Below are 72,089 nucleotides of genomic sequence, written 5' to 3' on the forward strand. Positions count from 1 at the left end.
CCCGCATTTGTTTACCAACTCCCAAATAGTGGGTGAAATCCTGCTGACAGATTCCCTTTAAGTGCAGTTCTATGTAGAAACTGAATTTACAGAGTGAACTTTCCTGACCCCACATTTAGCCATGCTTTTTGTAACCAATTCCTCACAAACACATGCATATCTGCTGTGACAAAGTACTCAAGGGGAGATATGTAGCACTGAGATTGTTAGGTCCAGTAATAAACATAGGAAAATGCTCCAGCACATGAAGTGCTGAGAGGGGTTAATCAGCCATGTTTAGTACTAGGGTGATTAAACAGCTGCAGAGTGGGAGGCGCTCAGAGAACAAATATCCAGCCTTCCAGAGCATGTGGTATAGGGTGGGCCTGGAGGTGAAAGCTCTGGAGCTGTATTGCCATGTGAAGGAAAGCTAAACCTTGTGTTTGTTCCTGAAGCGGGCAGTTTCCTGTAGCAACAAAGACTGTGACATGTTAGGTTTTGTTTTTCCTGTTAGGCCATATTTGTTTTGCCAACATTTCTGTGGTTTATACAGTACTCTTAATAACCAGCGGAAGATTTAAAGAGACAGTGTTCCTGTGTCTACCTCTATGTGCAGACGAGTGAGAAGATCTACCACAGTGGGTGGGGAATGCGGGCAAGATCCCCAGAAAGCAAGTATGATGGCTGTGGACAAACTGCATGTCTTGGGTGAAGTCAGCTGTAAGGATGGAACAGCGGTCAGACAAAATGGAGGAACTGATCAAGCATCTGGTCCAAAGGCAGCAGCAGATCGATTTACTCACAGAGGCGGTTCGTGGCACGGCAGCAGCTCCAACTGTCAGCTGATAATTTCTCTGTCCGAAAGGCGGTGAGGAGAGCTTTGCAGAAAGTGACCCTGGGTGACGACATGGAGGCCTTAACAGTTTTTGAAAAGGTCACCGATAGAGAAACTCCCGCCAGAGCAGTAGGCAGGGAAATCCTGGCACCATACTTAACGGGAGAACCACAAAAGGAATACTATAATTTGGCCTTACAGAACGCCAAAGAATATGAAAAATTGAAAACAAATGTTGGCGTGCTTGGGGGGGGGGGAGGGGGTTACAATGTCTGTTAGGGCACAATGGGTCCACAGCTGGGCATATCACTGTTACTAACCCACTTGCTCCCAAATGTTTGATCTGTTGCACCTCGTAGAAAAGTGGTTACAGACGGAGTCCTCTACCCCAGCGCAGATGGTTGAGCGAGTTGTAATGAACCAGTTCGTGCACTTCCTTCTGAGCCCGATGCAGACTTGGGTTGCCCAGGGAGACCCTCAGAACCCTGATGACTTGGTCAGACTGGTCGAAAGGTATCAGGGGGTCGACGGGTTGTTAGGGAGGCAACCCACTCCATACTGGGGGGAACGAAGGTTAAAAAGGGGATGAGGCGTCCGAAGTTCAAGGGGGCCGCAGAGATCATGCCGAGGGCCTCATCAAGGAATGTAATTTGCTGAAGATGTCGGAGACAGCCCAGGTCACATAAGCTGCCCATTGTCCCCTGACCACCGAGCAAATGGACTGTAGAATGGGACGCCGGTGTTCATTCTATGCATATCCAGCTTGCAGTGTGGGACTGCCCAACTGGCGAGGGGCCCCAATCTTGTCCTGTAAAAGTGAATGGTCTGCAAATGACTGGACTATTAGACTCAGGGAGCTTGGTAATCCTTGTGAGGGCCCCGGAGATTGTTAGCTCCAGTAAAATAAACATAGGAAAATGCTCCAGCACATGAAGTGCTGAGAGGGGTTTATCAGCCCTGTTTAGTGCTAGAGTGATTAAACAGCTGTAGAGTGAGAGGAGTCCAGAAGATAAATACCCAGCCTTTTAGAGCATTTGGTGTGGGGTGGGCCTGGAGGTGATTGCTCTGGAGCTGTATGGTCATGTGAAAGAAAGCTAAATCTTGTGTTTGTTCCTGAAGCGGGAGGTTTCCCGTAGCAACAAGGGCCATGCCATACGTTAATGGAATCTAAAAGATGTGGGATAGCTTACTGGGCTTAACCTTTGAGTACTCCACTATCCAGTCAATGGGACTCTAGATCCGGAGAAGGCGGCTCAGCAGAGCACCTTATTGAATGAAATAAAAGGTGCACGCATGCTTGACCTGTGACCTTCATTGCCTGCAGGACTGCTGGAAATAGCCAAGCGCTGTACTTCGGTAGTCCCATAGACAAGGGCAGCAGCACAGATTAAGCATGCATACCTCCACTCCATTTAAGAAAGGGCTCTGTAGAGTCCAGTCCTCAGGATTGTGGGGATCCTAGCAGTAGGACTCCCAGTAAAAAGCAAGTTAACCCCTATAGATATTCGTGATACCTCTATAAAAATGTAAATTCTCATGCTTTGACATTAACAATAAGCTGCCAAGAATCTTTTTTTTTTAATTTTTTTAGCAGGGATGGGCAAAAAGACTCTTGTTGAGCTCTCACAATGTGGTGGGTCGCATAACATCCACCAAAACTTGGCATTAGAGATTAGCAATTAGATTTGCCCTGCACTGGTTTGGCATCCCATCCTCCATGACAGTCGGTCTTCATTTCTGCTTCAGGAGCGCCTACGGCGTTAACTGAGCCCCACAATGTCATATGGGATTCAAAGCGCTAGAGGGACCCAGGATGCTGGGTAGAGAAATGATGACTGTCTGCAATGGAAAACCCAGGCAGCATGAAAGGAGCTGCTTACTTACATTTGGCATATCAATCAACAAGACAAAAGTCACGTTGTACCTTCATAAGATAGTTTAGAAAAGTTTGTGGTCTTCGTAACTTTATTGCACAAGACAAGACATAGGCAAAAAGGCTGAAAAATACACGCCACATGTTTCGGTTTGTTAGTTCTAGAAAACGCAGGAGTCTAGTACCTTGCACTTCACACTAAGGCTTCTTGAAGGCATCACTTCTAGTATATACAGGCTAGGCGCTTTCTGATCGAACAAATAAAAAAATCAAAGAAACATTGAGCAACTAAAGCAGACTGGCTGGAATGGGTTAAAAAAAGAGAAATAAAATAAACATCTTATTAAATTTAAAAAAACAAACAAACTGACTTTTCATAGAACACACAGTATTTATGTAGAACATAGTGAACCTCTGTACAAATAAACCTCTTATGTATAATGTCTGGAAGGCACAAAAGCAAAAATTATATAATCATTGTGGGATATCAATCAACATCATGGTCAGCCATGACTTATATTATCGGTCATGGGCAAAAGTAAGAAACGCACCCAGTCATTGCTGAATGAATCCAACAACATCCCATGGCTCACACTGGTGTATTTACAGCAAATGGTGATTAAAAAAATTAGAGTATTGATGATGATGAGCACAAGACGCAATGTCGTAAACAGTCTCCCAGAGTGCTCGTCTCCTCATTGTGCGGTCCCACAATATGCTGCTAGTCCCAGTCTCTAAAAGGTAGCATCTTCTTATTCTTGGAGTCATACGTTGTGGCTTTATCGGTACCAATTTCATTGCAATACTTGATTAGTCCACTTTTACCACACTGTATATCTTCCTAACAAACCAGTAGCAAGAAAAGAAACCAATGGTACCTGGAGAAGAGAAAAATAACATTTCTGTTAATCCTATTCACTGCACCACACAATATTGTATGAAACATGAAAAGGTGACTAAGTAAATGTATAGTGCAAAGGGTTTACCTAGTTACAGACTTACAACAAACCCTGGGTATAGTCAGACCCCACAGTAGTTATTTAAAGACCTTGTCCACTACTTATACATTGATGACCTATCCATAGGATAGATCATCAATGTCTGATCGGCTGCGGTCTGGCTGCCGGCAACCCCACCGATCAGCCGTTATCGGTGTCGGCGGCCACCAGTACTTACTTGCCGAGCTTGGCCGCCTAGCTGTAGTGGCCGCCGTGGGGTACTACACATCCGCCTCCCATTGAATTGAATAGGAGGCGGATGTGCAGTACCCTGTGGTGGCCACAACAACTAGACAGCCAAGCTCAGCAAGCAAGTACTTCCGGTCGGCGGCAGCCGCCACCAATGACAGCTGATCGGCGGGGGTGCCGGACCAGGGCCGATCAGGCATCAATGTATAATTAGTGGACAACCTCTTTAAGTTGTCCATACATACAAAATAGTAGTCAGTCACATACATACAGCTAAGGTTGTTTGAAAGGCGTGAAACTAGATTTATCACACAGGAGAGAGGTTAGAAAAATACTTGTGTGATCAAGACAAAGAACCGTCCCTTGATTCATTCTTTCGATGGACCTTTCAAAGAATCATATGACATTCATTAAAAGGCATGTGCTCATGTTCTGTCTTCAGGAGCACACAGCTCTTCTGCCTCCCGGCTTGCCGCTGGTCTGAACTATGTACGCTTTAATGCTGCAAGCAGAGGTAGCTTTTCCTCTGCAGCATCAGGTGAGTGCAGGAGCACTGAAGCTAGCCATGTCTAGTTATCTGGACAGCTCCTGAGCAGCGCTTGCAAGCTCTATAAGTAAACCGCTTACAAGTCAGCACTTCTTGCCTAGGCAACGAGCACTAAACTACAAAATTAAAGGGAACTTGTCGCATGAAAAAAGCTGTTAACCTGTAGGTTAATAGCTTTCTGAACCTGCCCGGCGTCGGCACTTAGACCCCCGCTGCCGGGAGGAAATTAACTTTATTCCTCCTGGCAGCGTTCCAGTTTCAGTCATAGGGGTGGTGCTGGATCAGTCAGCATTCTGCATAGAGAGCGACAGCTGTAACAGCGCCCCCTGCACTGAATGACAGCCGTCACTAATGATGAGTGAGCAGTCAGTCAGCATAAGTAAATAAAAGAATGCTGGATGATTTTTTCAACAAATGGTAGTGTGGATTACAAATGATCTACAATTGACTGAGAAAAAAGTTTAAAAGGACTATTATGCAATTTGCATAGTTCCGGCCACATTCTGACTAAACGTGCTCGGTCTCGCTTAATTTACTTACTTGTCTTGAGTGAGGCTGAGCATGTCTAGTCGGCATGTGACCGCCGGCTCTTGCCATCAGCATCAGTGAATCCTGACAGCGTGCGATACACACACTAAGGATTCAGAAGCCTATAATCACAGACTGGATAACCCCTTAAACTTGATGCAGAGCTTCTTTAAAAAGGAAAAATAAAATATATGTAATCAAAAGAATTATAATGTTAGAGTGCATACAAATAGTTTTCTTTACAATCTTTTACGAAAATTGAAAAAAAAAAAAAAAAAAAGTTTCCATTTCAAGATGAGAGCGCCATTCTCTCAGAATCATTTAAAACCAGGGAAAACTCCCGTAAGTGCAGCATTTCCTTAATTTGTGAATGCAGTCATCTACCCGCATTTGTGATCATAAAAAATGAAAGTCTGTAAACGTTTCCCACTCGATTTGAAACTCTGGCAGAATGAGCAGCAAATTAGCAGAGCTTAAGGTTGGAGCTGTCTAAACATACATTAGGCAAGTGAAAACATACACTTGCAGACAACTGCCTCGCTCCCTTTTCGGAGCAGATTGGAATTAATTAATTTACATTTCTCCCCCATGATGTGGGCTTTTTTGTGCTCCAGAAGACAAGCGGCAATTTATTTATTTTTTTTATAGTTGTCTACAAAATACAAAATTGGCTTTGCGTACAAATATTTACCGTGCTTCTAAATACGAATCAGTAGTCAAAGCAACTAAAGCAATTTAAGCAGCTTGTCTGCTTTTAGATAAACACCCTGCTGTATAAACAGAACGGATGACGGTAGGTATGAGAAAGGGAAATCTTCCCATTGTTGGCAGTGATGGAGCGGCAGAAGAAGAAAAGCCCACAGTAAAACCACAAGCATCGAATGTCTGGCTGAGATGCTGCTGAAGCTATCGTTTTAGTTTTGCCTTCATAGCGAGGAGTAAATATTCGGTGCTGTAGAGAATTCACTCATTAAATCATCACAATTAGAAGAAAAGTGTGCAGAAAATAACTTCTTATAGTTTAAAAATGGGTGGGGGGGGGGGGGTCCACTAAAAAATCAGATTTAATTACAACAGAATTTCCACACTGGACATTAAACTCAATTCTAAAATTCACACGTCTTGCTCTGTAGAAACACACTTCAGTTTTTTCTTTTTAAATACAGATATGGCAAATTTATTATCTCTCTCTAATATAATGGGAGATGTGTCCCTCTGTCTGAAGCCTCTATAAGCGGTGCATGCGCGGCGCGCCTGTGCAGTCTAGCTCCAGACAGAAGAACGCATGGAGCCGTTACAGGTGAGAGGAGTGTATGGCGCCGGAGATCACAGTATACGTAGGCACTGAACGCATACCGCGATCTCCGGCACCATGAGGACATACTTACCTGACCGGGAGGAGTGTTGCTGTGGCGCCTCTGTTCTGGCCGGGGGCGGTATCAGCAAATGCGCATAGCGTGCTATCTGGCACCATTTTACTGAAGACAGATCTGCAGTGTGTGTTCAACAAAATGGCGCCGGACAGCGCGGTATGGGCACGCGGGTACTCCGGCGCCACACTCCTCCCCCAGCCTCCGGATGGGGGCAGCACTTAACAGCATGGGGGAGCATATAAGAATAAAAATGCCCGGGGCATACAATGGGTTCAATAGCAGGAGATTAGAGATAGAGAACTATACCTAGATTGATGGTACACCTCCCACCCCAGCAGTGCCACAGACAGGGCAGAGGTACAGCTCCCACCCCAGCAGTGCCACAGACAGGGCAGAGGTACAGCTCCCACCCCAGCAGTGCCACAGACAGGGCAATGGTACAGCTCCCACCCCAGCAGTGCCACAGACAGGGCAATGGTACACCTCCCACCCCAGCAGTGCCACAGACAGGGCAGAGGTACACCTCCCACCCCAGCAGTGCCACAGACAGGGCAGAGGTACACCTCCCACCCCAGCAGTGCCACAGACAGGGCAGAGGTACACCTCCCACCCCAGCAGTGCCACAGACAGGGCAATGGTACACCTCCCACCCCAGCAGTGCCACAGACAGGGCAATGGTACACCTCCCACCCCAGCAGTGCCACAGACAGGGCAATGGTACACCTCCCACCCCAGCAGTGCCACAGACAGGGCAGAGGTACAGCTCCCACCCCAGCAGTGCCACAGACAGGGCAGAGGTACAGCTCCCACCCCAGCAGTGCCACAGACAGGGCAGAGGTACAGCTCCCACCCCAGCAGTGCCACAGACAGGGCAGAGGTACAGCTCCCACCCCAGCAGTGCCACAGACAGGGCAGAGGTACAGCTCCCACCCCAGCAGTGCCACAGACAGGGCAGAGGTACAGCTCCCACCCCAGCAGTGCCACAGACAGGGCAGAGGTACAGCTCCCACCCCAGCAGTGCCACAGACAGGGCAGAGGTACAGCTCCCACCCCAGCAGTGCCACAGACAGGGCAGAGGTACAGCTCCCACCCCAGCAGTGCCACAGACAGGGCAGAGGTACAGCTCCCACCCCAGCAGTGCCACAGACAGGGCAGAGGTACAGCTCCCACCCCAGCAGTGCCACAGACAGGGCAGAGGTACACCTCCCACCCCAGCAGTGCCACAGACAGGGCAGAGGTACACCTCCCACCCCAGCAGTGCCACAGACAGGGCAGAGGTACACCTCCCACCCCAGCAGTGCCACAGACAGGGCAATGGTACACCTCCCACCCCAGCAGTGCCACAGACAGGGCAGAGGTACACCTCCCACCCCAGCAGTGCCACAGACAGGGCAGAGGTACACCTCCCACCCCAGCAGTGCCACAGACAGGGCAGAGGTACACCTCCCACCCCAGCAGTGCCACAGACAGGGCAGAGGTACAGCTCCCACCCCAGCAGTGCCACAGACAGGGCAGAGGTACAGCTCCCACCCCAGCAGTGCCACAGACAGGGCAGAGGTACAGCTCCCACCCCAGCAGTGCCACAGACAGGGCAGAGGTACACCTCCCACCCCAGCAGTGCCACAGACAGGGCAGAGGTACAGCTCCCACCGCAGCAGTGCCACAGACAGGGCAGAGGTACAGCTCCCACCCCAGCAGTGCCACAGACAGGGCAGAGGTACAGCTCCCACCCCAGCAGTGCCACAGACAGGGCAGAGGTACAGCTCCCACCCCAGCAGTGCCACAGACAGGGCAGAGGTACAGCTCCCTCCCCAGCAGTGCCACAGACAGGGCAGAGGTACAGCTCCCTCCCCAGCAGTGCCACAGACAGGGCAGAGGTACAGCTCACACCCCAGCAGTGCCACAGACAGGGCAGAGGTACAGCTCCCACCCCAGCAGTGCCACAGACAGGGCAGAGGTACAGCTCCCACCCCAGCAGTGCCACAGACAGGGCAGAGGTACACCTCCCACCCCAGCAGTGCCACAGACAGGGCAGAGGTACACCTCCCACCCCAGCAGTGCCACAGACAGGGCAATGGTACACCTCCCACCCCAGCAGTGCCACAGACAGGGCAGAGGTACACCTCCCACCCCAGCGGTGCCACAGACAGGGCAGAGGTACAGCTCCCACCCCAGCGGTGCCACAGACAGGGCAGAGGTACAGCTCCCACCCCAGCGGTGCCACAGACAGGGCAGAGGTACAGCTCCCACCCCAGCGGTGCCACAGACAGGGCAGAGGTACAGCTCCCACCCCAGCGGTGCCACAGACAGGGCAGAGGTACAGCTCCCACCCCAGCGGTGCCAAAGACAGGGCAGAGGTACAGCTCCCACCCCAGCGGTGCCACAGACAGGGCAGAGGTACAGCTCCCACCCCAGCGGTGCCACAGACAGGGCAGAGGTACAGCTCCCACCCCAGCGGTGCCACAGACAGGGCAGAGGTACAGCTCCCACCCCAGCGGTGCCACAGACAGGGCAGAGGTACAGCTCCCACCCCAGCGGTGCCACAGACAGGGCAGAGGTACAGCTCCCACCCCAGCGGTGCCACAGACAGGGCAGAGGTACAGCTCCCACCCCAGCGGTGCCACAGACAGGGCAGAGGTACAGCTCCCACCCCAGCGGTGCCACAGACAGGGCAGAGGTACAGCTCCCACCCCAGCAGTGCCACAGACAGGGCAGAGGTACAGCTCCCACCCCAGCAGTGCCACAGACAGGGCAGAGGTACAGCTCCCACCCCAGCAGTGCCACAGACAGGGCAGAGGTACAGCTCCCACCCCAGCAGTGCCACAGACAGGGCAGAGGTACAGCTCCCACCCCAGCAGTGCCACAGACAGGGCAGAGGTACAGCTCCCTCCCCAGCAGTGCCACAGACAGGGCAGAGGTACAGCTCCCACCCCAGCAGTGCCACAGACAGGGCAGAGGTACAGCTCCCACCCCAGCAGTGCCACAGACAGGGCAGAGGTACAGCTCCCACCCCAGCAGTGCCACAGACAGGGCAGAGGTACAGCTCCCACCCCAGCAGTGCCACAGACAGGGCAGAGGTACAGCTCCCACCCCAGCAGTGCCACAGACAGGGCAGAGGTACAGCTCCCACCCCAGCAGTGCCACAGACAGGGCAGAGGTACAGCTCCCACCCCAGCAGTGCCACAGACAGGGCAGAGGTACAGCTCCCACCCCAGCAGTGCCACAGACAGGGCAGAGGTACAGCTCCCACCCCAGCAGTGCCACAGACAGGGCAGAGGTACAGCTCCCACCCCAGCAGTGCCACAGACAGGGCAGAGGTACAGCTCCCACCCCAGCAGTGCCACAGACAGGGCAGAGGTACAGCTCCCACCCCAGCAGTGCCACAGACAGGGCAGAGGTACAGCTCCCACCCCAGCAGTGCCACAGACAGGGCAGAGGTACAGCTCCCACCCCAGCAGTGCCACAGACAGGGCAGAGGTACAGCTCCCACCCCAGCAGTGCCACAGACAGGGCAGAGGTACAGCTCCCACCCCAGCAGTGCCACAGACAGGGCAGAGGTACAGCTCCCACCCCAGCAGTGCCACAGACAGGGCAGAGGTACACCTCCCACCCCAGCAGTGCCACAGACAGGGCAGAGGTACACCTCCCACCCCAGCAGTGCCACAGACAGGGCAGAGGTACACCTCCCACCCCAGCAGTGCCACAGACAGGGCAGAGGTACACCTCCCACCCCAGCAGTGCCACAGACAGGGCAGAGGTACACCTCCCACCCCAGCAGTGCCACAGACCGGGCAGAGGTACACCTCCCACCCCAGCAGTGCCACAGACAGGGCAGAGGTACAGCTCCCACCCCAGCAGTGCCACAGACAGGGCAGAGGTACAGCTCCCACCCCAGCAGTGCCACAGACAGGGCAGAGGTACAGCTCCCACCCCAGCAGTGCCACAGACAGGGCAGAGGTACAGCTCCCACCCCAGCAGTGCCACAGACAGGGCAGAGGTACAGCTCCCACCCCAGCAGTGCCACAGACAGGGCAGAGGTACAGCTCCCACCCCAGCAGTGCCACAGACAGGGCAGAGGTACAGCTCCCACCCCAGCAGTGCCACAGACAGGGCAGAGGTACAGCTCCCACCCCAGCAGTGCCACAGACAGGGCAGAGGTACAGCTCCCACCCCAGCAGTGCCACAGACAGGGCAGAGGTACAGCTCCCACCCCAGCAGTGCCACAGACAGGGCAGAGGTACAGCTCCCACCCCAGCAGTGCCACAGACAGGGCAGAGGTACAGCTCCCACCCCAGCAGTGCCACAGACAGGGCAGAGGTACAGCTCCCACCCCAGCAGTGCCACAGACAGGGCAGAGGTACAGCTCCCACCCCAGCAGTGCCACAGACAGGGCAGAGGTACAGCTCCCACCCCAGCAGTGCCACAGACAGGGCAGAGGTACAGCTCCCACCCCAGCAGTGCCACAGACAGGGCAGAGGTACAGCTCCCACCCCAGCAGTGCCACAGACAGGGCAGAGGTACAGCTCCCACCCCAGCAGTGCCACAGACAGGGCAGAGGTACAGCTCCCACCCCAGCAGTGCCACAGACAGGGCAGAGGTACAGCTCCCACCCCAGCAGTGCCACAGACAGGGCAGAGGTACAGCTCCCACCCCAGCAGTGCCACAGACAGGGCAGAGGTACACCTCCCACCCCAGCAGTGCCACAGACAGGGCAGAGGTACACCTCCCACCCCAGCAGTGCCACAGACAGGGCAGAGGTACACCTCCCACCCCAGCAGTGCCACAGACAGGGCAGAGGTACACCTCCCACCCCAGCAGTACCACAGACAGGGCAGAGGTACACCTCCCACCCCAGCAGTGCCACAGACCGGGCAGAGGTACACCTCCCACCCCAGCAGTGCCACAGACCGGGCAGAGGTACAGCTCACACCCCAGCAGTGCCACAGACCGGGCAGAGGTACAGCTCACACCCCAGCAGTGCCACAGACAGGGCAGAGGTACAGCTCACACCCCAGCAGTGCCACAGACAGGGCAGAGGTACAGCTCACACCCCAGCAGTGCCACAGACAGGGCAGAGGTACAGCTCACACCCCAGCAGTGCCACAGACAGGGCAGAGGTACAGCTCACACCCCAGCAGTGCCACAGACAGGGCAGAGGTACAGCTCACACCCCAGCAGTGCCACAGACAGGGCAGAGGTACACCTCACACCCCAGCAGTGCCACAGACAGGGCAGAGGTACACCTCACACCCCAGCAGTGCCACAGACAGGGCAGAGGTACACCTCACACCCCAGCAGTGCCACAAACAGGGCAGAGGTACACCTCACACCCCAGCAGTGCCACAGACAGGGCAGAGGTACAGCTCACACCCCAGCAGTGCCACAGACAGGGCAGAGGTACAGCTCACACCCCAGCAGTGCCACAGACAGGGCAGAGGTACAGCTCACACCCCAGCAGTGCCACAGACAGGGCAGAGGTACAGCTCACACCCCAGCAGTGCCACAGACAGGGCAGAGGTACAGCTCACACCCCAGCAGTGCCACAGACAGGGCAGAGGTACAGCTCACACCCCAGCAGTGCCACAGACAGGGCAGAGGTACAGCTCACACCCCAGCAGTGCCACAGACAGGGCAGAGGTACAGCTCACACCCCAGCAGTGCCACAGACAGGGCAGAGGTACACCTCACACCCCAGCAGTGCCACAGACAGGGCAGAGGTACACCTCACACCCCAGCAGTGCCACAGACAGGGCAGAGGTACACCTCACACCCCAGCAGTGCCACAAACAGGGCAGAGGTACACCTTACACCCCAGCAGTGCCACAGACAGGGCAGAGGTACACCTCACACCCCAGCAGTGCCACAGACAGGGCAGAGGTACACCTCACACCCCAGCAGTGCCACAGACAGGGCAGAGGTACACCTCACACCCCAGCAGTGCCACAGACAGGGCAGAGGTACACCTTACACCCCAGCAGTGCCACAGACAGGGCAGAGGTACAGCTCACACCCCAGCAGTGCCACAGACAGGGCAGAGGTACAGCTCACACCCCAGCAGTGCCACAGACAGGGCAGAGGTACACCTCACAACCCAGCAGTGCCACAGACAGGGCAGAGGTACACCTCACACCCCAGCAGTGCCACAAACAGGGCAGAGGTACACCTCACACCCCAGCAGTGCCACAGACAGGGCAGAGGTACACCTCACACCCCAGCAGTACCACAGACAGGGCAGAGGTACACCTCACACCCCAGCAATGCCACAGACAGGGCAGAGATACACCTCACACCCCAGCAGTGCCACAGACAGGGTTCAACTCTACTCAGCAGTTGCTGCAGGCACGTTGGCCAATCCCACTTCTTAAATTGTCATCTTTACTCTTTTTAAAAGCTTGGATAAAAACAAAAAAACAACATTGAGCCTGGGCTTCTAGTGTCAGAGAATTCTGAATCTTAAATCATTTTAAGTAAATGAGTATTTCACTGGTCTGCCTTCACCAGTCCTACAACACAGAATGAGGGGCGCTGCACACATGTGCAACCACCTCATCACTTCTCTAATTAGATGTCGGGGCCACATCACCAGACAGGAGGACCAATCTCAGCAGAAGTGCCGATCCCAGAGGTGGGGCGCCGATAGTCGTATCACAGCACTAAGCTGACATGGACGTGTTATTTTAATTCTGCCTCCTGCATCGATCGCTAGACTTGCGGGATGACACCGAAGCCATTGAATATGCTGCAGCCTTCTGTGCCCAACATGATAGCATGGCTACAGCTATACATAAAGCACTTCAGTTACCACCAGCATCTTGTTTTCATCCCTTCCTATAATCAGATACCTCTATAAGGCTAGCTTCCAAAGCAATAGCAGTGTCTGCTAACACAACCAGCCCTTCCAATACATAATTACAGTCATAAGGTACAGTGTGGTTCTCCAACAAGGGTGGTGAAGAGGTTAACGCCAATGCATGCACCTAATAGAGGTATTTTCTCTGTCCTTTGCTCATCCCCTCATATTTTATGTGCCTGAACACTGAAATAAGACAAACAGTTCTGGGAATTTTCTGTATAATTGCTACTTACCTGTAAACAGGAAAAAAATTAAAACCATGATCATCGTGTACCCAAAGTACAAAATGGTGCTGGCAGTTCCTGTGATTTGCAGCTTAGAGAAGAAATAATGAACCGCGTAGATAAAGAGGTAAACAGCGGTGAATCCACTCGTTAGGAAGGACCGCCACCACCAATGGTAATCCTGCACAGAAATGGAAAAAAACAAGGAGTTACATACAATTTAGTATTCTTTTCACAGGTCTGTAAAAAAAAATAAAAAATAAAAATAAGCCTATTCTCTCAAGACAAAAAAGGTACACATGTGCTAATTAATATTACAAGAGTCAAAAAGGTTACAAAAAAATACAATTATTTCGGTATATTCCTAATTTCCAGCATTTTTCTAGCACGCAAGAACGTGGATCGCTGTTCACCAGTGTTTCAGATCAGCTTTAGTGTTTGGTCCATTTGTCAGGTTTTTTTCATTAGTGATTTCACATAAGGAAAGAAAAAAAAATGACAAAGCTTCTGCTATTCATTGCTATTAATAACAGACGGCTCACGTGCCATCAGTGTGCTGTCGGTGATTTTCATGGACTCTGTATGGGCAATTTTGATCCATGATCTAGATCTCCGTGATGTTTTTAAAGACTACTCAATCTAGAATTAGAAAAAAAAACACTGATATGTGAACAGCACCAGAAATTATAATGGGTATGTCTTCTATCTGAAAAAAATGTACGCGACTCAAGGACGACTGAATGAAGCCTAACAAAATTAGACAAAAAACAAGCACAAAGGCAATGATGAAACAGGGCCTATGCGTTTTAAAGGGCAGCAGCTCATCGAATCCAATTGTGTCAGATAGTATTCAGGCCTCCTGACGAAGATACAGCGAAACGTGCGTTGGGGTGGCGGGGACAAGGCACTTAATGGCGGTCATTTCATGTAAGTGAAATCTTTGTTAACTATTCTTACTTATTGCCTATCGGCTTGGAATCAGAGCAAAAGTATATCCCAGGGCATTGGAGCTATATGATTAGATGATGTATGTGAATTCTTTGAACATATGAATGTTACCGCCATGTATATGGGTGTTTAATGTCCCTGCCTGAGGACAGCAGCCTCTGTTCCACCTTGTGTAATTATTCTATCTTTTTAATTGTATCTAAATAAATAGTATTTTAATGGGCCATATATACTCTTTGGGTCTTTGTTTTGTTGTGCCCCACATTAATTTGTTATGTTAATAGGTTTTCTATCCTAAGTTACCAATAGTGTTTAATACTACTTTTATAATCTTCCATTAGTCCACACGTTTTCCTACTTTAATCAATTGCAAGAATGAACTCCAAGTCTTTCAAAAAGTAGAAAATAAAAAATGACTAAATTATATGGCAAAAATGGCACAGCCTAGATAATAGGAGAAAAAATATGAGGCATAAAAGAAAGGAGCCATCTGATATTCTGTAATGGGGCAATAATGTTCCCAGGGGCTGGATACTTCGTAACATGTAGAGAACGGTAATAGATTGCATTGGTTTGGGTACAGCAAAAGCACATTTAACCTTAAAAACAAAACAAAACACAGTTTAATGTTCTCTATGTATGTAAAAAGTACCTCTGCACATAGATGGAAGTAACATAGCAAGATAGTAGCCTCTGAACAAGTGATCAGAAGGATTATGAATACCAGAAACAGGAAACCGAACATATAATACATTTGATGAGACCTACAAAACAAAATACACACCGTGAAATAGACATAAGAAAGCTGAACACAGAACAGTCCCTGGTGCTGATAGTCCTACCACGACATGAAGCAGACGGCACAAGGCAGGTCGATATAATGCAGCTACACTGAATATTGTAGCATGAAACACAAGACTGGAAACTTTTACTACAAGTACGTGCGCTGCCCTGCAGGATGCAACTACATTTCATACGGATAACTGGATTTACCCAGACGACACTAACTCGCTACAGAAAAACAATAATTCACTAGCATGCATGCAGGCTGCATGAGAGCTGGGCCGAGCGCTCCACGGAGACGTGCCGGCGTCCTGCTGTGCCCACTGAGTCAGGGATGGCGTGGCCGAATGATGAAGGAGCCTGGTATTATCACAGTTCTGCAGTATTACTAACACCATATTAATGATGAGCTATGCATGAGTGGCTGCTTATTACATACAGGAGGCTGTGCAGTTCTGCCATGCTGAATGCATTGATGTGCCCAGCAACTCTGTAGTCACACAGGAAGGGAGCCCTAGAAGTGGGTGCACAGGGACCAGGATTGGCTACACAATTGTGATCAAAATTATCCCCCCTTCTGCCCTATTAAAGATTGGGTTAATTAGCAAAATTTACAAATAAACCAGTCAGAAAAGAAGAAATTGAAGTAGCTGAACACAACTAATGTAACAAGCGGGTTCTCCAAATTTAGCACAAAATGTTAGTTTTACCGACTACTGTAGTCTCAGAATTATTCACCCCTTCATGCCAGCATCTTTAGTAGTTAGTAGAGCCCCTCTGGGTGTTGTGACCTGCTGCACATGTGATGCATATCCTGACAACAGGTTCTGGCAGTGTTCCTGAGGAATCGCAGTTCACCTCCAATTTAATAATCGTCTAATCCCATGGGTTTTAAGTCAGACGACTGACTCCACTCCAGAATATTCCAGGACTTTTTCTGATATCAAGCATAAGATGACTTTAAGGTATGCTTGATTGTCCTGATAGGTCTCATGAAGTACAGGCTTCAGTTTCCTCACTGGAGGCATGGTGTTTTCTCCTATGATTTCCTAACACTTGATTGAATCAATGTCGTGATCCACACGCAGCAGGCTCGCAGTGCCAGAGGAATCATAGAATGTCACAGTTGGAAGGGACCTCCAGGGTCATCATGTCCAACCCCCTGCTCAATGCAAGATTCACCAAACCATCTCAGACAGATGTCTGTCCAGCCTCAGTTTGAAGACCTATATAGGAATCATAGCAAAGCAGCTCCAGAACATCACCAAACCACCACCGTGCTTCACTGTAGACAGGGTGTTCTTTGATTGGCTACATCAGTCAGGTGACTAAAAGAATCTCTCATAAGAGAAACATTAAATAATGCGCTCCTCTAGTCCCCTGACTGCTGCAGCAATCCTGGTAACTTCCGAACAGCACAGATACAGCTTTCAGCATCCGTGCTGACCTCTAGAGCCCCCTGCAATGGATCCGCATGATGTGTTGAAGGGACAATATGACTCTTTGGTTTTAAAACCAATCATGCCTACAAAAAAAATAATAATTAGTCAAGCATTGGAAAACAGTTTTAACTTTGAACTGGTGACATATGCTGCCAACTATGTCTTTAGGAACATCCAATGCCTTTTATATCTTTTTATTTCCTTTACCTTGTTTGTGGATGACAATAATCTCAACTTTTTGGACCACTTGCTTGACAACCTTAGAATCATAGTGAACTAGAGGCAAACAGATTCCTCAGGAAGGCTGCCAGAAGCTGGTGTCTGGCTAGGCATCGCGTATGCAGCAGGTCATAACAGCCAGAGGGGCTTTACCAAGTATTAAAGATGCTTATCAATAAGGGGTGAATAATTCTGGGACTGCAGTAGTCCGTAAAAGTGTCATTTTGTGCAGAATTTGGATTAAACACTTGTAATATTAGTTGTGTTCAGCCATTTACTTTGTTCTTCTTTACGAACAGCAGAAAGTTTGTAAATTTTACTAATAAACTTAATTCGCAAAGAGGATAAATAATTTTGAATGCAGCTGTATTAGGAATATACAATTACATTTTTATATAAAAAAAATTATAGAAATCACCCACTGTGAATAATAATGGAGAAGTAAATGTGATTAAAAGTACTCAAATACATGAGTTACATGCTGACTATCGCCATTACTTCCCCAGGTTTCTAATACTGAAGATACCAATTATATATCAATATACTGAAATACAATTGTACTTTTGATTCAACAAGTGAAGATTACAGGCACTTACCAAATGCTGTTAAGAATGAAAAATAGCTGAATAAAAATACATCCGAACGGTAAAATGCCTCCCATGATAATACCCGGGAATGGTTTGGTAAAAAAGGACTGCGTGGGAATCTGACGAGGAATCTGATTCGTGCGAACGGGATGTTCGACTGCCTAAGAAAAAGTCAAGTATGAAAGTCAGGTCTCTACACTAGAAAGCTGCTACTTCGTTTCCAGACGTAAAATTCATAATTTTTAAAGGCGTAGCCGACCATTAAACCCGAGACCCCCACAGATCGCTCCACCAAGGGACGGAAGCATTCAGCATTTGCAAAGCCGAGCCTTGATTCATAGACTATCGGAGCCTGAACATCACGCTTGTGCTCCTTGGTTTGAGCGATCGCTGGAAGTTTCCAGTCTCAGTCTCCTGATATTCAGAAATGCTTTTGATATTTTTGCACCGTATGCCATTTAATAATTTTGCCAAAATCTTCTCTTCGTAACTGACAAACATTGAACAACAGCCGTACAATCATATGTATGAACAGAAGTGGAAATTTTACTTAGGTCACAAGAACGAAAACTGCAATCACCAAAAGAACAATCACATCTAGTGTCCACACCAGGTCCTACAGAAGTCACCTTGCCTCACGTACAATCGTCATTTTGACGTGTCCGACGTTTTGATTGATGGGTTTCAGCTGCTGAAACACCAACCACAGAAGTGAAGGGGCAGAGGCAAAGCAGTGAACGAAAACAAGATTTCTTTCCATGAGCCCCTAACACAACTAACCAAAGCTCCAGAGAGTCAGTCGGCAGAACAAAGGAGCTGACTAATCATCTTTTTCCTTCAGGGGCACAGTTGGGGCTGGTAGCATTTGCGCTGCGGGCCTTAAAAGGGGTATTTCCATCTCCAAGATCCTATCCCAATATGTAGTAGGTGTTATAATATTAGCAAATATCTCCAATTAGAAATGTTGTATAGTTCTTCTAATTTGTCATGTCGCTTACCCAATGTGCAGGGCATTGCAGTAACTTGGGTATCCATGGTTATGACCACTGTCACTATATGAGTGATCGTAATCATGGATACCCAAGTTACTGCAATGCCCTGCACACTGGGTAAGCGACATAGCGAATCAGTAGAACTATACTACATTTTTAATAGGAGGTATTTTCTGTTATTACACCTACAGTCATGGCCAAAAGTATTGAGAAAGAGACAAATAGTAATTTTTCCAAAGTTTACTGCTTAATTTTTTGTAATGGCAATTTGCATATACTCCTGAATGTCAAAGAGTGATCAGCTTAACAGCAATTACTGTACTTGCAAAGTCAATATTTGCCCAGAAAATGAACTTTAACCCCCAAAACACATTTCAACATCATTGCAGTCCTGCCTTAAAAGGAGCAGCTAACATCATTTTAGTGATTGATCCATTAACACAGGTGTGGGTGTTGATGAGGACAGGGCTGGCGATCAATCAATCATGATTAAGTAAGAATGACATCACTGGACACTTTAAAAGGAGGCTGGTTCTTGGTATCATTGTTTCTCTTCAGTTAACCATGGTTATCTCTAAAGAAACACGTGCAGCCACCATTGCACTGCACAAAAATGGCCTAACAGGGAAGAGTATCGCAGCTATAAAGATTGCACCTCAGTCAACAATCTTATCGCATCATCAAGAACTTCAAGGAGAGAGCTTCCATTGTTGTCAAAAAAGGCTCCAGAGCGCCCAAGAAAGACCAGCAAGCGCCAGGACCGTATCTTAAAACTGTTTCAGCTGCGGGATCGGACTACCAGCAGTGCCGAGCTTGCTCAGGAATGGCAGCAGGCTGGTGTGAGTGCTTCTGCACGCACTGTGAGGCGGAGACTCTTTGAGCAAGTGCTGGTTTCAAGGAGGGCAGCAAAGAAGCCACTTCTCTCCAGAAAAAACATCAGGGACCGACTGATATTCTGCAAAAGGTACAGGGAGTGGACTGCTGAGGACTGGGGCAAAGTCATTTTCTCTGATGAATCCCTTTTTCGATTGTTTGGGACATCTGGAAAACAGCTTATTCGGAGAAGAAGAGGTGAGCGCTACCACCAGTCTTGTCTCATGTCAACTGTAAAGCATCCTGAAACCATTCATGTGTGGGGTTGCTTCTCAGCCAAGGGAATCGGCTCACTCACAGTCTTGCCTAAAAACACAGCCATGAATAAAGAATGGTACCAGAATGTCCTCCAAGAGCAACTTCTCCCAACCGTCCAAGAGCAGTTTGGCGCCCAACAATGCCTTTTCCAGCATGATGGAGCACCTTGCCATAAAGCAAAGGTGATAACTAAATGGCTCATGGAACAAAACAGAGATTTTGGGTCCATGGCCTGGAAACTCCCCAGATCTTAATCCCATTGGGAACTTGTGGTCAATCATCAAGAGACGGGTGGACAAACAAAAACCAAGAAATTCTGGCAAAATGCAAGCATTGATTATGCAAGAATGGACTGCTATCAGTCAGGATTTGGTCCAAAAGTGGATTGAGAGCATGCCAGGGAGAATTACAGAGGTCTTGAAGAAGGGGCAACACTGCAAATATTGACTTGCTGCATTAACTCATTCTGTCAATATAACCTATTGGTACTCATAATATGATTGCAATTATATTTCTGTATGTGATATAAACATCAGACAAACACTAATAAAAACCAGAGGCCAGCAGATCATGTGAAAATATAATTTTGGTGTCATTCTCAAAACTTTTGGCCATGACTGTACTACATATTGGGATAGGATCTTGTAGATGGGAATACCCCTTTAACTGTTCCCTTCGATGCTGTAAGTAGAGGAAGCTTTGCTTCTGCAACATTGGAGGAGCATCGAAGCTGACCGGATCAGAGCTGCACTTGTAAGCTGTATAGCAAAATAGCTGATAATTGCAAAAGGCTTTTAAAAACTATATCCAAGAAGTTGAGATAACTCCTTTCAATACAACATAAAAAGGCACTTGAGTCCCTTTGTAGTTCTGACATTTAAGTCCCAACAAAAAGTGCTAACATTTCATGTGAAGTAAAACTAGGTAAAATTAGGGGCATAGACATTTGGTGCATATTCACACAAGTGGCAGCAAGTTAGTCCAGGTGCAGTGATTGATACGTGGCTGTTAGTGTTGAGCGATACCTTCCGATATCGGGAAATATCGGATCGGATTGGATCGGACCGATACCCAAAAAGTATCGGATATCGCCGATTCCGATACAGGAAACCAACGCAAGTCAATGGGACACAAATATCGGAATAAAAATAAACCCTTTCTTTCCTTGTAGGTTAATTCTACATGAAGGAAAACAACTAACAATAATGTAGAATGTATTACATGAAAAGCCGGCAATTCAGCAGCGGCATACACCGGTACCCGACAATTTAGAACAGAAAGAATAGAGAATCACACATAGATTAGATAGATAGAAACATGTCAGTCACATATATATGAAGTACAGTGACAGTGTTGATTACTGTACTTGTCATTTAGTGTAAAGGATTTATTTAAAAAAAATTGGCGTGGGGTTCCCCGTAATTTTAGTCTCTAGCGGAGGTTAAGCAGACGGCTGGGGCAGATGTTTGAAGCCTGGGAAGGGGGTAATACCCACGAAGCTTACCAGGCTACTAATATCAGCCCCCAGCTGAATACCTAGCCTTTACTAGCTATTAAAATGGGGGACCCCCAAAAAAATGATGTGGGCCCCCCCCTATTTTAATAGCTAGCAAAGGCTAGGCAGACAGCTGGGGGCTGATATTAATAGCCCAGGAAGGGTGCCATGAATATTGGCCCCCTCCCAGGCTAGAAACACCAGCAGTCAGCCGCCCCAGAAATGGCGCATCCATAGGATGCGCCAATTCTGGCACTTAGCCTCGCTCTTCCCACTGCCCTGTAGCGGTGGCAGTGGGGTAATAGGGCTGGGGTTGATGTCAGCTTATAATGCCAGCTGACATCAAGCCCAGGTTAGTAATGGAGAGGCGTCTATAAGACACCCCCATTACTAACCCCATAGTCAAAGTTAAAAAAAACACAAAACACCCAGAATAAAGTCCTTTAATTGAAATAAAGACAATTCTTTATTGTTCTAATTTAAACCATACTTACCATCACGCCCATTCCAGCTGAAGCCAACGATCTCCTGCAATAAAAGTAAAATAATAAAGCAACATCATCCTTACCTTTCTATGGTTCCCAGGACAGCTCCAGCTCTGCTACATCGAGATGACAGGCTGGATCGCAGCTGAACGCTGCCATCCAGCTTGTCATCCTTCAGAGACACTGCAGAGTGCACTATGGATGCGCCATTTCTGGGGCGGCTGACTGCTGGTGTTTCTAGCCTGGGAGGGGGCCAATATTCATGGCACCCTTCCAGGGCTATTAATATCAGCCCCCAGCTGTCTGCCTAGCCTTTGCTAGCTATTAAAATAGGGGGGACCCCACGTCACTTTTTTGGGGAGGTCCCTCATTTTAATAGCTAGTAAAGGCTAGGTATTCAGCTGGGGGCTGATCTTAGTAGCCTGGGAAGCTCCGTTGGTATTACCCCCTTCCCAGGCTTCAAACATCTGCCCCAGACGTCTGCTTAACCTCCGCTAGAGCCTAAAATTATGGGGATCCCCACGCCAATTTTTTTTTAATAAATTCTTTATTTTAACACTAAATGACAAGTACAGTAATCAACACTATCACTGTACTTCTTATATATGTGACTGACATGTTTCTATCTATCTAATCTATGTGTGATGCTCTATTCTTTCTGTTATAAATTGTCGGGTACAGATGATGAATTGCCGGCCGGCTTTTTTAAAGAGACGGTGCATGAAAACACTTATTTTTTTTAATAAATCCTTTAACACTAAATGACAAGTACAGTAAGCTGAGCACTGCCATCCAGCTGGTCATCTTTCAGAGACACTGCAGAGCGCAGGCATTATGGGAACTTCCGATTCCGGTATTCGATATTCTCAAAGTATCGGAACTCCGATACCGCAAATATCGGTCGATATCTGATATTTCAGTATCGGAATGCTCAACACTAGTGGCTGTACATATCCATTGACACTATCACGGTGGACGTTCTGTGCAACATTTCAGGGGACTCTGCCCATTCTGAGGAAGCCTGAAGAAAGGGGCCAGTTCTAAATACTAGATTAGAGATGGGAGAATAGGTTAATTGGCCAAGGTCAGTAATCTGTGATGGGGTCCTGGGCTCAAATCCCACCAAGGACAACATCTGCAAGGAGTTTGTATGTTCTCCCTGTGTTTGTGTGAGTTTCCTCCGGGTTCTCCGGTTTCCTCCCACACTCCAAGGACATAGTGACAGAGAATTTAGATTGTGAACCCCAATGGGGACAGTGATGATTATGTCTGTAAAGCGCTGTGGAATTAATGGCGCTATATAAGTGAGTAAAATAAATAATTAAATGCTCGACGATCTGGGAATCTCCTTAGATGATGATTGCGGTGTGATGCATGTATTTTGCGCCAGCCCGGCTGATCAGAAGAGGAGCCAGGAATGCAGGGAGGTAATAATATTCACAGGCCTTACAGGCATACATAGTGGCCCAAAACACATACAATTTCTATTACTGCCAATAGGAGAGAAATGTGTGTGTCAACAGTTTCTGGATTCTTGAGTTCCTACAAATCTTTAGTTCCATTGCTTTGGAAAGCCACCAAAAACTTGTGAAAGCTTTAAATTACAGTGCTATGTGGTAACCTCTGGTATATAAAAATGGTGACGTAGAATACTTACCCTCTCCTTAAATCCAAAATATGCTCCGAGGAATGTCAGCGGGACAGAGATGCCAATCCACATAGCCAGGACGGCCACCAGGGTGCCAAACGGAATTGCAGCCGAGGAGCCTTTTGCCCACAAAATGACATTCATGACAAAGAAATCAGCAAAAATAATTCTGTAAAACAAGACAACAAATTCACCATCTACCCAGCCATCATCCAAAGCTAAGCCTTCATAGGAAATCACTAGAGCGGATTCACAAGGAATATGTCATCATAAAATTACACTTTTAAATCATGTTTATATGTAAATGCTTATGTACAAAACTTGATTTTATTTTTCAATTTGAAAACTAAAAATTGGAAATCTTGTGAAAAACTGAGCACTAAGCCTTAGACTAAAACTTTGCTTCCTGCTGTGTACAAAAGACTTTACAGCAGCCTCGTTATCATTAGGGTCAGGATTAATATATTTAACACCTCTATATATAAAAGCAGAGAAGGTCCACCATTCACAAAGGAGGAGGAGAGGAGCAGTGAGCAATGACTTCTGCACAGATCAGAGCATGCTCAGATAACATTTTATACAGACAGATGGGGTCTTGGTGAGTCTAGTGCTGCCAATGTCCATGCGTTCAACAGGAAACAGAAGTGTAATACTAGGCCTAGTGGCCAGTGTGAAAATTACAAGATTTTTTTTTGTTTTAATATATAGGCGAGCTGAAGAAGAAAAAGAATACATAGAAATGCTTTAAGTTAAGGGGTTAACGACTTGTTCATTTTGAGTTTCTATGACCAATCGATTTTTTTTTAATGTCACATTCCGAGAGCCGTAGTATTTTTATATACGTAGATGTATGGGGGCTAATTTTCTGCGGGACACGCTGTAGTTTCTCTGGTTACATTTTTTTCGTGTATAAAGAACTTTTATTTCATTTTTTTTTTTTTTTTTTTTGAGAGGCTGGATAAGCAAAATCCAGGATTTTATTTTTCTTACAGTGTTCTCTGGATAAATAATGATAGTGGTTTATAGTACGGGTCAATACAATTACAGTGGTAGCCAATTTATATATTTTTTACATTTTACTACTTTTCCACAAGAAAAAGCACTTAACGAAAACATACACTTTTTTGTATCATGTTTTGAGAGACAATTTTATGACATCAGATCAATTTTGGAAAGCATTGCTGCCTTTTAATAAGTGCTTGTTTTCCCACACCGGCTCATCCTTGTTTTCATTATGACAGCACCCACCACCGTTTTGGTTTTTTTCTCCTCCATTTTTGCTTTGCAATAACTTTTAGGTTTTCATTTATAGAGCTGGAGGAAGGCTGTAGTATTTATTAGTATCATTTTGGTTAACACATTTTTCATTCTGTTTTTTAGTAAGGCAGGATTAACAAAAAAAAGGCAATTCTGGCCTTTTTTTTGCAGCAATGACCATGCAGGATAAATTATGTAATGTTATAGTACATGTAGTTATGGATGCATCGATAGCAAATATGTGAAGTTTTTAAGCTATGATATTTATCAGATTAAACTCATTTTTAATTGGGAAAACTGGGATTTGGAGGCGTTACTCTTTTTAAAATACTTATTTTTTCTGCTATATTTATTAGGCCCTCTAGAGAACTTAAACATATGACCTTAAGTTTACATTAGTAATACATAGCACTACTGAAGTAGTGCTGTGTATTACACTATCCAGTCAGCGCTTGACTGACCATCAATCGGGCCAGGCTTCCGGCAGTCTCTGATTATATGCTCCTGATGGATATATACATCAAATAACACTAAGAGGTTAAAATATAATCATCACACAAACCTGATTTACCCAAATAGGCGGTCTTCTGATGACACATTCCTTTTAAGACATCAGATTGTTTTACAGTGATGAATTGTATTCACTTACTGCTTCATACTAAAGCCTATGAAAAATCATAGAAACAACCTACCCCGGACACAGAAGGGCTGTCAGTAGCACATTGGATTTCCATTTCTCACCACCAAATGCTGAAAGATGAAATTAACAATAACTGAGTGGCCGAGTCAAATCGTCAAATCATTGGTAATTACATACAGGTGCATCTCACTAAATTAGAATATCATCAAAAAGTTAATTTACTTCAGTTCTTCAAAACAAAAAGTGAAACTCATATTATATAGAGTCATTACACACACAGTGATCTATTTCATGTGTTTATTTCTGTCAATGTTGATGATTATGGCTTACAGCCAATGGAAAGACGTAGTTACTTACCGGTAATGGGATTTCTCGGAACCCATGACGGCACACAGAGAGAGAGGGGATCCACCCTTCAAGGACAGAAAACCTATAGATAAAAAGGGCGGCACCTCTCTCCCGCATCAGTTGTTTACAGAACACAGAGAGGACCCCCAGGTTAGTAACACAAATTTTAACATTTTTAAAAGGAGCTTGCCAGACACACCCTGTGACTAAACATAGGTAATAAATAAATGTGCACACCCATGTGTGAAGGGAGGGAATGTACGGGTGCCGTCATGGGTTCCGAGAAATCCCGCTACCGGTAAGTAACTACGTCTTTCTCTTTCCCCATGACGGCACCACAGAGAGATTTGCAGAGAAGTGTCGTTTAGGGAGGGACCACAGCTTCCAGAACCCTTCTGCCAAAGGTAAAGTCCGAAGAAGAGGTTAGATCCAGCCGGTAGTGCTTAAAGAATGTAGAAGGGGAAGACCAGGTTGCAGCTCTATATATCTGCTCGATTGAAGCCCCAGCTTTCTCCGCCCAGGAGGCTGCCACTGCCCTAGTCAAGTGAGCTTTTAAATCCTCTGGGGCAGTTTCCCCGCTTGAGGAGTATGCCAAGGAGATGGCGTCTATTATCCACCTTGTCAGAGTGCTCTTGGAAGCTTTCCATCACTTCCGAGGTCCCTGGAAGCACACAAAGAGAGACCTGTCCTTCCTACACTCCCGTGTGGCCTCTAAGTACTGGATAATGCACCTTCTGACATCTAAGGTGTGTAGGACTTCTTTCCCCTTGTTTTTTGGGTTTGAGCAAAAGGAAGGGAGGGTGACCTCCTGCGACCTGTGGAAGAGTGATCCCACCTTAGGAAGGTATGCTGGGTCAGTCCTAAGTGTCACCCTGCCCTCAAGAATTTGCGTAAAGGGGGGCCCTGCTGATAAGGCTTGTATGTCACTAACCCTACGTGCCGATGTGAGGGCTACTAGAAGAGACGTCTTAAGAGATAGAATTTCAAGAGATGCATTCACTAGAGGTTCAAAGGGACGTTTGGTCAGGGCTGAAAACTAAATTTAAGTCCCAAGGAGGAGTATTCCGGAAGGGGATGGGCTCGGACCTGTGAGATGCCTTGATGAATCTGGAGATCCACCTATTCCTGGCCAGGTCGCAGTTATATAGGGCTCCCAGTGCCGCAACCTGAACCTTTAGAGTGCTTGTGGCCAACCCCAGCTCCAATCACTTTTGAAGGAACTCTAAGATGGCAGTAATGGGGGCCACCCTAATACTTTCGAACCCGGGAATGAAAGGAATTTTTTCCAGGTTTTACCGTAGAGTCTGGTGGTTACAGGTTTCCTACTCTGCAGTAGGGTGGAGATTAAATTGGGGGAAAACCCTCTCTCTCTTAAGAGCGCCCTCTCAAAATCCAGGCTGTCAGGTGCAGGGTTGCTACCTGAGGGTGAAGGACCGGTCCCTGAGAGAGGAGATCTGGAATTTCCGGAAGGACCCAGGGGTCGGAGGTGGACATTATCCTCAGCCAGGAAAACCAAGGCGTCTTTGGCCAGAAGGGGGCAATCACAATTATATTTGCCTTGTATTCCATCAGAACCGCCGGAATAAGAGCGATCGGAGGAAAGGGGTTGATTGAACAGAATATGTCCACTTTTTTGTTTTGCCAGTTGGCGAATAGGTCTATGGAGGGGTTCCCCAAAGCCTTCGTGATTTGGTTGAACACCAGCTGATTCAGCTCCCACTCGCCCTGTTTCAGCTGGGTCCTGCTCAGGAAGTCTGCCGTGATATTTTCTGCCCCTTTTATGTGGAGTGCAGATAGGGACTCTAGATTGTTCTCTGCTACCTGGAGGATGGATTTTGACACTTGTAGAAAAGAATGGGACAGAGTCCCCCCCTGGCGATTTAAGTATGCCACCACTACCTTGTTGTCCGAAAAAACTCTTACATGGTGTCCCCGTAGAGTGTTTAAGAATTTTAAGAGGGCAAATTTTACTGCCAGAAGTTCCCTCATGTTGGAAGATACCCCTTTCGAATCCTCTGACCAGACTCCCTGAGCTATCTGGTCGTTTAAATGAGCCCCCCACCCCCTGGGGCTTGCATCTGTCGTTAGGACCTGTGACACTGATATTGTCCATGGAACACCTCTGGCTAAATTGTCCCCCTCTGTCCACCATGTTAGGGAAAGCAAGGTTTTTGATTATAAAGTTAGCCGACCTTCTAAGTGCCCTTTTAGAGACCTTTCCGCCCCCAAGATTTCCCATTGTAAGTTCCTGGTGTGCAACTGGGCCCAGCGGACCCCCGGGATGCAGGCAGTCATGGAACCTAGAAGGGACATTGCTCCCCGCAGTGTCATATAGGGATGGTTCTTTACATGGGATACTCGGGCCATCATACTCTGGATTTTCCCTGCAGGGAGACGGCATTCCTGATTCCTCGAATCTCATAGGATACCTAAATACTCTTGCACTTGATCCGGCTCCAACCTGGACTTTTTTAGATTCAGAAGCCAGCCTAAATTCGTCAAGGAACCCATGACTCTTGCTAGATGGTCCTTGCAATGGTTGAAAGAGTTGCCTACTATTAGCAGATCGTCCAGGTACGGGATTATTAGGATGTTTTGCTCCCTCAGATGGGCCATTACCTCTGCCACTATTTTTGTGAAGACCCTTGGGGCTATCGCTAACCCGAAGGGAAGAGCCGTATATTGGTAGTGTTTGATTATGCCTTTCAGCGGTATCGCTACTCTCAGGAATTTCCGGTCGTCTCTGTGTATGGGGACGTGATAATAGGCGTCCTTCAGATCCAGGACAGCCATAAAACAGTCTGGGAACAACAATTTCACTGACGTTTTTATTGATTCCATCTTGAACGATTGTACCTTTAGAAATTTGTTCAATTTTTTTTTAGGTTCACGATAGTCCTGAACGTCCCGTCTGTTTTTTTCCCGAGGAACAGAGGGGAGTAGAATCCTTAGCCTTCATCCTGAGCGGGGACTTCCTGAAGGACTGCTTTCCCTATTAGGCCTAGAACCTCCTGTTCTAGAGCTAGTTGTTCTACCCCTGAAGACCTCACAGGGGTTATGACGAAATTTGGACGTGGAACGAGTATCTTATTCCCGATTTTATCAGGTCTAAAATCCAAAAACGGTTTGATATTTTCTCCCAGGCTGGGAGGAAATGGAGAAGTCTCCCCCCCCCAACCTGGGGCTGCCTCTCATTGGGAAGGTTTCCTGTTATCACTGGGGGGCCTGTTCAACATAAACCCTTTGGCCTTTTTTTGTCTCCTATCCTCCCACCTGTCCTGGTCTTTGGGGGATTTCCTACGCATAAATTTCCTGCTCCGAAAGGACTTCCTGAATGAAGTACCAGAGAGGACGGGAAGCGTTTGTTATCCCCGGCTTTGTCAAGGATATCGTCCAGGGTAGATCCGAATAGGAACTCCCCCTCACAAGGAATGGAGCACAGCCTAGATTTTGTTTGGAGGTCGCCCGGCCAGCATTTGAGCCAGAGGGCCCGCCTAGCTGCGTTAGAAAAACTCTCAGCCCTGGCATCCAACCTGACGGAATCGGCTGAAGAGTCAGCCAGAAAAGCTCTTCATTACTGGGATGGAGCCTATTATGTTATCCCTTGACGTTTTGTTTTTCAGTTGCGCTTCTAGCTGATCTAGCCAGATCATTAAAGATCTGGCTGTGCATGTGGCTGCCACTGCGGGTTTTAACACCCCTCCTGCCGCCTCCCAAGCTCCTTTCAGGAAGAAGTCTGCTTTTTTGTCCATTGGGTCTTTCAGCACCCCCATGTCTTCGAATGGCAGGGAAATTTTTTTTCAGCAGCAGATGGAAGGAAGGGAGACACAGTCATTACTAGTGGGTAGGCGGAGCCCACATAGGATAGAACACCTCAGATTAAAAAAAGAGTGTTGTCCGGCCCCTCCAGCTTGGGCTCCTCCTACTCCAGCTCTCCAGTTTAAAATTTGAGGTCACAGAGGATGGTCGCTGCTGGAAGCAGCTCCTCAGAAAATTTTTTTTATTTTTATCGGACAGAGACTTGGACCCCCGTGGTCTTGAGGTCTCAGCGCTGCTGTACCCCCACCCCTCCCTTGGCGGATCTGCATTACCCTTTGAGAGAGGTCCCTGCAGAACCCTGCCGGCCCCGGGGGATGAGGGATGCTTCCCTGGCGGTGACGCAAACCGCGCATCTGGGGTCACTGCGTTCTCCGCCCTGGGGGGAAGCTTGGGCACAGCGCCACAAATCCCTGGGGGTCCCTGTGGCGCTCAGCTGGGTGAGTACTCAGCATGTTAATGTGTTTTGAGTGCTTCAGCGGCTGCTGCGGCAGCCGCTGCTACATGTATTCAGGTGGTGACTTGTGTTTTTTTGTTCGCAGGTGGATGCCTGCAGGACATGGAAGCGGGGCAGGAGCGGAGAGCGGAGGAGTCGCGCGCGCTTTTTTTGAAGCCGGCGGGGGGCGTGGCTTCGCGCCTTCCCGGTCTTTCGCGGGCAGGAAGCGCTCTGAGCGCGCGCTTTCTCCTGCCCCTCCTCTTCCGGCTTCTCTCTCCTCACAGCGCGGCGGCCATTACTGAACGGCTTCCATCGGGCTCCTCACTCTCCTCTCCTCCCGACAGACCGAAGGAACACTGCACCGCGGCCAGCTGGGTGAGTCGCTTCTGCCTGTCAGGGCAGAAGCTTAACCCCTCACCCCCTCAGCGCAGGGCACCTTTCTGAGGCACAATAAGGTGGCAGACTGTGCTGTCCTGCAGCTATTACCTCATATAGAGGTTCCTTTTTTTTTTGTCTGGGGCTCGCACATCCTTTTCATTTCACAGAGGTTGTGGGGAGTCTGCGACATTAACCCCTTATTAGGCGGTTATCCCTTAATTGGGGGTCAGTTGGGGTAGCTCTCTCTTTAAGAGCTTTAACCCTTCAGCTTTCTTTTAAGAAACCACACTGTCCTACTTACTGACAGGTTTAACCTGCCATATACTGTGTGAGGGCATGTCAGATCAGGGTCCAGGAGGTGCGGACCGTCTCCCAGGTCCGCTACAGGATCAGTCTCGCATGTCTGACACGCAGGAGTCCTCGACGGCGTCAAGCGCAGCGGTCGGGGGTTTCGGTGATGGGGCAGTGGTCAAAATGGAGGAATCCATCTACGAGGCCGCGGGTCATGGATTCAGAGCGGTGCTAGGATCCATGTGTGCTTGTAAAGCTTCCCTAAGCTGGTTGGACCGTCTACGGACGGCGTGGCAGGATGGATCCCCGCTATCCGAGGTAGATGGGCTTTTCAAGTTGTTGGAGGATGCTGCCCGATATGGCAGTGATGCAGGTTTGGATACCGCGTCACTGCTGTCCAGGGCGCAATCCTCGGCGGTCACAGTCAGAAGAGCACTGTGGCTCAGACAGTGGACCGGGGACGCGGTTTCCAAGCAAAGTTTGCTATCTTTAGCTTACAAGGGTGGTCAGTTATTTGGATCTGACCTCACGGAGCTGATTGTCAAGGCAAAGGCAAAAGAAGCGGCCTTACCACAGCGAAGAACTGTGGCTTCTGTGTCGGGCAGGCCTAGTGCCGGTAGTAGTCGGCGGCCCTTTCGGTCCAGGGGACGGTCCGGTCAGCCCTCTTGGGGATCGGGTCGTCCCTCTTTTTCAGGAAAAAAGGCTTCTCAGAAATCCCGCACTCCCTGGAAACAGAGCTTCCGTCAAGACAAGCGGGAAGCTGACAAAAAGCCCGCTAAGGCGGACTGACGCCAGGTTTTCTCTCGAGGGCTCTCGAGTTGGGGGGTCGCCTGCTCCAATTCGAATCGACTTGGGCGTTCCGCGTTTCGGACGCCTGGGTGACGCGGGTTGTGTCAGCAGGCTACTTCATAGAGTTTCTTTCTCGACCCCCGGACAGGTTTTGCCGATCTCGCATTCCGTCAGAGCCCGAGCTAGTTGCCGCTCTACGGCAGAGGTCGATTCCCTTCTGCAGAAGGGTGTGGTGGTACCGGTTCCGCCAGAGGACCGGGGAAGAGGGTTTTATTCAAACCTCTTTGTGGTCCCCAAAAAGGAGGACAAATTTCACCCCATTCTGGATCTCAAAAGATTGAATCGGCATGTCCGCACCCGGAAATTCCGCATGGAGTCGCTTCGCTCGGTTGTGGCGGCCCTGTCGCAGAACGACTTTTTGGTGTCAATCGACATTCGCGACGCTTATTTGCATGTTCCCGTCGGAAGGGCCCACCAACGCTTCCTTCGTTTTGCCATAGGTCAGGACCATTTCCAGTTTGTGGCCCTACCATTCGGGTTGGCCTCGGCGCCCAGAGTTTTTACAAAAATTCTGGCACCTCTCATGGCGATCCTTCGAAGACAGGGGGTTACGGTTCTTCCCTACCTGGACGACCTTTTGATTGTGGCGTCCTCAAAGGAGGAGGCGGTGACGGCTCGCAATCTATCCCTTAAGCTCCTGGAGGACTTCGGGTGGCTGGTCAATTGGAAGAAGTCGTCTCTGGAACCGTCGCAGTCAATCCTGTTTTTGGGGATGCATTTCGACACGGTACGAGCAGTGGTGTCCCTGCCTCCAGACAAGCAAGCAAGTCTTCTTCGACATGTACAGGTTATGAAGTCTTCGACAGCAATGTCCCTTCGAAGGTGTATGCGCCTTTTGGGTTTGATGGTGGCGTCAATGGAGGCACTTCCGTTTGCCCAATTTCATTCCAGGACTCTCCAAATGCTCATTCTGAACCGTTGGGATCGATCACAGGCTTCGCTGGATCGCAGTGTCATCATCTCCCACAGGGTGCGAGAGTCTCTAGAATGGTGGTTACGTCCGGAAGCGTTATCCCTGGGGAAGTCCTTCCTCCTTCCGAGGTGGTCGGTCATAACCACCGATGCCAGCCTGTCAGGCTGGGGGGTGTCTGGAACGATCTCTGGATTCAGGGAGTATGGTCGTCGGAAGAGTCTGTCCTGCCGATCAACATCCTGGAATTGAGGGCGATTTTCCTTTGCCTCCAACACTGGACGGTCCCTTTAAACGGTCTGCCAGTCCGAGTGCAGACAGACAACGCGACGGCGGTCGCGTATATCAACCATCAAGGTGGAACGAGGAGCTCCAGGCTCATGATGGAAGTGTCTCGGATCCTGGTATGGGCCGAGGCCAAGGTGCCAGCCATCTCTGCGATTCACATTCCGGGAGTTCAGAATATCACGGCGGACTTCCTCAGTCGCGAGAAGGTGGATCCCGGAGAATGGAGTCTTCACCCAGAAATTTTTGCACAGCTGTGCTCCCGTTGGGGAACTCCTCAAGTGGATTTGATGGCATCAAGGTTCAACACCAAGTTACCGACGTTCATGTCCAGGTACAAGGACCCGAAGGCTGTGGCGGTGGATGCTCTGGTGGCTCCGTGGGACCAATTCGAGCTAATCTATGTGTTCCCGCCAATATCCTTACTTCCTCTGGTGTTGCGTCGGATCAGACTGGAAAGAGTCCCGGCTATGTTAGTAGCCCCAGACTGGCCAAGGAGGACGTGGTTCTCGACGCTGGTGTCGCTTCTGGCTGCGTCTCCACTTCCTCTCCCTCTTCGCCCGGACCTGTTAACCCAAGGGCCCGTTCGTCATCCGGACCTGAAGTCTCTGCGTTTGACGGCGTGGCTCTTGAGACCGAAATCTTGACTCGTCAAGGTTTTTCAGCCGAAGTCATTGCCACTCTGCGAGCTGCCAGGGGTCCTGCCACTACTAGGATCTATCACAAGACTTGGGAGGCCTTCTTTTCATGGTGTTCGGGTTCTTCAAGGAACCAGAGGATTTTTTCCATTCCCAATTTGTTGGCCTTTTTGCAGTATGGCCTGGACAAGGGTTTGGCAGTTAGCACTCTGAGGGGTCAGGTTTCTGCTTTGTCCTTGCTGTTTCGGAAGGCTATCGCCTCGCGTAGGGACGTTCGTTCCTTTTTTCGCGGGGTAACCCGTCAGTTTCCGCCGCGGAAGGCGCTTGTGTCCCCTTGGCGGCTCAATCTGGTCTTGGAGGCTCTTCAACATGGGCCTTTTGAGCCTATGGACTCCGTTAGCCTTTCTTTGCTTTCTTGGAAGGTTGCCTTTTTTAGTGGCAGTCACCTCTTTGAGAAGGGTTTCTGAACTGGCGGCTCTTTCTTGCTCGCCTCCTTTTCTGGAGTTTCTCCCGGATCGCGTGGTGCTTCGCACACGGGGCGACTTTCTACCTAAGGTGGTGTCACAATTTCATGTTAACCAGGATATTGTGTTGCCCTCGCTCTGTCCGGAACCGAGGAATGCGAAGGAACGGGCCTTGCACTCATTGGATTTAGTGCGGGCTTTGAAGTTCTATTTGTCTATTACTCAAGGTTTTCGGAAATCGGACTCTCTGTTTGTGATTCCAGCAGGTCGTCGGCGTGGTCAACGAGCTTCCAAGGACACTATAGCTCGATGGATTCGGTCGGCCATTTTAGAGGCTTAAAGACTCAAGGGCGAATCTTGTCCAATTAAGATTCGAGCTCACTCCACGAGAGCTGTGGGTTCATCGTGGGCTTTTCATCAAGGGGCCTCGGCAGCTCAACTCTGCCGGGCGGCTACCTGGCGCTCCGTCCACACTTTTACAAAGTTTTATAAGGTGGACGTCAGTGCTTCCGCTGATGCAGCCTTAGGACGTAGGGTCCTGCAGGCGGCTGTAGTTTAAGTTATCGTTAACTTGTATTTAGCGCTAGTTGCGCATTTTTCTAGGTTGTTGGGATTCTGCCTCTGTTGGTTTTTTCCCACCCTTAATTTTTGGACTGCTTTGGGACGTCCCACTAGTAATGACTGTGTCTCCCTTCCTTCCATCTGCTGCTGAAAGACGGATTTTGGTAAGACCTTACCTATAAAATCCTTTTCAGCGAGGGAAGGAAGGGAGACACAGCTCCCTCCCATGGCAGAAGTGTGTTGTTGTGTTTTCAGATGCAGCGTGACCCTTCTCTGATAGCGATTATCTGGGCTGAGGTCGGCGCGCTAAGGCTCTGTTCCAGCATTGCCAGCTCATCGCAGTGGTCAGGTCCAGTGAGTAGTACCTGGGACTGTGTGGTTTTTCTGTTATATGCATAACCTGTCTCTTGTTTTTTCTCTGAAGTTCTTCAGAAGGGGTTATGTTGCTCCGCTGGTGATATTTGCTCTTCCTTAGCTTGTGTACGGACTGGAGAGCTGGAGTAGGAGGAGCCCAAGCTGGAGGGCCGGACAACACTCTTTTTTAATCTGAGGTGTTCTATCCTATGTGGGCTCCGCCTACCCACTAGTAATGACTGTGTCTCCCTTCCTTCCCTCGCTGAAAAGGATTTTACAGGTAAGGTCTTACCAAAATCCGTCTTTTAGAGGCTTTGGCTATTGCTACGTCTAACTTTGGCGCCTTCCCCCAGAAGGAGAATACTGGGTCTTCGAAGGGGTATTTTCTTTTAGGCGACAACAACCCTTTCCTTTCCGTTTTTTTTCCATTCCCTCTTAATCAGGGAGTGTACCTTATCATTAAGAGGGAAAGATCTCCTTTTCTTTTGTTCCAGGCCACTAAACATCATATCCTGGACTGATTTTTTAGGGCGAGAATCTACGAACCCCATAGTGGACCTAACTGCTTTAATCAAACTATCTGTACCCTCTATAGGGAAACAGCTACGACCCCCATATCCGGAAGATGACTAAGATGATGATAAGCAGGATGAATCGGAGACTACCCCCTCCCCGTCTGAACTACTAGATTCTGACACCGGGGATAGGTGTCTGTTTTTTTCTCATTTCTCCCCCCCCCCCTTCTGCAGGGACTTAAAGGTATCTTCAACCTGAGACTTAATCAGGGATCTGAGCTCTGAAGCTAATTTAGGGGTCTCCTCACAGATTGTCTGTTCAATGCACGAGTTGCACAGTCTTTTTTGCCACGTGGTGGGCAGATCCTCTGCGCAAAGCACGCAGGTCCTGTGCTTGGACTTGCCCGTACTCTTCCTTCCCTGAGAGAGAAGAAAAGAGAGGAGGGCCCCAAGTTACAAGTGAGCTTTCACGTAGATCACTTACCGACCCGTTGTAAGAGGGAATACCGGATTTGAAGAGGAACCCGTTCCAGTAGCTGGGTCTTTCTTCGAGGTTGACGCCACGCTGGAGTCCTTGCTGCGTTGTGAAGACCTGCCAGACCGCCTGCTTCCACAGTCACCTTGGCTGTGTTGGCATGAAGGGTCACTGGAGGGTCCTTTTGTACGCTTCCCGTGTTTCTGAGGTGATAGTGAGTGGGGGTGTAGGGACTGCACCTCCTGTAGCTCCTGCTCGCTCATAGCTGAAGAGTGGCAGAGTGTGCCAGGAAGCACTTCCCCTTTGCTTCCCTGGCAATTTAACCTCTATAGGGTCCGCCCCCCGCCCTGGCCTGTCCACCTCTGTGTCATGAAGTGCGCCCCCCCCCCCTGGCTTGACCACCGCTGTGCACCTCCAGCATGGGGGACGTCCCCCCCCCCCCCCTACCTCCTGTGCCAGCCGTCCCTCGGTTTCCCCCGCACGCGTTCAAACGCGCCACTCCCAGAGGGACCCGCGTCACTTCCGGTGCGCGCGCGCCCCCAGACCGCGTCAGAGGGGAGCGACCAGACCCGGAAGCCCAGGCAAGCATCCGACCTGGGCCCCGGAGCTCAGGCATACTCACTAACTCACTAGCCCCGACACCACTTGGAGACCGCCGCGGTCCAGTCTTTCCCTGTGCTGCGTCTCCCTGCCATCCTAGAGGCCCACTGACCCCAGCGGTGGCGCTACAGGACACCGCACCAGCCGTGGCAGGGAACCCCCCCGCTGCTTGAACCGGTCTGGCCGGGCTTGGTAAATCCATCTTTCTTCTATCTTCCTTTCTTTTCCGTTTCTTTCTTTCTTCCTTCTTTCTGTAGGTCCCAGTCAAGGACAGGAAACCAAATGATGCGGGAGAGAGGAACCACCCTTTTTATCTGTAGGTTTCCTGTCCTTGAAGGGCGGATCCCCTCTTTCTCCGTGGTGCAGTCATGGGGAAAAGAGAAAAACTGTGTGTTTTCATTGGCTGTAAGTCATAATCATCAACATTAACAGAAAAAAAACACGTGAAATAGATCACTCTGTGTGTAATGACTCTATATAATATAGGAGTTTCACTTTTTGTTTTGAACTGAAATAAATTAACTTTTTGATGATATTCTAATTTAGTGAGATGCATCTGTAAATGCATGTAAATTGCCTAAATAGGTTTTAAACAGCAAGTGATGTGACAAGCTCTTATACTGAAAGTGTAGTCACAGGATACAGACTTCACAGTTACGTTGAATGAAACTTGTGAGTCATATTCTTGGCTTGATCTCTGGACCATGAATGGCAATCCCATAGAGAATACATGGAGTTGACATTGAGCAAGTGCATTTTACATTCAAAATGGAGCTGCGCCAAGCGCCACAGAGCGCTGGAGGCCAAGCGCCACAGAGCGCTGGAGGCCAAGCGCCACAGAGCGCTGGAGGCCAAGCGCCACAGAGCGCTGGAGGCCAAGCGCCACAGAGCTAAACACAGATCAGCACTGCATACTTCAAATGGAAATAAACATTTCAATATGTTGTAATATCAAATGTTACTTACTCTTATACATCCGGGCAGACACATACCCAGCAGGGGTTCCCAACAAGACCCACAACACAACAGCACAGGTCATCAATGCTCCTCTGTTAGCAGGAGACAGAAATCCAAGACAGGCCAGGACTTGCGGGAAAAGGAATTACCAAGGTTATTACAGTGACACGATCAAGAAGTTGGTGCGTACATAGTTACCAAATACTGTGAATTATCACATCAACCAACAAGCATAACTGTAGTCGAAACTTATAATTCCCCTTTAGGAGCCCCCCTGCATTCATTTACACTAGAGGAGGGTGGTGAAACATGAAATAGCAGCCAATCACGTAAGTGTAACTGTGGGTGCAGGAAGCGGAGCGGATAAGGATCCCGATTTCTCACTATGGGTTTGTTTTGCCCATAAAGGATAGAGTAGCGATTTTTTTTTTTTCATATTGCACCTTTAACCCATTCATAACTTTGCGATTTTCCAAATTTCTTTTGTGCTTTTGTTTTTTACTCCCTTTCTTCCAAGAGCCATAACTTTTTATTTTTCCGTAAATATAGCCGTATGAGGGCTTGTGTTTTTGTGGGATGAGTTGTGCTTTTGAATATCACCATTGATTTTACCATATAGTGTACTGGAAAAATGGGGGGAAAAAATGAAGTGCAGTGAAATTGCAAACAAAAAAAAAAGTGCAATTTCACAATTTTTATTTTTTTTTTAATCGATCATGTTCACTATATGGTAAAACTGACAAGGCAACATGATTCTCCAGGTCAGTACAAGGTACCAAACATGTATAGGTGGTGGTATTATTAATTATTATTAAAAAATAAATAAATAAATAAAAATTTGCTTTTGTCGCCATTTTCCAAGACGTGTGGCGTTTTCAGTAGTCGGGATCTGGGGCTGGGCGAGGACTCATTTTGTGTGACCTGAGCTGACATTTTTATTGACAGCATTTTGGGGTAGATACAATGTTTTGATCACCTCTTATTGCAATGTTGCGGTAGCCAAAAAACAGAATTTTGGTGTTTTGATTTTTCTCGTTACGCCGTTTAGCAATTGGATTGTTTTTATATTTTGATAGATCGGACATTTCTGAATGCAGCAATATAAAATGTGTATTTTTTAATTGCTTTATTTTCAATGGGCCAAAAGGGGGGTGATTTGAACTTGAGTTTTGTTTTTTTCATATATTTTCAAAAACTTTTTTGTATATCTACACTTTTTTCTGACTTCAATAGTCCCCCTTAAGAGACTGGAAGCTGCAATCTTCCAATCGCCTGTGGTACACAAGAGCAGGGCTTCAGCACTGCTATGTATAGCAGAAATGCCGATCTCCCATGAAGGCCGGCCACAAACCGGCGTTCACAGGAGGACCGTAATGACAGGAATGGGGGTCATCAGTAGAACCCCAGCTTTCATGACAACCCATCGGCGCCCCATGATGATCAATTGATTTGGGCTCCGATGGGCGTTTCCGGCCAGCGTGTTAAGTGATTGAAAGAAGGACTGTTCAGTGATTGACAGCGGGATTTAACAGGTTAAACAGCTGTGGGCCAAGCATCACTCCACCTGCGGCTTTTAAAAGCACTTGAATGCTGATTAGATCAGTCATCAAGTGTGGAGAACGATGTAGACTGTGTGCGAGCACATATCAAAGGCAGGGACACGACCTTTGACGTAAACATACGTCAAAGGTCTTGAAGGGGTTAAAGTGGATTTGGCACCAGATACAAACTGCCTACATTACAAGATAGTCCTCTTACAGAGAACCTGTCACTGGATTCATGTTGCTCCAATGATAGGCGGTGTGAATCAGGGCCCAAATGCAGCCTGGTATCTCTCTCTGAAAATCTGCGGCGTTTCAGAAAAAAGCCTGGCACCAAAGGAAGAGACCAGCCTGGAACGACCCTTGGCCAACATCGCTTCACAACGCTCTAGTTTATTGACAGGTGGGAGCGGGATACATTTATCAATCACCTGGAGCAGGCAAGAGACAGCCAGGGGTTGTGCCGGACTTGTCTAGTCTCCAACTATGGTGCCCAACTGGCATCTTCAACCTAGGCTTTCTATGAAACGCAGAAATGTTTCAAAGAAAAAAAAACATTCCTGGCTGCAATTACGGAGCCAGGCTCTGATACATGCTGCCTGTAGATTGGACAGCATGAAGCGAATGACAGGTTCCATTATACCTGATGCTGCTGATGTACTTACTTTGAAAATCCACGACAGAATACCTTCAAAGTAAAATGTACATTTTATGACCATCACAAACTATTAAACCATAATTTAACATGGATTTCCACAGCAAGTGCACCAGCCTCATCAGGTCTAAGATCTATTTAATAACATGCAGTTTATATTATGAAATCTGGTGACAGAGCCACTTTAAGCCGGTCAATTTGGGCACTTTGGCGTCCCACGTGTGAGAGCAGGATTTATATTTATCCATCCGGACTTAATCTTAGTTTCTTTGTGCATGCATCTCCTTCTGGAATGGAGTCTGTGTAAAGAGGGTTTTAGCCAACTAGAAGAATGTATGCCAATGCTGGCACATTTTTTTTTTTTTGTTGAGCCAATTACATTGTTACAATGCATGACCATTATTAACCAATATGAAGAGTGACCAAATAATGAAATAAAGGAGTTCTATTCTGACAATAAGTGTCAGTGTAGTTCGCTCTCTTAGTACATGTACTTGGATTTTACAATTTAATTTGGAGCAGACAACGTCTCAGAACGTCCCACAATACGTGGAGACGACACACGTGACCCACAACCAGTCGCTGAGGGTGCACAGTTCAGGAGACTCAGTTATGCAGCCGACCCAAACTGTCAATCAGGAGAGAGCCAGCCCTGTGCAAGGAGGAAGCAGGGAGCCAGAGGATAAGACTGAAAGTCAGACAGACCTTTTACTGCTCAGGGATTGTTGTTTCTTTTTTCTCTATTTTTTTTAGCTTTCGTTTTTCCTCCCCTTGTTCTAGAAGCCATAACTTTTTTATTTTTCCATCAAGATAGCCATAAGAGGGCTTGTTTTTGCAGGACGAGTTGTGGTTTTGAATTACATTAACTTCAGCACATTATATTTTGGAACTCATATGAGGGGGAAGTTCAGTGGCTAAAAAAATGGCATCGCCTGAGTTTTGATTTTTTTTTTTTCCCAGCGTTTAACATATGGTTTAAATCATTTTTCTCTTTTTTTTTGGCCACAACGATACTAAATAGTTTTTTTTTTTTTATTATTTATTTTTGAAGGGGACAAAAGGATGCGATTTAAAAAAAAACATTTTATTTTACATTTTAGTCCCGTTAGAGGACTTGAACCTGTGATCATCTCATCACTTATAGCCTATCCTGCAATACCACAGTATAGATGTGTATAGCAAAATCACAGTTCTCCCATGAAGTGCAGCCAGTGGCTGAGCTTCATAGGAGGCCTAACATAGCAGTTCTGCAGACTGTAAGCAAGCCCCTGGCTGCAATGATACCCCATTGGTTCCCTGCTGTCGTATCATGGAGGACCAATGCCCACATGCTCTCAGAGAGGTGGACAGCGGCATTTAATTGGGTAAAATGCAGCGATGGGAGCAAGCTCCAGTCACTGCAGTTGTCGGCCATGTAACAACCGGCAAATGCCGCAGGTTTGTCTCCTGGGCCAGAAGATTCATACTTTGCTTAGCTACCTATGACAAAAATGATCAGCATAGGCAGTTAACCAGTTAAGGAAATAATCCCCCTAAAATTTCTGTAAAAAATTATAAAAACAGAAGAGCGAAAAACAGTAACCTGTACAAAGCCTAAGGCAATCAGGAATGTTAGCATGTAAGGAAAGCACACGTGCCAGGCAGGACAATCGTAGGAGAGACGGAGCACAAGATGGGCACCCACAGTCATCATTAGTCTAAGACCCCAGAATTTACAGCTTGTGCACACGTGTTTGTCACACGACGCCCATCAGCCACATATATCCTGACCAGACGCATGATACTCACACAAAGTAATAAAGGTCATAATGAAAATCTGTGTTCCCTGACCCAGAAAGACAGACAGCAGCATTCCCTTCTTCGGCGGTCTAAATATATCACCATGTACCAACTTCCAGCCAAATTCTTCCTGGGCATCTTCCTGCAGACATGAAATGATACACATCAATGTGATACAAGTAGGGTGCACACAAGCAGGGGTGCTGAGCAGAGATTTTTTTTCTGGACAACTCATCATAGACAGTCTAAATTTATTTTACGAACTGGAAACCCATAATGAATCATAAAGATGATCAGTGTCAATGTGTGCCCTTATTTACCCGCATGCATCCATATGGTGGTGTATTATATGGCAGTGTATCTGCATACATCTATATGGTGCTGCATTATAGAGGCAATGCTTGTGTGGGTGAAAATCGCTAAAATATAGCATTTGATAGAGCGTGGCAGGACGTTTCTTCTTATCCGCATACAGTGGGTACGGAAAGTATTCAGACCCCTTTACATTTTTCACTCTGTTTCATTGCAGCCATTTGGTAAATTCTAAAAAGTTCATTTTTTTTTCTCATTAATGTACACTCTGCACCGCATCTTCACTGAAAAAAAAACAGAAATGTAGAAATTTTTGCAAATTTATTAAACAAAAACTGAAATATCACATGGTCATAAGTATTCAGACCCTTTGCTCAGACAATCATATTTAAGTCACATGCTGTCCATTTCCTTGTGATCCTCCTTGAGATGGTTCTACTCCTTCATTGGAGTCCAGCTGTGTTTAATTAAACTGATAGGACTTGATTTGGAAAGGCACACACCTGTCTATATAAGACCTCACAGCTCACAGTGCATGTCTGACCAAATGAGAATCATGAGCTCAAAGGAACTGCCCAAGGAGCTCAGAGACAGAATTGTGGCAAGACACACATCTGGCCAAGGTTACAAAAGAATTTCTGCATTACTCAAGGCTCCTAAGAGCACAGTGGCCTCCATAATCCTTAAATGGAAGAAGTTTGGGACCACCAGAAGTCTTCCTAGACCTGGCCATCCAACCAAACTGAGCAATCGTGGGAGAAGAGCCTTGGTGAGAGAGGTAAAGAAGAACCCCAAGATCACTGTGGCGGAGCTCCAGAGATGCAATAGGGAGATGGGAGAAAGTTCCACAAAGTCAACTATCACTGCAGCCCTCTGCCATAAAGGCCCGACTGGTGGAGTGGCCCGACGGAAGCCTCTCCTCAATGCAAGACAAATGAAAGCCCGCATAGAGAGTTTGCTCAAAAACACATGAAGGACTCCCAGACTATGAGAAATAAGATTCTCTGGTCTGATGAGATGAAGATAGAACTTTTTGGTGATAATTCTAAGCGGTATGTGTGCAGAAAACCAGGCACTGCTCATCACCTGCCCAATACAATCCCAACAGTGAAACATGGTGGTGGCAGCATCACGCTATGGGGGTGTTTTTCAGCTGCAGGGACAGGATGACTGGTTGCAATTGAAGGAAACATGAATGCGGCCAAGTACAGAGATATCCTGGATGAAAACCTCTTCCAGAGTGCTCTGGACCTCAGACTTGGCCGAAGGTTCACCGTCCAACAAGACAATGACCCTAAGCACAAAGCTAAAATAACAAAGGAGTGGCTTCAGAACAACTCTGTGACCATTCTTGACTGGCCCAGCAAGAGCCCTGACCTAAACCCAATTGAGCATCTCTGGAGAGACCTGAAAATGGCTGTCCACCAACGTTCACCATCCAACCTGACGGAACTGGAGAGGATCTGCAAGGAAGAATGGCAGAGGATCCCCAAATCCAGGTGTGAAAAACTTGTTGCATCATTCCCAAGAAGACTTATGGCTGTGCTAGCTCAAAAGGGTGCTGCTACTCAATGCTGAGGAAAGGGTCTGAATACTTATGACCATGTGATATTTCAGTTTTTCCATTTTTAATAAATTTGCAAAAATTTCTACATTTGTTTTTTTTCAGTCAAGATGGGGTGCAAAGTGTAAACTTTTTAGAATGAAGAATGAAAAATTTAAAGGGGTCTGAATACTTTCCGTACCCACTGTATATAATGGGAGGCATGAGACTGTACAGCAGAGCCCTATTATAACTAGTAAAGCAGGACACTGCCATGTGTTTATGTGGCCTTATACTGGAGAGATCTTACGGATCATGCAGAGACGTGTGCGTCACTCAGGCACATTTAGTTGAATGCTCAAGACCAATTAAAAAAAAAGCCTATAAAATATAGTGTATTAGGCTATGATCATACGTGGAGTTTTTGCAGCTTTTTTTTCTGCTGAGCTTTATAGTACCAGCACAGTGAATAAGATCTCAAAAATCTCATGCACGGGTGGCAACCTACTACAACAAGCAGGTACAGGATACTTACCGATGAGTCTATCTGGTTGTATCGGGCAATATCCTTGTGGAGGGTCCGTAACAGAATCATGGCCACCATACCGGAGAGGAAGAGGACAATGACCAGCGAGTTCATGATACTGATGATCAGAGGAAAGAATCATTTCAATGTCTTTTTTGCTCATTCATTTTACATTCACTATTTTTGAAAACGTTCTTACTTTGCCCCATTTTTCCCCTCACCTGTCTATAAACGTTTTACACGATATTGAACGCATGTACAATTTTGCCTTAAAGGGAATCTGTCACCAGCTTTTTGTCACTTAACCTGAGAGCAGAATGATGCAGGGGCAGAGACTCTGGTTCCAGCGATGTATCACTTACTGGGCTGCTTGCTGTAGTTTTGATAATAGTGTGATTTTATCACAAGAGGACTAGTAAACCTGTTGCCCGGCAGAATCCAAATTCATGAGCTCTGTATAACCCCCACCCCAACCACTGATTGGCAGCTTTCTGCCTATGCACAGTGTACACAGAAAGCAGCCAATCAGTGGTGTGAGCTGGGTAAGCAGAAAAAAAAAACAGGAATTTTATCAAAATGACAGCAAGCAGCCCAGTGACACACCGCTGGAATCAGGGTCTCTGCCCCTGCATTATACTGCTCTCAGATGGGGTACCAAAAACATGGTAACAGATTCCCTTTAACAAGTTAGATGAAATAAATCATTGTCAATTATCATTTGTTTCAGGAGTAGAGCAAAAGAGGATGACTTTTTTTTTAGTCTTTTACCAATATGCAGTACAGAAATTTGCCTCAACAATCGCTATTTTTCCCCACACATAGCCAGTTCTTCGTACTTTCGCACTAAAAAGGTATGGGCACAGATATTTTTGCACCAAAAAATGCATCTATAGATAGGAAAAACGCTGCGTATAAGTCATGTGTCTGAGTTTTTTCCCTATTCATTTGAATGGGTGTAAAACGCTGCAAAAAAAGTTGCAAAAATCGACTTGCTGCAGAAATGAAACTGCTTCATATTACAATCTGCAAGGAAAAAATAAGCAGCGTGTGCATGAGATTTCAGAAATCTACCTTTGCTGACACTGGAAACTGCAGCAATTTTGGTGCAGAAATGTTTCTGTTGCAAAAACATGTGCGCATACCCCTAGGTCTTCTTCTCACATACTATTTTTGCAGCATTTTTAAACACTTCTAAAAAACAACACGAGTCTAAAGTGTACAATACTAAGATATTTTTAATATATATTCTACAGAAGTCTAGGGCACCAGGTGATTTGATGGAAAAAAAAACCTTAGCTTTTCTTTAATTCACCCATAAAAAAAAAACCACATTGACATCTTAGAGGAAATATTACCTTTAACTCGAAAATTTGCTTCGCTCGCACGCTTACCTGAACCACTGAATATTTGTGTGCGGCATTGATTCCAAGATATAGTCCCAACGAGATGCCCATTTAATAGTATTGTTTGCCTAAAAATAATAATATACAACTATTAAAGCGGCTAACTATGGTCTTAAATATCTCATTTTAAAAAAATTGACAAATAAATGAGTCAATTCTTATAGTCACTATCCAGTCTAAACTGAAAATGTGACTGTCAGAAATACTCAGTATCCTTTATTCGAGGACGACACTGTTGCGCAGCTCAGGTTTCCCCCATTTACTTTTTTCAAAAAATGGTCTACAACAATTTCCTACGCAATCAGAAAAGCCCCCCAACCCCCACCACGTGATAAAACCTGCTTACCTGAAACAAGACGGAGTAGGAGTAAATGACCTGCAGCTTGCCTGTCAGCTCTTTGGGAATCTCCATTGGATGTCCTTCACATTTTAACTCCTTATCACCGGTGTGTTTATAGCTATAAATGATAGATAATGTATGATACAGTCCATCAATTTCTATGATTCTGGTTCAACAGGAAAGAATTATCAGGTTTAAGCTGGTCATTCACATCAGATAGCAGGGCCGAACGTGCATGAGTATGATTGGGGTTGGGAGAGATGGAGCGACAGCTGAGTGTTCATGTGCTTTTAATGGGGAGAGAGGAGCAAGTCCTGGCCAGATACAGCTCATCTTCCCTGGAAACAAAAGGATTGAAATGCAACATACTAAATCCTCAAGTTGTCTGATTCCAGGGGTAGAGTCAGAAGCCCCCATACACGTTAGATCTGACATGGTCGATGATGGACTCCCTTTAATCTTGCCACACTCAAACACAATTTAAACCGAAGCAAGTAGTAATATAGGAGATTTAGCCCCTATAGAAATCCTACCTTTTAAAGTCTGTCCCTCCGTGGAGCAAAAAACACTATTCCCATATGCCGGTGGCATGGCACAGTGGCTTCAATGCACCGTTTCGCCCTCTGAAGTTGCATACCCCTGCATCCTTGTATGGCACTGACTTGCCCAGGAGTAGGCGCTGTTTTAGGAGGAAGCCTCTCTGGTGATTGACAGCAGTGGCTTGACCAGAACCAGCACGGTCTCAGGAGAAAGCTGGTGCAGAGGAGCGGCCGCAGCAGAGGAGCGTGCACCAGCGATCTGACACGCTGTCAGAGGTAGACAACAGAGCGCTGGCTCTGGGTGAGACCGTGCTAAAAATCACCAGACAAATTCAGGGGTTCAGGCACTGAAGCCACTCAATGATGCAAAGAGTGCCCCGTGAACCCTAATTAGCATATTGGAATAAACAACTTTTTTTGCATAACAGAGGGACAGATTAGCACACTTAGGGTAGGTGCACAGGGCCGTTTTCTCTTGGCCTGAGGAGTCTGATCCGACTCTGATGTCATCCAAGTGCGGTCCGATGTTTTTCATGAACCCATAGACTTGCATTACCAAATTTGATCCGACACTCAGAACAAAACCAGATGTGTGTCCGATTTTCTTCCTCGGCCAGAGGAAAAAAAAGATTGGAAATGTGCACAGCCCCATAGAATATCATAGATAATGTATTTTTCGGACTATAAAAGACGCACCGGACCATAAGACGCACCTAGGTTTTAGAGGAGGAAAATAAAAAAATAAAAAAAAAAAATTAAGCAAAAAAATGTGTTCATGATGCACTTTTAAGGGGGAGGGGGGGGGGGGGGAGGTCTTCTGCTGACACTGGTATAGGGGTAATGTCCCCCAATTCTGACAATATCCCCCATCCTGGTATATATGCCCACCCCCCCCTTCCTTTTATACATGGCGCCCCTCATCCCCGTCCCGGTATGCATGGCGCCCCTCATCCCCGTCTCGGTATGCATGGCGCCCCTCATCCCCGTCCCGGTATGCATGGCGCCCCTCATCCACGTCCCGGTATGCATGGCGCCCCTCATCCCCGTCCCGGTATGCATGGCGCCCCTCTTCCTGGTATGTATGGCCCCTCATCCTTATCCTGGTATGTATGGGCCCCTCATCTTTATCCTGGTATGTATGCCCCCCTCAGCGTTATCCTGGTATGCATGGCACCCCTCATCCTTATCCTAGTATGCATGGTCCCCCTAATCCCCACCAGGCTGCACATAAAAAAATAAACACTCCTACTCACCTTTCTTCTCTCCTCCAGCGCTGCGTCCTGTCTGCCCGAACTAATCTCTCCATGTGAGCCACGCATGACGTCAGCTGCTGGAAGTCACTGCTCCCCACGCCGGGACTGTGCGCGTGGGGAGCAGTGACTTCATGCTCCTTAAAAGCCGGCACACAGCGTAGCCGCAGCGCCGATCACACAGATTATGTCTCAGCTGAATTTAGACTATTGTTTATGGGGGGAGGGGTCTTTGGACTAATTAGTTAAGCGCAATTCTGATCAATTCTGTACAAGAAAGGAAATATTAACTAGTCTGGCCAGTTAGCCCCATCTCATGCCCCAAACTTCCCCTGGCTCAAAGAGCCACATAAATCACTCAACTGAAAAGGACTTCAAAGTAAAGAAGAGACAATAAGAAAAGTTAAGAATGAACATTCATCGCAAAAAGTCAAAGCCCAAAAAAAAAGAAAAAAAAAAATACCTTTTAGGCTCCAGTCTTGCTGTAACCAGTCGAGCGCCATCCCAATTTTCTTCTTTTCCACTGTGGTAGGTGATTATTATATCAACGTGATTGAATAGGTAAAATGTATCCTTCTTGTTAAAATCATTCTAATAAGAAAAAAAAAAAAAAAATTGTGTGTGAGAAAAAAAAGGGGGTATTATTAAAAAATAAATAAAAAAAAAAAACATTTGAGAAGCACAAGAAGAATTTCTGTACAGTGACACATAAATGAGGCAGACTCAATGAAGCCTATACCCCAGAAACCTGGTGCAAAAGCTTTTAAGAAGTCACAATTTTTTGTGCAATGGAAAGTTGCACAAAAATTTGACAGTTTTTCACCCAGCTCCGCTGACATGGGCAGGGAGCTGGGTGCGGAGGCAGTGCGGGATGGAAAGGATCACACATGCCCAGCTGATTCATCACATATGCCAGCACTTTGTCCCATGATTTGCTACTCCAGTCTTCTTTCACTGTAGTACCTTTTCTGGTGCCGGGCATGGATGAACTCACCACTTAGAAGCGGCACCGGATTAAGTGACGTGCGTCTCTAAAATGAAGTTGGCGCCTTTCATTTAAGCAAGACTGGCATAGTGCGATTGTGATCTTCACCTGTCTTGATGAATCTGCCACAAAGGCAGTAGAAGCCAATTGGTTAATGTTTTTCATTTTGTAATGAATCCCTATAGCAAGTGTGTTGTTTTTTTTTTTTTTTTGCTAAAATGTATTTACATGCATTTACAGTCTAAGGCTGTGTGCCCACGGAATTTCCGCAGCGTAAACGCTTGTAAAACGCTAGGTAATCCGCCCCCCATGGTCCCCAAGGGGATTCCGCATGTTCTATGCACATGCTGCGGATTTTTCCGCAGCATTTATGCTGCGTTCAAAAATCCGCAGCATGTTCATTAATTTTGCGTTTCCGCAAGCGGAATTGCCTTTTGCAATGCATTAAAAAACGCAAGGCAATTCCGCATGTGGAAATTGCGCGATAAACACGTGCAGAATTCCGCATGCATTTTTAATTGCAGAAATGAAGCAGAAATTTTCTGCTTCATTTCTGCAACGTGGGCACATAGCCTAACTGTACCTTTCAAGTAATTGTTCAGAAAAAGCTGTCCTGTGTGTACATAAGGAATAACACTTTCTGGCCATTATACATCTTGCAGTCAGCAATTTCACTAGTTTTCCCCTCTGCAGACTATTTGTCACTAACTGTAACATGTGGGAAGAGACTGGCTGCTGTGCTCTCTCCCATGTACAGCGATGGAGTCCAGCTCTTCATTCCTTAGTTAGTACCCAGAGGCAGACAGCAGCAGAATGGGGGACAATACACAGTAGTACTCAGCAGGACAGATGTGAATCCAGCTCTGGGGTGAGGCAAAGGGCTTGTTAGAAACCTCAGCATAAATCATGTTAACCAGCATCTGTCACAATAGACAAATGAGAGCCACTTATCGATGTATAATCATCAGGTTCTCACTAGAGATGGAAGAACCTGTTTATGGGCCTTTGGCCTGTAATCTGTAACCACTGGACGGGAGCCCTGTGAATCTCCTTACCTCCTGGCTCCTTAGATGGTCAGGAGCGACATTGTATGTGCATCACGTCGCAACGATGAGGTCGCGGCAGCCCTGGCTAATCAAAAGAAGATTTGCAGGACACAGTACTAACCTGGCTGATGGACTAGAGCCCTTAGAATCAATTCTCCCATCTCTAGTCCAGACACACCAGGAAATTATGATTTTACATCCCTATTGACTTGTATCATAGATTTCTTAGCACATGCATATATATATATATATATATATATCTCAGGATTGTATAGATTACTCCGCTTACATTGATAACACAGGCATCTTTTACTCTGCCATCTGGGGTGACTGTACATCCTATTGGAAATCCCGGGCTGCAGTATTTCTGGTTATCCTCGACATCGTAACACCAGGTCACCGGCATGTTATCAATAATCCTATTAAAGCACACAGAGTAAAGAACAAGCGGCTCAGCATTAAAGTAAGAACAGCATAAACTGCGACTACAGGCGATGATAGCGAAGCACCATCAGTGGTGCCCGTGTCCGGAGACTGTGCCCACAAAGCACCTGTAAATGTTGGCATCAAGACTTCACAGCAGTCTCCAGGAGCTGCGATGTTAAGACTGCAAAACACAACTAAACAGAACCAACAGGAGGATTTCATAGCAAGCTGTGCCTCTAATACACAATTAATAGCACTTTAAGGTAGGCAGTGAGTTGTGGAGCCAACGCCTTCTCTCTGCTCATCCAAACATAAAGCCTGAACCTATTAGCAAAACCAATCGATTATAAACTCTGTTCCCAGTGACAGATTTTATGGAAAACTTGGGTTTACAAAGTTATTCTTCCTGAGAAACTTAGAAAAGAATGTTCCACTATTTCTGTAATTCATTAGTTGGAGAATCATAGTAAGGGGTTAGATGACAGGCATCTCCCACATTTGTTTGGCAGAACAAATTATTGGCATCACAAAGCTACAATGAAAATCCAATATTCATTTGTGTATTCCCCAGTGTATAAAGTGTGCTTTATTATACCATGGATTGGCAATAAACGTATGATCAACAGGGGAACCGCTGGAACCACCACAGAGGACAAAAAAGGAGTCTCGTGCCCCTGTATGAATGAAGCAGTAGTATGCATGCATGATGCTTTGTGCAAAAGTACCTTAATATTTCATAAAAATAAAATACCAACATATTATGGGAAGAAACTGCATAACTTGACATGAGTAGAAAGCTTAGCTTTGCTCTTCTTAGGGCTACGTGCACACATTCAGGATCTCATTCACTTTGCAGGTGCTGTAAAAAAACAGTGTATTTTCTGCACCAAATCAATGTGGAAAAAAAAAAAACCAAGCAATAAAAAAAGCAGTGTGTGCACTTAGCCTTACACTGGATTCTTCTTTACAATAGGGGAGGTAAAACAAGGTCCCTTCGGTAGATGTGCACCTTATGGACATTGGAAACCAAAACATGTTAATTTCTACTTATAAGTGGAGTTATACTTTACACTATATGAACCTTCAAAGCACATTTTTGCTATTGTCGCAGTGCTTTAACATTTTTTAAATGAAAGGAAATGGATCAGAAAACGGCCTATTGTTGAAGTCAGATTTGTGTGTGAAAAAAAAAAAAAAAAAAAAAGAGCCAAAATATAAATTGATTTAAATATCACAAATTCCGTAAACAAAAAAATAAAATCTCATGAAACCGCTTGTAATTTTTGCAGTGGCCACTGGGGCTATTCTAGACTCGTAGAATCTCATTATTTGTAATACAATGTCAGAGAACACCGGATCGTCGGTTTATTGGTGATGTCTTCAGGAGCTGAGCACCCGCCACACAAAGCAGCTGCCCGCTATATTACATAGCTGGCATCTGGATCTACTGTATCATACAGATGGAAGGGAGCAGCGCTGCAGCATCTGGCTACACAGGGATTGAGAGTAGCCTGTTACTAAAGAGATGCATAGGTGTGTATGGGAGCTGCAGGCACAAAACGATAGAATATTATTTTAGTGACAACTGGCTACAAAGTCAGATTGCGCTGTATAAAGAAAGCAGTTTCAGCGTATGTGCACTTACCAGTGATGCTGATAATTAAGTTGTATTCCTTTTTTAATAAAATCGACAAAAGTGATATTAATTTTAGGGTCATATTCCTTTCGGCACACTTCTTTGCACGTTTCGTTCTGGTTAAATGTGAACTGAAAAGGAAATGTACAGTTACAGCCTGTAGAAGATTCAGCACATAGATAAAGAGATTACTATTCTAATTTAAAGAGTTTTTCACATCATGACTTTTGTACATGGCGGCCACTGTTACTTTACACAATAATGCACCTCTCTTACACCAATGCCTTGGGGGACGTAGTACAAACCTTGTATGGGGATGATGCAATCCTTTCTCCAAAAAGCACTTGGCCAAGATTCTCAGAAGGATGTCTCTCATGCTCCTCCTTGCAGAAGTCAAAGCTGTAGAACAAAGAACATTATATATTTACATCTGAACCATCATACAAAGTATAATCAGAGCTATAAACCTCAGGTCTGATCGGTAATAAAAGTAAATAAAGAAAAATAAGATTAGTGTACATAGACGGGAATGTCAAATGACAGGTAGATGCGAGTCCCCCCAGTTCCAACTGCATTCCCTGTATACGGAGAGAGGGTCTCACATGCACAGCTCTCTCCAATTACTTCTACTTCTGAACATTTCTAAGGAAGCCATTAGAATGCCAATAGAAAAGAATAAGGAACGGGGCACGTGCCGGCCCATCTCCCCATTCACAGCAACCGCGTCACCAGTTGGAAAAGGGGGTGGGTCAATCAAGAGACCTTAATTTATCATATTTACAGCCCATCCTGCAGATAGGCTATAAACCTCTGTCAAAGCAACCCCTTTAACCAGTTCATGACCAGGCCACTTACACCCGGTCCTGACCAGGCAAATGTTCGGATTTTTGCGTACATGCGCTTTTAAAATTTATAATAATCTCTTTAATTATTTGTCCATTTTTTTGCAATACACGGGGCTTAATTTTTATGTTATTTTTTTTTCTTGTTGCTAATAGTAAGAGAAAATAGAAAGAAAAAAAATACACCTGCTAAAAACTTTTTTTTTTTTTTTTTCCTCAATATGTTCACCTTTCCATACAAGTTGTTTTAATATATACTATAAAACCTACTCTGGGGTATTTGAACAAATCAATACACATGCTTTATTGTAAATTTCCCCTGTAAGTGGGGCTGGTATATTAGCCCCAGTTACAGGAGAAAAACATCAGTCTCTTCTCTGCATAGCAGAGCTATCCAGGATGGCTAGGACCTAGCCACTTCCATTCTCTCCCTACAGCCAGAGATCGTGTGATCTGGGTACGCAACGCTTCCTAATCTGTATTCACAGAGGTGGTGCACACAAGGATCAAGAAATCATGTCTGCCTTCTCTACAGGGAGTCTAGCTGAGTTTAATAGCCCCGCAGCTTCTCTGCCACACAGTGATGTTTGAGAACGTCACTGTGAAATAGAACGAGGACGAATGTTCGAAGTCTAAGGGTGTTTTCACACCATGTTCTGGCACCCATTCGTTGGACCCGTTGGGGTTCATGTCCAAACCCCTACCCCCGCAAAAGGGGATTCGGATGTATGCGTTGAAGGGGCCATAGACTATAATGGTGCTGGAAGAGCGAACGTTCTGTATCATTTTCAGGCGATGGACACTGACTGACTGGAGAAGGACACCCAGACAGTCTACTACATGTGAGTGTCCGCCTCCAGTAGGCGCATGTCGTGCATCATTTTCGGGCGTATACGCATACTGGAGGCGGACACTCAGACATAGTTGACTGCATCTGGGTGTCAGTCTCCAGTAGACATACACGACCGAGAATGATGCACGGCAGAGCGCACGTTTGCTCTGCCGGCGCAAACACCCGAATCCAGTTTTGCGGGGAGTTCGGATGCAAGCCCTGATGAAGGCACTGAAGGGGTGCCTGAACGCAGTGTGAAAGCACCCTAAGGGCGGTACTAAAACCGTTTAAAAAAAAAAAGACAGAAATATAGTAAAAGTCAACAAGGGGCACAAAGATACGGACTAACAAGAATTACTTACGCGTCATACTCATATGGCAGAACAGATTCCACAGAGTCCAGGCGGTTTACAAAAAGCTCAATTTGAGACTAAAATAAAAAAAGAAATAACAATGTAATACAGATACTAGAACAGCCATTCTAAAATAGAAAGCTGGAGACAATCCTGTGTAAGTAACAGACAGCACAGAAATGAGATTATCACAAGCTTCTCTAGACATGCTGATCAGCTGGGGGAAGCCATGGTATTGCAAAATAACCAACTGAAGGAGTTGCCCAGGACTTTTCTATATTGATGGCCTATCCTTAGGATAGGTTATCAATATTTGACCAGTGAGGATGCGACACCCGACACCCCTGCTGAGCAGCACATCCGCTGCCACCAGCATTGGGAACAGCTGAGCTGCACAGCACAACTCCAGCAGCGCAATAGTGGCTGCGGCTGGGAACTGCACGTCTGAACCCCATCAGCGGGCACCTGGAACAGCTGATTGGTGGGGGTGCTGGGTGTCGCATGCCCACTGATCAGATTCTAGTGACCTATCTTTAGGTTGGGCCATTAATATTAGAGTTCTGGACAAATCCTTAAAAGGATGACCACGAGATGGAAGCATTTATTTGCTAGTCAGTGAACTGGTAATTACACATGGATGGGTCTCGCCAGTCAGGGGCACCATTCTCAGCAGCTCTCTGCTCTGACCGAGAATAGTTCCCAACCAACCGTTAAGAAATCCACATGCCCCTTTAATCCCTTCACCCCTGGGCCATTTACCATTTTTTTTCCTCCCCTTCAACACAGCGCCATAACATTTTTATTTTTCCGTCAATATGGCCGTATGAGTGATTGATATTTGCAGGAAGAGTTGTACTTTTGAATGACACCATTGATTTTACCACATACTGTAATGGAAAACAGTAAAAAAATTCCAAGTGCGTTGAAATTGAAAAAAAAAAAGCAATTTCAGAGGTTTTTTTATTTAACATGTTCAGAATATTGTAAAATTGACCTGTCAATATGATTCCCCAGGTCAGTAAGAGTACGCAGATACCAAACATGTAAAGTTTTTTTGTTTTTTAAAAAATGTAGCTTGTGACTAGTGTTGAGCATTCCGATACTGAAATATCGGGTATCGGCCGATATTCGCGGTATATGAATTCCGATACTTTGAGAATATCGAATACCGGAATCGGAAGTTCCCATAATGCCTGCGCTCTGCAGTGTCTCTGAAGGATGACAAGCTGGATGGCAGCGCTCAGCTGAGATCCAGCCTGTCATCAGAATGCCATCCCAGCGTGGGAGAATTTTCCTGATCGTTTAAAAGCCGGCGGGCGGTAAAAAGCCGCCGGCTTTTAAACAATCACACAGCCCCATACTGCTTCCCCGCAGCCTCCCACCCCGATCCTCCGCTCCCCTCGCCACCTCCCATCCCGATCGTAAGTTAGGACCGGGCGGGGAGCGCAGCTCCAAGGAGCGGGGAGCGAAGGACCCGGGCGGGGAAGCCGGCAGTGAAAAGACTTCACCGCCGGCTTTCCCGTTCTGTGCTGCGCTTTCCCGACGGTTATTTCAAATGAACAGCTGAGGTATCAGGTGACGCTGATCAGCTGTTCATTTGAAGTAGCCGCGGTGCCCTCAGAGGGTTCATGTGAGTTCATGCTTAACTGCATTGCATGAACTCACATGAACTTTCCCACGGCCGCACAGGTCAGCCTCACCTCCCAGACCGTCTGCGAGGTGTCTGCGAGGTGTCTGCGAGGTGTCTGCGAGGTGTCTGCGAGGTGTCTGCGAGGTGTCTGCGAGGTGTCTGCGAGGTGTCTGCGAGGTGTCTGCGAGGTGTCTGCGCGGTGTCTGCGCGGTGTCTGCGCGGTGTCTGCGCGGTGTCTGCGCGGTGTCTGCGAGTGTGCGCGGTGTCTGCGCGATGTCTGCGAGTGTGCGCGGTGTCTGCGCGGTGTCTACGAGTGTGCGCGGTGTCTGCGCGGTGTCTGCGAGTGTGCGCGGTGTCTGCGCGATGTCTGCGAGTGTGCGCGGTGTCTGCGCGATGTCTGCGAGTGTGCGCGGTGTCTGTGCGATGTCTGCGAGTGTGCGCGGTGTCTGTGCGATGTCTGCGAGTGTGCGCGGTGTCTGTGCGATGTCTGCGAGTGTGCGCGGTGTCTGTGCGATGTCTGCGAGTGTGCGCGGTGTCTGTGCGATGTCTGCGAGTGTGCGCGGTGTCTGTGCGATGTCTGCGAGTGTGCGCGGTGTCTGTGCGATGTCTGCGAGTGTGCGCGGTGTCTGTGCGATGTCTGCGAGTGTGCGCGGTGTCTGCGAGTGTGCGCGGTGTCTGCGAGTGTGCGCGGTGTCTGCGAGTGTGCGCGGTGTCTGCGAGTGTGCGCGGTGTCTGCGAGTGTGCGCGGTGTCTGCGAGTGTGCGCGGTGTCTGCGAGTGTGCGCGGTGTCTGTGCGATGTCTGCGAGTGTGCGCGGTGTCTGTGCGATGTCTGCGAGTGTGCGCGGTGTCTGTGCGATGTCTGCGAGTGTGCGCGGTGTCTGTGCGATGTCTGCGAGTGTGCGCGGTGTCTGTGCGATGTCTGCGAGTGTGTGCGGTGTCTGTGCAGGCAGACATAGGCCGATGTGACACTACTACTCCCATCGGCCTATGTCTGTCCCCCGTCCACTCGTGCCAGCAGGATCAGCTTGATGGGAGCAGCAGTTCCCATCAGCCTGATCCTGCTATTTAAATTGCCCTACTGTGTCCCCAATAAATTTTAAATACATATCATTGGTGGCCAGTGGTTACCTATAATAAATTAGTTCATACATTACCTGTCCCTGCCGATCGCCACCTAAAATAAAGTAAAAAATAAAAAACTACACCTATACTCACCTAGACACCTAATTCCCCGAAGCAATCGATCTCCTGTAATAAAATATAAAATAATAAACCACAACCTTATCCTTACCCCTCCGTAGTAGTCCACGAGTGTCCCACGAAGATCTCCAGTTCAGAGCAGCCACATAGAATGTGACCGCTCTGAACCGCTGCCGCCGCTAGAATGACGGGGCCGTAAAGCAGCCCCGTCACTGCATAAGCGGGTTCGCCGGAGTTCAGGCAGCGCTGCTCCGGTCAGCTCCTTTACGGCCCTGCTGTATCGTGAGAAATTCCCACAGTACAGCAGTGCCGTAAAGGAGGTCTCCGGAGCTGCGCTGCCTGAATGCACTCCGGTGACCTCAGTCAGGGGCTCCCGCTGCCGGGAGCGGACGTGTTCCCGGCAGTGTGAGCTTACAGCAGCCATGCACAGCTGTCACCATCTCCAGATGTGACAGCTGTGCTTGGGAGATCAGCGCAGGAACGTGGACAGGTAACTATTTTTTTTTAGTAAACTAAGAATTAAATAAAATGGTGTGTTTTATTTCAAATAAATTATTTTTTTATGGGTGTAGTGTGTGTTTTTTCATTTTAACACTTTGTAGGTAAGTAATGGGGGTGTCTTATAGACGTCCATCATTACTAACCTGGGCTTCATGGCAGCTGGCGCTGACATGAACCCCAGCCCCATTACCCCCTGCCACCGCACCAGGGCAGCGTGGAAGAGCGAGGCTAAGTGCCAGAATTGGCACATCCTATGGATGCGCCATTTCTGGGGCGGCTGACGGCTGGTGTTTCTAGCCTGGGAGGGGGCCAATATTCATGGCACCCTTCCTGAGCTATTAATATCAGCCCCCAGCTGTCTGCCTAGCCTTTGCTAGCTATTAAAATAGGGGGGACCCCACGTCATTTTTTTGGGGGGGTCCCCATTTTAATAGCTAGTAAAGGCTAGGTATTCAGCTGGGGGCTGATAGTAGTAGCCTAGGAAGCTCCGTGGGCATTACCCCCTTCCCAGGCTTCAAACATCTGCCTCAGCCGTCTGCTTAACCTCCGCTAGAGACTAAAATTAGGGGGAACCCCACGCCAATTTTTTTTTTAATAAATCCTTTATTTTAACACTAAATGACAAGTACAGTAATCAACACTATCACTGTACTTCATATATATGTGACTGACATGTTTCTATCTATCTAATCTATGTGTGATTCTCTATTCTTTCTATTCTAAATTGTCGGGTACCGCTGCTGAATTGCCGGTGCATGAAAACACTAATATTTTTTTTAATAAATCCTTTACACTAAATGACAAGTACAGTAAGCAACACTGTCACTGTACTTCATATATATGTGACTGACATGTTTCTATCTATCTAATCTATGTGTGATGCTCTATTCTTTCTGTTCTAAATTGTCGGGTACCGGTGTATGCCGCTGATGAATTGCCGGCTTTTCATGTCATTCTACATTATTGTTAGTTGTTTTCCTTCATGTAGAATTAACCTACAAGGAAAGAAAGGGTTTATTTTCATTCCGATATTTGTGTCCCATTGACTTGCATTGGTTTCCGGTATCGGAATCGGCGATATCCGATACTTTTTGGGTATCGGCCCGATCCAATCCGATCCGATATTTCCTGATATCGGAAGGTATCGCTCAACACTACTTGTGACGCCATTTTCCGAGAATCGGTGCTGACTGAAGTCTTATTTTTTTGCAACCTGAGCTGACGTTTTTATTTATACTATTTGGGGGTAGATACAATATTTTGATCGCGTCTTATTGCATTTTATTGCAATGTTACGGCCATCAAAAAAAAAAAAAAAAAACTTAATTCTAGCGTTCTGATTTTTTTTTTCGTTACACTGTTTACTGATCAGGATTCATTTATTTTATATTTTGATAGATCGGGCTTATAGAAATGCAGCTGTAACAAATGTGTATTTTTTTGTTTTATTTTTTAACGGGGTGTGATTTGAAACTTTTTTTGTATTATTTCTTCATATTTTGAAAGAAAAATTTTCTTCACTTTTTACTGGGGACTTGAAGCTGCAATCATCCGATCACTTGTGTTATACATAGCTAAACTCGACGATCTCTTATAAACGCCAGCATTCACAGGAGAATCGTCATAACGGGCACAGGGGTCTTCAACAGACCCTCGGCTGTCATGACGACCCATAGGCGCGCCAATGGGAGCGTGGAAAGATGCTCGCCCGTCGGCACGCGTTATATGCCGCTGTCAGACTGACACAAGACAACCTGTCCGAGAGCAGCCAGAGAATTTATGAGCCTACTACACAAGCACAATCAGATCTGCCATAAACCAGTATAACCTCGTCCTCTATAGAGGAGAACTACAACTACTCTGGAGCTCACACGGCTGCCACGTGAGTCATCACCTCCTAGCCTAATAACTCACTGGTAACTTACACTTTGGACTTTACCTTCCCGGTATAAGGAAGTTCCTTCATAACTCTAGAGTTCCGATTTTCCTGGACTGACACACTGGAGAAACTTTCTTTTCCACCTTCTCCTCATCCGAGAACATTGGATCACAGTCTAATCAGAGTGTAATTAGCATAACCAGAGTCTCTCAAACGAGAGAAAATACTGTGGTGTGACCCTGGCCTTAGGCCGGTATCACACGTCCGTGTATATTTCCGGTACCGGAGATATCCGTGTCCCGTGTGTGTCACACGTGTGGCAACCGTGTGCTGCATCAGGATCACACGGACTGGCGCCTGGGAATCAGCGGTACAGTTAGCACTGTTCCTGAATGCTGCCCTCATCATGGTTCCCTGCCGGCGCTGTGATCAGCACCAGCAGGGATAATGATGAGGGGTAGTGGTGTCTGCTCCCACAGTGTCCCTGTGTAAAAATAAGATTAAAATAATAAAATCCATATACTCACCTGTCCTAAGTGTCCCCTGATGTAATCCACGCGACCGATTAGCAGAGGAACTGGGGAGAATGACTCCTACAGCGAGCGAGCCCAGGAGCTGAGCGGTCGCATGGATTACAGTGGGGAACGCTTAGGACAGATGAGTATATGGATGTTATTTTAATCTTATCTTCACACAGGGACACTGCGGGAGCAGATTACTACTACCCTCATAATTGTCCCTGTTGGTGCTGATCACAGCGCCGGCAATGAACAACGATGAGGGCAGCGTTCAGCACCGGTGCCAACTGTACACTGATTCCCAGGTGCCGATCCGTGTCACACTGATGACACACGGATGTCATCTGTGTGTGTTTAGCATCAGACACTTCTGCGTACCGTGCATCCGCAAAAAAACGGACATGTCAGCGTTTGGAGCACACGGACACACAGTCTGTGGAAACACACTGACCTGTGCACAGACCCATAGATACGAATGGGTCTGCGTGTGTCAGTGTCTCCGGTACATGTGGAACCTATCACCACACGTACCGGAAATACTGACGTGTGAAAGAGCCCTAGGGTAAGAAAGGTGGGAGGTCACGTCCTACAGAGTCTTACACCGGCAGCACTGATTGGACAATGTCAGACTGTAGGCACTCGTGGGGCGGCGGCGGTCAGGGGGCCCCGGCACTCGTGGGGTGGCAGTGAAGGAGCACAGGACGAGAGCCGCCTGGCGCACACCCCCTCTCCGCCCTCCGCACTCACCTTGCAGTTCTCCGTCTCTTTATCTTTCTCACAGAAACTCACAGGCGCCAGACCCGGAAGATAAAAAGCGGAGCACCAGCCCGTGCACAGGAGAAGCAGCACCAGCGGCGCCGCCGGTACCCGGACCCTCCGCCCTGACGACACCTCCATCCTGCTCCACCGGCCGGGCACAGGAAGACTCGGATAATGATGATGATGGCGTTACCCCGTGACGCCGCGCCGCTGCTAGGTGTTCTGCGCTACGTGGATGTTACGTCACGACGTAGCGTGCGCGTCCACTTCCTTCCAAACGTGCCCTTCTAGCGCCGGATGGAGTTATTACTGCAGAGGAGGGCGCCCCCTGCCGCCGCGGTGTAGACAGTGCAGCAGTGCGTTACCGCAAGGCAGGAGACACTGAGTCTAGTTACCTCTGTACTGGCCGGGTATCCTCACAGCCAGTAATGATAGTAGCTGCTGTGCTAGCAGGGAGGGGGTGTGGCCATCACATTTGGGCCACCACTTGTGATCTATGTACCGCTGCAGCTAATCGGTGGCTGCACCCTATGCAGCAAGGTGTTTTTCTGCAACTGGACCTCAGAAATGGCAGACTTGGGATCCACTGTTCATCAGTCATCAGCACCTGTGTCATGGGGTAGGGGAAATGGGGTAACGCAGGGGTCCTCCCTGCATCTAGAGATTAAGGGCCGGGATCAGAGTTCCCTCCCGTCTTGACTGTATAGTGTCCACGCCTGAACTCGCCATCACTGAGCTGCAGTGTACTGACAGTTGGAGAAACCGCATGTACTGACAGCTGCAGGAAACCGCATGTACTGACAGCTGGAGAAACCGCATGTACTGACAGCTGGAGGAAACCGCATGTACTGACAGCTGGAGGAAACCGCATGTACTGACAGCTGGAGGAAACCGCATGTACTGGCAGCTGGAGGAAACCGCATGTACTGGCAGCTTGAGGAAACCGCATGTACTGACAGCTGAAGAAACCGCATGTACTGACAGCTTGAGGAAACCGCATGTACTGACAGCTGGAGGAAACCGCATGTACTGACAGCTGGAGGAAACCGCATGTACTGACAGCTTGAGGAAACCGCATGTACTGACAGCTGGAGAAACCGCATGTACTGACAGCTGGAGGAAACCGCATGTACTGACAGTTGGAGAAACCGCATGTACTGACAGCTGGAGAAACCGCATGTACTGACAGCTGGAGGAAACCGCAATGTACTGACAGCTGGAGGAAACCACAATGTACTGACAGCGGGAGAAACCGCATGTACTGACAGTTGGAGAAACCGCATGTACTGACAGCTGGAGAAACCGCATGTACTGACAGCTGGAGGAAACCGCAATGTACTGACAACTGGAGGAAACCACAATGTACTGACAGCGGGAGAAACCGCATGTACTGACAGCTGGAGAAACCGCATGTACCGACAGTTGGAGAAACCGCATGTACTGACAGCTGGAGGAAACCGCATGTACTGACAGTTGGAGAAGCCGCATGTACTGACAGCTGGAGAAACCGCATGTACTGACAGCTGGAGGAAACCGCAATGTACTGACAACTGGAGGAAACCACAATGTACTGACAGCGGGAGAAACCGCATGTACTGACAGCTGGAGAAACCGCATGTACCGACAGTTGGAGAAACCGCATGTACTGACAGCTGGAGGAAACCGCATGTACTGACAGTTGGAGAAACCGCATGTACTGACAGCTGGAGGAAACCGCATGTACTGACAGTTGGAGAAACCGCATGTACTGACAGCTGGAGAAACCGCATGTACTGACAGCTGGAGGAAACCGCAATGTACTGACAACTGGAGGAAACCACAATGTACTGACAGCGGGAGAAACCGCATGTACTGACAGCTGGAGAAACCGCATGTACCGACAGTTGGAGAAACCGCATGTACTGACAGCTGGAGGAAACCGCATGTACTGACAGTTGGAGAAGCCGCATGTACTGACAGCTAGAGGAAACCGCATGTACTGACAGTTGGAGAAGCCGCATGTACTGACAGCTGGAGGAAACCGCATGTACTGACAGTTGGAGAAGCCGCATGTACTGACAGCTAGAGGAAACCACATGTACTGACAGCTTGAGGAAACCGCATGTACTGACAGTTGGAGAAACCGCATGTACTGACAGTTGGAGGAAACCGCATGTACTGACAGTCGGAGAAACCACATGTACTGACAGTTGGAGAAACCGCATGTACTGACAGCTGGAGGAAACCGCATGTACTGACACAGAGGTCCTCAAACTTTTTAAACAGGGGGCCAGTTCACGGTCCCTCAGACCATTGGAGGGCCGGAATATAGTTTTTAAAAAAAACTATGAACAAATTCCTATGCACACTGCCCATATAATGACCTATGCCTCCATACATTAAAAAAAAAAATCCAATACTCACTTCTCACTTGCTGCCGCTGCTCTACTCTGGTCTGGACTCCAGCGTCGCGGCAGCGGCGTCCCGCTCTGCGCTGCCTGTGACAGCACTCGGGAGGGCGCGGTGTAAAGACGTCACCGCACCCTCTGACCTGAGACTTCACAGGAAGCGCAGAGCAGGAAGACAGCGGATCTGCGGAGGCACGGGGAGAGGTAAGTATCCTCCTGCCGGGGCCCTGAGCAAGCGGGGGGAAGGGCAGGCAATGGCACCGCTCTCCCTCTCCTCTGCCCATAGCCCGGCGGGCCGTAGTTTGAGGACCCCTGTACTGACAGTTGGAGAAACCGCATGTACTGACAGCTGGAGGAAACCGCATGTACTGACAGTTGGAGAAACCGCATGTACTGACAGCTGGAGGAAACCACATGAACTGACAGCTGGAGGAAACCGCATGTACTGACAGCTGGAGGAAACCGTATGCTTCCCATGACAGGATGGTGTGTGCGGCAGAGTCAGCACCGGTTTGGCAGCTATTTGCGCCATTAGTCCTCACCCAGTCTACAGTACTCATACTATGAGAGCTGGCTTTAATGAGGCCGTGCTATAGGGCACTGCAGAGGTGGTCAGATGCCACCGTACTGGGACAAAGAGGGAAGACGTACTGGCTATACAGCCTCACTATAATACACATTATTCCGTTACTTCAATGGGGGACACAGGAGCTATGGAGGCTGTATGCTCTAACAACAGAGAACAAGTCACTCCTACCCTGCAGGCATTGCTGCTATCGTACCAGGGGGCCTCGCTCCAGCGTTTCTTCCAGGTCACTGTTGGTGTACTGCTCTCCCATAGAGCCTTCCTCATCCCCCTCTTCCCCTGAGAATCCTTCTTTGACGCAGGATAACTCCCATTCGGATTCCGAGCTTAAGATCAGGGCTGTGAAGTCGGTGTCCATTTTGGTGGAGTCGGAGTCTGTATGAAATGGAACGACTCAGACTCCTGAAAGATATAATAAATTGGGTTCATTAGTACAATGCAGGATGTGCTGTAAATGTTTTCATAAGAATTTGGGAAAGTTATGAAATGTCCTATAAATGTCTGTTCTGTTCCTGATCTAAGGATCTCGGCTTTTAGTTGAGATGAATCTGTGCTGCACTTTATGTACATGCTCAGTAGTGAGGCAGGGCTGTGGAGTCGGGAGTAAGGGAACTTGATGAGTCAGAGTCATTGGTTTGGCTTACCGACTCCACAGCCCTGCTTAAGATGCAACATTCCTCTTCTATAGAGAGTTAATTTACAGCTTGATACTTTTCAGGTGAGGGACGCTGACTCTACTCCTCCTTTAGAAGGCATCTCTCCAAAGAGTGAGGCACAGCAACTTCCGCACCATACAAGCATCCAGAGTATGAAAACACCTACACAGCTGCTTCCATAGGCTCAAATATCCACTTATCAGATGCAGTTAATCCCTTCCACCCTTCGCAGTCACCTTGGTCTCTGACGCTGTGGTTTTCTACCTACTCAAGGATTTTATTCCATAGATTGCTTTCACATTCCCTTGCGCAGGGACCTTCTCACTTAGCCTAGTTTCTTGGCCTTATCCTATCATAGTTTCCCTCAGCCTCATTAGAATCTACCAGTTGTTCTTTGTATCAGCCTCGGGGGCATGTTCCCAAGTACCAAACTAACAAGTTCTTCATGATCGAGCGCTTTTCAGGTGGGAGGTTGTCTTTTTCTCTTCTAAGACGTCTGACTCACCGCAATTGTTGATGTCTGGGTCAGAAATTTCCTCGAACTTGATGGATTTCTTTATCTTTCCTCCAGAACTCTCTCCTAGGCTTGATAATGAGCTTGTGGCTCCCAAGAAAGACTGAAGGGTCCACCCCAGTTTGGATCTGAAATTGTCTCAACACATGTCCGCCTCTGTCATTTTAAGGATGGAATCTCTTGATTCCCATAGAGACTGATGAGCTTCCTGTCCTCAGTGAACATTTACAAGCATAGATCCTTTCTGACTCCATGCCAGGACATTAACGCCTCAATTGGAAAGATTCTTCACTCTGTAGCTAAAAGAATGATTTCTTAGACCAGGCTCTCAGACCTCCCATCTTCCAATCCTTTCAGTTTTCTGGATGTAGGTCCTAAGTAAGGTACTAGGTAGCTTCCTTAGAGTTCACCCACTTTTTCCTCAGTTTGCACACCACTCCTCGTCTGTTAGTTTTCTTCCAAGGGGATAATTTTCCCCTTTATCTTAGATTATTTATTTTCTTTTGGAAGTCTTTTGTCTAGTGGCTCTCTATCAGTTCAAGTCATTTTTTCCCCTGGTCCATTGGCAAGTTTAGGGAATTCTTCCTCTAGCACACCATCCCAGGCTGTTGATGTCAATATAAGCTTTCCTATCAATCTGAATATCGGATCTCTAAGCCAGTCGGCTGTCATTGCTTGACAAACAGGACAGTTTGTCTGACTGTCTGGTTGGTATTCAGACAGTGCTCTCCACGGCGGTGGCATACTTTACCTTTCAGATGGAACTCATACCAAGCCAGCCTTGGGACAAGACTCCTCGATCCTCCATTGGGTGGAGAACTGACTTCCTGCAATTTCAGCAGGCCTGGAATAGAGAACTGGGTCACTTTCTCTGTAAAGATCAGCTGTGTGAAGGAAATATGGTCTTTTCATCCAGAGATACTGTCTTAGATCCCATATGTCTACGTTGGGGCACCCTGGACATCAATTTGCAGGACAAATTCTTATTTTTTTCCAGAACCCTTTTGTCTCAAGATTTTGACTCTGATGCTTTAGCAGTCCTGTGGTCTCACTTCAACCTTCCTTACATATTCCTCTCCCAAGCCTCTGTTGTGGTACAGCACGTGGTGAACCTCGTTACCGCTGACCAGTGGTGCCCCCAAAGCATCCAGATCTTCTACAGTGGTTCAGCCTCCCGTCAGATGGTCTGCTCCTCGTTTTTGCTTTATACATCCACTCAAGAGGACTTCTTTAGGACGTTACATGATTCCTGTGTCTTCCGATGAAGCGAGTGAGAAAAGAGGATTTTAGTACTTACTATAAAATCTCTCAGACTTCATTGAGGGACACCGCTCCCTCGCTTTATTTTATGTGCATGATGGGGCATTTGCGTTCCTTGCTTCCATTTTTGCCTAATGTTTTTTCTTGGTTGTCCTGTTCACTGTTGTTGCATGCTTCGCTTACTGCTTTCCAGGTTTAGTCCAGTACCAGTAGGAGGGTGTAGGCTGCATGGGAGCCGCCGTGTACTTTGTTCTTAGTGACAGCTTCCTGGTGGCAACAGCTATCATGTCCCCGAATTAAGGCTTTAAGAGCCCCAAACAGTTCCTGTGCGTGCCAGTCATGGCTCTGCTGTTTCAGTAAAAGCGGCGATATGACTCAATGAAAGAAAGAGTTTCAGCAAACTAAAAAAAAGCTCTAAAATGACAAAATATTCAATACTCAATCCAGCGCAGATTCTTTGATGGCACCATGCTGATTTTTGTTTAAAAGCTGCCAGTGATGATGAGCCAAACTGCCATGTGACCGCTTGCAGCCAATCAGTGGCCTCACCCTGCCATTTTTTTTTTATTTCAATGTTATTTTTATTGGGAAAACATCATTTACATAGCATAACAATTTGCAAAAATCAGACTGCAGAGTTACAGAATGTTACAATAAAAAACAAGATCAATGAGAATAAGTGACATCATTACTCAAGATAAAATCCATCGCTGTGTGGCGTTATCGGTGATGACTGCTCAGGGTAGCCCATGTGTTAGGCTTCATTCACCTCTAGAGACCATCATGGAGAATGGAGATGACTACCTGTTGAATATAATGGATTCCCTATTAGATTTGTGTTGGGTGTATTGTTTCCACTGTGAACAATTACTCCACTGATATAGAGTCTATGTAAGGTTTAAACTTTGAAGTGGGGAGTAGCTTTGTCTAGAACAGGGGTGCGCTACCTTTTTGGATCCGAGGGCTGCATTGTTATATTGTACCAACTTCCAAGGGTCGCAGTAGAACTTAAAGGAATTTTACCTATCGAGTGGTTTACGGCATATTGAAAGTATATGCCTAAATGTTCCACTACCAGGACTCCCAGGTATCTGGAGAATGGAGGTGCTCTCTTCCCCGATCAGTACTCTACAAAGCAAGAGACCCTGCACACATGTAACGCTCTCCTTAGAAGATGGGAGTTGTAGTAGCTGCCTGTATTTCCCTTAAAATAAACTAGAGAGAGCTGCAGCCTCCACACTAACTGGTGTATGCCTTTAAGCAGCGCTAAACAGGGGTCAATGAACCCCTGGTCTTTTGATTTATGGTGGACCAGGATATGGTTACACAGGGCTCTATTTGTATCGGCCCATCCCTGCTCCTGAGCAGAGTTCTGTTCTTCCCTCTGACATGGGAAATACTGTATACAGAAGGTTGAGGGAAGAATAAAATGACATGGAGGGCTGCATGTTGCCCCCGGGGTGCAGGTTATGCGCCCCTAATCTAGAATAACCTCACTGGCCATTCTTATAAAAAAGCACTCCTATTAATATTTTTTTCATTAAATCTGTGTATATGTGCATGTAGTGTGAGTATTATTATAGTTACCTACCGCTGCCTTCTCCTGGATCCAGCGCCGTTCTGCTCCTCTACTCAATGACGTCACCACTCTGCAGACTATCCGGCTCACTCTATACTCTAATATCAAAAATATCAAAAAAACTCACCAGCACTTCAAAGCAGAAAAAGACAAGTGTGAACAGGTGCAAGCTAAAAGAGCCACTTTATACAACTAACAAATTAAAGCTGTACTGTGTAACACTATAATATGTAAATATTGAATATATGAAATTGGAACTGCATTACTGCTGTAGAAAACATGTTAAAAAATGAAGATACTTAGCGCACAAATTGGTCAATTCATGTGAGCCCAGCAACCAACGACAAGGCGTACCACTTTGTTGGGACTCTGACCTAACATGATACCTCTCTCGTGCTAAAAGCCTACAAATATATGGGCCGGTAGCATTAAGCTCTATTTGAGACCGCCATAGGCTGATGGAGTGCTCAGTCAGAAGGCGTTTACTACAAATATCAAAAAACTGACCGGCATTTCCAAACAGAAAAAGACAAGTGTGAACAGGTGCAAGCTAAGATAGCCACGCTATATAACTTAGGCCATGTTCACACGTTTAGTATTTGGTCAGTATTTTACATCAGTATTTGTAAGCCAAAACCAGGAGTGGGTGATAAATCCAGAAGTGGTGACGTGTTTCTATTATACTTTTCCTCTGATTGTTCCGCTCCTGGTTTTGGCTTATAAATACTGATGTAAAATACTGAACGTGTGAACATGACTTAACAAATTATCTATGCTCTATGTGTGAGCCGGAAATCTCTTTTACAATGTAAGTCTATAGGGCCTCGTTCTGGTGCTCCATAGACTTACTTCGTAAAAGACACTTCCGGGTCACGCAGAGCACAGTGTGATCCGGAGAGTCTGCAGAGCGGTGACGTCACAGAGAAGAGGAGCAGAATGGCGCTGGATCCTGGAGAAGGCGGTGATAGGTGACTATATAAATACATACACAGTACACTACATGCATATGTACACAGATTTAATGAAAAAAACATGTCAGTGCTTCTTTAAGGTGGTATGGCACATGACACTTAGGCCACTGATTAGCTGCAGTGGTCACATGCCATTTATTAACAGAGACTGTCAGGAACTTGCCAGGTCAGCTGGACACATCGGTGAGAGATTGAAGAGGTGAAAAGTGTTGTTTTTTCTTGTTATTTTACAGCATTTACTGCTCTTTTTTAAAAAAGTGAAGTTCCTTAAAGCAAATGCAACAGTACCCTAAATTTATTGTACACAGATATTTCTCAGAGCAAATTATTGCAATTACACATGTTTTTTTTATACACATGTTTATTTCCTTTATGTGTATTGGAACAAAAGAAAAAAAAGGCAAATTGGACATAATTTCACACAAAACCCCAAAATGGGCCGAACAAAATTGTTGGCACTCTCAACTTAATATTTGGTTGCACACCCTTTGGAATAAATAACTGCAATCAATTGCTTCTCATAATCACCAACAAGCTTCTTAGGCTATGTGCGCACGTTCAGGATTTGAATGCAGAAAATTCTTTAAGGTTTCTGCATCTCTTCGCAGGAAAAATGCTGCAGAAAAAACGTGCGTTTTGCTGCAATTTTGATGTGGTTTTTGATGCGTTTTTGTACAGCAATGAATGTTTTTTGGAGCTAAATAAAGATATTTGAAAAAAGAAACGTGGGACATCGCTTTAACCCTTGGAGAACCCTCAGACCTGGGGTGAGTATATTGGTTAATTTAAATGATTAAAGAATGTGTCTGTTGTATTTCAAATAAAGTGTTTTACTCTCAGTGTGTGTGTTTATTTAACTCTTTACTTAGGTTTAGTAATGAGAGCGTTACCATGGTACCCTGAGATCATGTGATGATCCCAGGATACAATGGCCTGTGAGATCCAGCAATAAGCTGGATCTCACAGGCAGAGTCAGTGAGTTCAGTGACTCACTGACAGGTCTCATGCACTGCATTACAGGAGTACTGCAGTGTATGAGATCAGTGATCAAAGTGAAAATTAGACATGTCCCACAGTGGGGCTTAGTGAAAAAGTAAAAAAAAGTTAAATAAAATATGTAAAAAAGTAAAAAATAAAGACACAAAAAGTGCACACAAATCACTAAAATCCGTTGCACCGCTCAAAACGCAGCGTTTGTGATAAAACAAAAATAAACTAAAAAACGTACACATAATTGGTATCGCTGAATCCGGAACGACCCGCCCTAGAAAACTATAACGTTATTTAGTTGGTTTGGCGAATGCCGTAAAAAATAAAAAACATGCCAAAAATGACGCATTTACATCATACTGACTCACAAAAAAGTGAATAATAAGCGATCAAAAAGTTGCATGTAAAAAAAAATCTATAAATAAAAACGCCAAACCATCCCGCAAAAAACAAGCCATAATATGGCTAATGAGGCAAAAAAATAAAAAAGTTACAGCTCTCAGAATGTGACGATGCAAAATCAAGTTCTTTTTTGTAAAATATTGTTTTTAGTATGTAAAAATAGCAAAGCATAAAAAAATATATAAATCTGGTATTGCTGTAATCGTACCGACCCGACGAACAAATCTGTCATATCACTTTTACGGCAGGGCGAACAACGCAAAAAATAAAAACAATAACTGAATTACTATTTTTTGTTCATTCTGTGTCTGGAAAATCTGAATAAAAAGCGATCAAAAATTAATGTGTGCCCCAAAATGGTACCAAAAATATCAGCAACTCGTCCCGCAAAAAATAAGCCATCGTACAGCTCTATTTGCCAAAAAATAAAAAAGTTACAGCTCTCAGAATATGGCGACGAAAATAACTATTTCAGTGTAAATTCACCAAAACCACAATTCAGACAAAAAAAATTCAGATGGAGCCATTCACTTATGAAGCCAATGCAGTCTCTTTGGACTGGTCTCTGTTCCGGCGGTGTACCATCATTTTAGGCTTTTATTTAGAGCACAAGTGTGGACGACCACACATCTGTGTGCGCCTAAAAAGATGCAGACCACCGGAGCAGATGTCAAACGGACTCCAAAGTGTCTCCATCTGCCTCTTTGTGGTGGGTGGTTCCGTTTGGGGTTTCGTCTGAATTGCATTTTTGTGGGATTTACATGGAAACCCCGTCATAAGTTCTCAGCGTAGACTGGCGATCAAGTCTTATTCTGGAAGCAATCAAAAATGATGTACCCCAAAATGTTACCAATAAAACCCCTAATTTATCCCACACAAAACAAGCCCCATATCAGGTCCGTCATCTGTCACTGGGACTATAGGGGGTCCCACGTTACTGATAGAACAAAGACTCTGGAAAAGCGACATGGCTCCTGCCGCCTCAAATAAAATCCAGTGAAATCTGCACTCCCAAATTCAAATACCCCCTCCTTCTCAGCCCCACTGTGCCTAAACCTCAGTAAGCGGCGACATGTTTGGCATTATTGTAGCGGGGAGAGCACTTAATTTACAGGGTGTGTGTCACCAGGAGAAATGTATAGGGGCACACTGTATGGGCACTAAACTTGGAATTCTCCAGAATAAAGCCTGGTGTGGATGTTACATAATAGTCACTGCAGCAGTAGATTAATTCATTGAGATGTGTAATTTCTACAATGGGGCCACTTTTGTTTTGTTTTTTCTGCTCTGGCACCTTAGGGGCTCCGCAAATGTTGCCAATAAACTATTCTACCAAAATCTATGCTCCAAAAGCTAAATACTGCTCCTCCTACTCAGCCCTGACGTGTGACCTAAGAGTAATTTCTGATGACATATAGGGCATCATTGCATTCGGGAGAAATAGCATTACAAATTATGGGGTCCATTTTCTTCTATTATCCACTGCAAAAATTACAAATTTGGGGCTAAAACTACATTTTTGTGAAAAAAATTAAAACTTTCAGTATGACAATCTAGTGTTATCAAATTCTGTGTAGTACCTGTGGGTTCAAAATGCTCACTATACCCCTGGAGAAAATCCTTGAGGGGTGTAGTTTCCAAAATGGGGTAACCTATCGGGTTTTCCACTGTTTAGGCACATCAGGGGCTCTCCAAACATGACATGACACCTGCAGATCGTTCCATCAAAGTCTGCATTCCAAACGTCACTCCTTCCTTTCCAAGCCCTGCCGTGCGCCCAAACAATGGTTTCCCCCTACATATATGGTATGTCCGTACTCAGGAGCAATTTTCTCCTGTTACCTTTATGAAAATAAAAAAAATTGGGGCTAAAAGTACACTTTTGTGGAAAAAAATGTATTTCTTAATTTCACGTCTCTACGTTATAAACTGCTGTGAAGCACCTGGCGGTTCAGGGTACTCACCACACATCTAGATAAGTTCCCTGAGGGGTCTAGTTTCCAAAATGATGTCACTTGTGGGGGGGTTTCCACTGTTTAGGCACATCAGGGGCTCTCCAAACATGACATGGTGTCCACTAATTATTCAAGCACATTTTACATTCAAAAAGTCAAATGGTGCTCCCTCCCTTCCAAACCCTGCCATGAGTCCAAACAGTGTTTTTTCCCCACATATGGGTTATTGGCTTACTCAGGAGGAATTGCACAACAAATGGTATGGGGCAATTTCTCCTGTTACCCCTATGAAAATGCAAAATTGGGGGCTGAAAAACATTTTTGTGAGAAAAATGTGAACATTTTATTTTTACTGCTCAATGTTATAAACTTCTGAGAAGCACCTGGGGGTTAAATGTGTTCACCATATATCTAGATAAGTTCCCTGAGGGGTTTAGTTTAAAAGATGGTGTCAGTTGTGGGGGGTTTCCACTATTTAAGCAGGGGCTCCCCAAACGCAACATGGCGTCCGCTAATTATTCAAGCAAATTTTACATTCAAAAAGTCCAATGGTGCTCCTTCCCTTCCGAACCCTGCCGTGCACCCAAACAGAGGTTTTCCCCCACATATGGGGTATCGGCATGCTCAGGAGAAATTGCACAACAAATTTTGTTGTCCATTTTCTCTCGTTCCCCTTGTGAAAATAAAAAAATTGGGTCTGAAGTAAACATTTTATGCAAAAAATTTAAATGTTCATTTTTTCCTTCCACATTGCTTCAGTTCCTGTGAAGCACCTGAAGGGTTAATAAACTTCTTGAATGTGGTGTTGAGCACACCAAACAGCACTCACTGTGCTGTGTGGTGACATGGTGTGTACCACACTCAACATGGACCAGAGGAAGCAAAGGAAAGAGTTGTCTCAGGAGATTAGAAAGAAAATTATAGACAAGCATGTTTAAGGTAAAGGTTATAAGACCATCTCCAAGCAGCTTGATGTTCCTGTGACTACAGTTGCACATATTCAGAAATTTAAGATCCATGGGACTGTAGCCAACCTCCCTGGACATGGCCGCAGGAGAAAAATTGGTGACAAATCAAAGAGACGGATAATACAAATGGTAACAAAAGAGCCCAGGATAACTTCTAAAGAGATTAAAGGTGAACTTCAAGCTCAAGGAACATCAGTGTCAGATCGCACCATCCGTCGTTGTTTGATTCAAAGTGGACTTCATGGGAGACGACCAAGGAGAACACCATTGTTGAAAAAAAATCATAAAAAAGCCAGACTGGAATTTGCAAAAGTACATGTTGACAAGCCACAAAGCTTCTGGGAGAATGTCCTATGGACAGATGAGACAAAAATGGAAGTTTTTGGCAAGGCACATCAGCTCTATGTTCACAGACGGAAAAA

At 46.7% G+C, this 72,089-nt stretch overlaps 1 protein-coding gene across 1 annotated transcript; it reads right to left on the minus strand.

Moving 5' to 3' along the window:
* Window positions 1–2,761: 2,761 nt before the first annotated feature.
* LOC141154817 (transmembrane 9 superfamily member 2-like) lies at window positions 2,762–59,669 on the minus strand. Its single transcript, XM_073641264.1, has 17 exons — window positions 59,388–59,669; window positions 52,921–52,988; window positions 51,190–51,283; window positions 50,894–51,015; window positions 49,112–49,241; window positions 47,255–47,382; window positions 45,009–45,120; window positions 44,651–44,730; window positions 43,269–43,377; window positions 40,888–41,020; window positions 36,913–37,032; window positions 25,079–25,136; window positions 23,139–23,298; window positions 17,388–17,539; window positions 15,000–15,111; window positions 13,409–13,580; window positions 2,762–3,565 (listed from the first exon to the last, which is right to left on the minus strand). The coding sequence occupies exons 1-17, from the start codon at window positions 59,535–59,537 to the stop codon at window positions 3,498–3,500; spliced, it is 1,968 nt and encodes a 655-aa protein (XP_073497365.1). The 5' UTR covers window positions 59,538–59,669; the 3' UTR covers window positions 2,762–3,497.
* Between the last annotated feature and the right edge of the window lie 12,420 nt (window positions 59,670–72,089).

The sequence above is a fragment of the Phyllobates terribilis genome, unplaced genomic scaffold (genome assembly GCF_046119375.1).
Source record: "Phyllobates terribilis strain yellow unplaced genomic scaffold, ASM4611937v1 Scaffold_7__3_contigs__length_470593459, whole genome shotgun sequence".
In the NCBI taxonomy this organism is placed as follows: domain Eukaryota; kingdom Metazoa; phylum Chordata; class Amphibia; order Anura; family Dendrobatidae; genus Phyllobates; species Phyllobates terribilis.

Coding starts and splice junctions, on each gene's coding strand:
- LOC141154817 (XM_073641264.1), bottom strand. CDS start 59,537: ATGGAGGTGTCGTCAGGGCGGAGGGTCCGGGTACCGGCGGCGCCGCTG. Junction 52,989..59,387: donor AAGAGACGGAGAACTGCAAG/GTGAGTGCGGAG, acceptor TTTTTATTTTAG/TCTCAAATTGAGCTTTTTGT. Junction 15,112..17,387: donor TTCATTCTTAACAGCATTTG/GTAAGTGCCTGT, acceptor TTTGTTTTGTAG/GTCTCATCAAATGTATTATA.